The following is a 72,089-nucleotide window of genomic DNA, read 5'->3' as shown; positions in this document are numbered from 1 at the left end:
TATTTACACACACACATGCTCCCCAGACTCACAAACTCAACCACTATTATATTTACACACACACATGCTCACCAGACTTATGCATGGAGGCAAAACTGTCTCGGAATAGATAAATATGTATCAACCTGCAAAATTAAACTATATGAGTTTTTTTGCAAAATAGGTTAACGAAAAAATTTTCTTTCATAAAAAAAAAAAATTATGTATAAAATTATTACGGATAAAAATTTATTCTATCATGTGAGATATTATTCATTTTAACTCGTAGGCCTCACGATTTTATTTTTTAAAAGACGTCTTATGTGAGAAGAATTTTTTCTTCCGTCTCATGATCCGTCAGTCACGTAAGGTATTGTTTGTTCTGATCCATGGATCTCACGATTTTATTTTTTAAAAAATATCTCATATGAAAAAAAAATTTTCTTTCTTATAAGTACGAGTCTTTTTGACTCACAACCGATGTAGAATTATTGATATTTTTTATATTATTAAAATTATAATAAAAATTATATTATTTAAAATAAAATAATTAGATCCGGAGATCAGGAAGGTCCCTGCAAAATTGAATAGGGTGAACATGTGACAACCGGAGCAAAAATTTGGAAGGTCGATTGAGGGAAGAACCATGGATCAGACCACCCTGCCTCGCCCACGGATTTATGTGCGGAAGCATCCGGGTTGATGGTTTCACGCTCGCACCACCTCTCGCATGCATCGCGCTCGTTGAGAACGGTCGGTCTTCTGTGACCAGTCCATACGTGTGTACAGCAGGTGCCGAGCATTTTTCTTGATTTTGAAACAAACGTGCACGTGTCAATGGCCCCCTCTGGCTGCATATGCTTTACCGAAAAGGAAAAAAAGGTTTTCAAAAAGATTTATAGAAACGAAAGGTTTTCTGAGGCCCCGTCTTCGTGTCATTAGGTCTTCAAAAGCCGAGTGGACCCCACGTAGAAACCGGGACTAAGATGCTCTTGTTCAAATATTTATTCCCGTCTATATATCCTTCTGTAAGTCTTTCTTATGTGCGGGGTCTCGTTGAGATCGCCCTTCTACCAGGAAAAAAAAGAACATCAATTTCCTTCCAAGATATTCCGCGAATGAATGATTAGTCTTCCTTCGCGCGAAACCACCGTTAGATCATCGTCTTCCTGCCTTGCGGTCGGTGCCGCGGATAAATAATGGACTTCCGATCGCTTTGCGATTTGTGCGGTGGGTGATCCAACGATGATTTGTTGCGAAGGAAGATTAATCACTCTTTCGCGCGAAAGATAGAAACCGGTCCACACGCGCACAACTTGGTCCGTCTCCCCGCTCCGATACAACCTAAGCTACCAAACGCTCCTCTGGTCTTTATAAGGTAGGGGTGGAGCGAGAAAGAGAGGAGGAGAGAGAGAATTAGAGGCAACGCAGAAGGAGCGAGATGCAGAGCGTTGCATTTGGTTTGTCGCCTTCAACCCCTCTCCTCCGGTCCCGAAGGCTTCCGAGGCCAAACCCGAGCGCTGGATCATTGTTTAGGCCTCTCTCCCACCAACCATCGCCGATCCGTAATGCTCTCTCTCGCCCTCCGACCCTTCTCTCGTCTCGCCTCATCGGCACCCGTGGCTGGGCTTCAGGTCCCTCTAGCGGGCCGGATCGGGAGAGGGCGGAGGTTCTCGTGGCGAGGGCGAGCTCCTCCGTCCCCGAGAGCGCCGGTGGCGAGAGCAGCGCCGCCGCCACCGCCAAGACCAGCAGCGGTGGCGGGCTGCTTGGAACCCTGCTGCTTGGATCGCTTTTCGGCCTCTGGTATCTCTTTAACATCTATTTCAACATCTATAACAAGCAGGCACGTCTCCTCCTCCTCAAACCCCCTGTTTCTTGTTTCTGCGTCTTTCTATGAACCGATCACAGTGAGGAGAGGTTTATTTATTTAGTGGTGTTGAGGGATTTTGTAAATCCGTCTTCGTGGATTTTGATCCGGAAATCCCTTCCTGAGTGTCCCACGTCTGGGCAAAGCTCGACTTTTTTCCTTTTTAATGGAAGGCAGATCAAAGATTCTATCTACTAGCACCAAAAAGAGATTCTATCTACGGAATCATGATTTGCTTTTTCTTCAGTTTTTAGCATTAAGACATGATTACATCTTTTTTTGATTTAATCTTGTTTTAGCTGAAGTTCTTGATGTGTATTTATGGATTGTGGTTCAGGCGTTTCTTTTTGCTTTCTGAACTTATTTTACGATCGTTATGCATCTCTTTTATTGTTTTATTACATTTTGCCGTTGCGTGTTATGCATCAAAGTTTTTTTATTACATATGGATTTGATTTTGCATAGTTATTCACCTGGAAAAAAAAGGCCATTTGTATAAACACTGCAAATTGTATATCTTCTATTATAACAAGCAACAACCTTGCCTAGAGCTGTTTTTCAGTGTCGAAGCTACCTCAATTTATGCATCTATCTGGCTCAACTAAGTTCCAGACAAACTCAATCCCCTGAAATATGTGGAGTCAGGTAAAAGAGGATCACTCAGAATTATGGATTTTCTCCAGAAGTGATCTTGCTGTAAAGCAATAACTAAAGAAACTTCACCTGTTTAGGATACAAAATGGAGTAGTCATTTAACATCAAAAAGAATATGAGCTATGGTTCATTCAAATTGTTATGGTATAGTAGGTTTGATGTTTCTTTCATGAGCCCACAATTCTTTTGTCAAAGATTTCCCTTTGGAGTCACTGACGCCCATATAGGTTTATGGACACAGTTCAAAATGATCACAAGCTCATCAACCTCTGTTTGGCTGGTTTTTGATAATTTTGTTGTTATAGCCCCTTAAAGATGGCTAAAAGTCTTCTGATGAAGCTAGGCTCAAATTTCTGGTTGTGGAAATATTTGGTTCTATCTTATATTTGCTCAAACAAGCCTTCAATCATAATCTTTATAGGTTTAGAGAAATGAAACCTAACCTAGTTATTATTAGGAAATCATGTAAGGTAAGTTTGGCCCGGTTTCATCTTTATGATGAGGGAAATAACTTGTGCACCGGATATATGTTTATTTTTGTTCTTTATTTTTTTCTGATAATTTAAGCTTTAGGATTTACTCTCTCTCTCTCTCTCTCTCTCTCTCTCTCTCTTTCTCTTTTTTTTTTTCTTTTTTTTTTTTTGAGGACATGTGTCTCTATCCATTCTCCTTTATTTTCAAAATTAAGGCATGCTATTAGGAAAATCTAATCATAAACTTGAACTATCAGCTACAAATCTGGTCATCAAAATTATATTGCATTGAATTTGTAATAGTGACCGATCACTTTGTTTCTATGGTGGTGTCACTATTAGCTCCTACCTTGATGTGATGACAACCTATATATTAAGCATTTTGTGGTTGTAGTAGATAATTGAGTCTGGCTTGGGACTGGTTTAATTTGGCTCCAGGGTAACAAAGTCATGCAGGACAAGTTGGACAAGAATGCTCTAACAAAGTTTGAACTATTCTGTCTTTTACCACTTCATGGTACATATGAAGTTGGTAATTTATACAGGGGTCCATACGGCTAACCCATGACGTTGCATCTAGTCGCTTCAGTATGCATGATAAAAGCTGATAGATGTTGATATAGGATTGTACCTTATTTCCCTCTCTTAAACCTATAGTGGACTGTGTTTGAAAAACAATTTTCTTCATTCATGCTAGTCTAAATATCTTCCTCACTGTTTTTAAAGGAATTCAATGCTTGATTTACTATGTGGAGATGTTAATCATGCAAAATGATCAATGGGATTAAAATCTTGAATGTTCTTTAAATGATTTCCCCTTTATGCTATTGTCCCTTCACATTGAAACACCAGATTGAGATAATTTCCAGTTGAGCTAAATATTGTAAAGAAACATTTTTTCTTAGACATAATTACTGCATTTTTTGGGCTAGGCTATGGTCTGATGTAAGATAAGCGCCGAAGTAAATTTACTGCTTCCGTATGTCACAGGTTCTGAAGGTTTTTCGGTACCCATTAACCATCACAACATGTCAATTCACCATTGGGACTGTCCTTGTCTTATTTATGTGGATGACTAATCTTCACAGGAGACCAAAGATTTCTTCTTCACAGGTATCAGAATGTGATGCTTAGATGAAAATTATGAACAACCGATCAATTATGTAATGCAGATATATTGTATCTAGTTATGAGTTTTTTTCAGCTTGCAGCAATTCTGCCACTGGCTATGGTCCACACATTGGGCAACCTCTTCACTAATATGAGTCTGGGAAAAGTTGCTGTATCATTCACACACACAATCAAAGCTATGGAGCCCTTTTTCTCAGTCCTTCTTTCCTCCTTGTTTCTGGGAGAGGTGATTCTTGCTGTCTTTTTTTGTTTTGGTTATTATTTTTTTATTTTTTTTATGCACTAGAATTCTTAACAACTAGCGCTGCTTTTTACAATATCCCCATACTTCTTATGATTGATCATGTTTTGTTTGGAGGTGTTGCCTCATTTTACCATCGATATCTTCCAATATGTAATTGGGCAAGTCATCCTATTTTAATATTGGCTACATGTTGGTTTCTCACAATCTTATGCCTTTTGTGTTTAGTTGCAATTTAAATCGCTAACGTATACCATTGAACAAGAGTTTATAAATGTTTTTGTGAGAAAATATGAGAAGAGGAAAGTTTTCTCCTCTGGATGTTGATCATGTAGCATGTACAATCATAAAGCTGCATTTTGTCTAAACTGGAGCCTGCAACTTGATATTTTGTGATTTGCTGCTGTTTAGACCAGTAATTGTTTATTGGATGTGAATGCAGTTGCCTACTGTTTGGATTATCCTGTCTCTTGTGCCAATTGTTGGTGGTGTAGCATTGGCATCTATGACTGAAGCTTCTTTTAACTGGTGAGTCATTCGTAGTAGAATTAAAACTTAGCTGATAAGTTAAATGCATCATAGGCATTTGTTTGCAACAAGCACTTAAAGCTTTTTCGGTGTCTTTATTCAACACACCCCCCTCCCTCTTGTTCTATCCAGTCATCCAGTTGGATTTTCTTTTTTCAAAAAAAAAAAATTATAATGGAGTAGGGGTTATTGTTATAAACTCTTTATCTGGTGTAAACAGGGCTGGATTTTGGAGTGCAATGGCTTCCAACGTGACCTTCCAATCTCGCAATGTTCTCAGCAAAAAGCTCATGGTTAAGAAAGAGGTGATCTAGATTTCCAGGAACAAAAATTTATTTTTAGTTTATTTTCTATATTAATATCTTATCTACTTTGTATGATTAGTTCTTGTTTTTAACATCCTTTATAATTACTAAGTCTAGAGATTAAAAAAGGCAATTGCATTTGCTGATTTTGCAGCTGGCTTTTCCTAGTACTTTTATTCTTAACCAGTTTTCTGCTCTTAACAGGAATCTCTGGACAACATAAATCTCTTCTCGATAATAACAATTATGTCATTTTTCCTGTTGGCTCCTGTAACTCTGTTTGTCGAAGGGACCAAGTTCACTCCTTCATTTGTGCAGTCTGCTGTGAGTATGATGTTATTATGTTGGCAAATACACTCCAATATATACGTGTGTGCATGCATGATGCATATGCAACTGTGTGTGTGTACATGTGAGTGTGTAATCTGCATATTATGTATGCACATGTGTATGCAAATATCTTTGCGAGTTGGAATTTTCATGAAGTCTTTGCTAGCTGATTACTTAAATCTGCATCGAAATTGGTGTCTAGATTGGCTTTTAGAGTAATGCATATCCAGTGCTCGCACTCTACAAAGATAACGCCTTGTCGGCACCAATCTTGATGAATATGAGCAGCCATAAAGTTAATATGTTAATACTTGTGGTGCTGTAAATGTTTAATGCTGATAATATTCTTTGGTCTTCTCCTTATGGGCATTGTAGGGTTTGAATGTTAAACAGCTATACATGAGATCCCTTATTGCTGGGCTATGTTTTCATGCATATCAACAGGTGAGACATTCTAAACTCTTTGTTTCCTCGCATCTTGTCAATAGGTAAATTACTCTGCAAAACCATATTCTTCACTGCTTTGAATTAATGCACAACAACTGGAGAAATGCATTGAGGGGTTGAACACATTCCTGATTCTGAATTGACTGGTTAAGCAGTCAGTCTGTCTGGGCGACTTGTTACAGATCTAGGAGAACTAGATTTACATTGTGCTGTCATAGTTGTCATACCTGGAATATTGGAATTTGCACATTTTACTGTCGATGTCTTATTTTCTTGAATCATAATTGCCAAAGTTCAGGTGTTTTGCTTTTGCAGGTAGTGATTGATGAAAATTTACATCATATATGCTTTCTTAATCCAAGTTATTTACTTATGTCTCTCTTAAACAGTTGTGACTGTAGATTAGCATATTAATTGTAGTTCTTAATACTGTATCCTATTGTGACTACTCCAATGATGCTTTTGATAATGTTTTCAGCCTTCAGCACTCCTACTTAAATTTTTTATCCAAGAGCGGAACTGTGCAAATGCTAAGAGCATACTATCTTTTCAGGCCAGAAACTCGAATCTAAGTGGCATATTTTGCTTGCTTCAGCTAAAAAATGTCTGAAATTTGGGAGCAATTCAAAAGTTGTCTTCTGTAAACTTCTTTGCCTAAACAAAGTGCAAAATATTGGTTTTCAAGCATTTTGTGCTCGGCATAATATTGTTTCATTGACAGTTCAAATGAGACATGCTGAAAACATAACTGTATGCCACAACAAACTTGAAATTATCTTATCAAAAAAAAAAAAAAAGGAACTTGAAATTCGATTTTAACATTAAAAATCATCTAAAAAGATTTAATAGTTCTAAACATCGAGAAACTATGAGGATATTATAGAATACTATCGTGTGCATGATGATGGTACACAAACTATTTCAAAACAACGGTACTGGATAATGTTTGCATGTTTAGCAAATGAAGTAAACATGAACGTGACCATTTAGAATAATTGAAAATGGTGATATGAGAAAGCATTTTGAAGTGCTAAAATAAATCATTAAGTGGCTAAGAAGAAAACTGTGAAATTGGATTAAACTAATATCACCTACCAAGAAGTAATAATATCCATAACTTGGTTCTTCCATATGGTAAATTTGGAAAAGGTTAAGATAGTAGTATTATACTGATGGCAGTCAATTTTCAGTTTGGCGGGCCAAAAATTGAAATTATGCATTTTTGGCAAGTTCTCATAGTTTAATTTCAGCTAGGTATCTTCTCATCATAAGACATAACTTGCTATATCATGATGTGGTCTTAGACTTGGAAAGCTTTGGACTTTGGAATCAAGTGTCCTAGTACTAAGGGAAGTCATCTTGGGACATATATGTGATTTGTGGAGTTACAAACTTTGACCAACAAAGCAATCCAATTATCAAAGGCAAACGCATGATCACACTACCTTATAACTGTAACATTTGAAATAAGTCTTCCTTTTCAACAAAGGAACATCTTTCTAATATCTTTTAGTATCAAATATTTTTTTGAATTCACGAAGGTGCTTGAAGGCTCAAATTTTTATTTTATCTGAACATTGCTAAAACCCAGAAGTTTGGCAAGAAAAATCATGTGTTTTAGTCTCTAAACCATCTCACCGAACACGAAACCGAATGGTATTTAGTGCTTGAACGATAATATATGTTACACAAACATGGGTATACATTTCTCCATATGTGCTAGGCTATCAATGTATGAGCATGCTAGTCACTTGATGTAGTATTGGGGTAAGGAACTATATTTCTATGTCAGAAACATGGAAATTGTTGTTTAATTAAATGGTAACATATTCTTTCTTTTTGTCAAATAAATGCATGTGGTAGAGTACTATCTTGAATGTACTACAATCAAATATATATTTTTGTCAAATAAACTCATTCAATAAATTGATTTTCAGTAACTTTTACATTGCAATTGTTAGTGCACCCATATAGTTTTTCAGTGTAACTTTAATTACATAATATGTGAAACCATGTACTGAAATAGCAATCAAAGAACTTCAATGCAGATCGAATAGAATGACTAGGGTACTTATATCAATAGACAGCATATTTGTGTAAAAACATAGCATTAAAATAATAAAACATAATAGAAAAGGCCTAAAAATAAATTCAGATTCCTAGATTGACCATGCCAAGGGCATACAAGTTGGTACCATTTATTGATATGGTGCATGATATGACATGTGTTGTATCAGTCAGCTATTCATACGCCTAGGATACAAAGAATCATGGTTCTAAGATTTTGGTTGGCCGAGTAACACCTTAAAGCTATCTTTTAGTAGTAAAGACAATATAATTTAAGTAATGGTAGAAGTTGCACATTAGGGGAGTCACTTGATTCTAATTAACTAGGGCTATAGATCACTCTATCCAAGTCAATGACCCTTTTGTTTCTCAGTCATAAGAAAAAAGGTGGATTCATATACTGAAATTACCAATATAATGCATGATATGCCAGCATGTGTGCAAGCAGCTATAAGATGCTCTAAAACACTCAAATCTTGTAAAGATGTCTCCTAGTTCATGGTTCCTAAGTAGTTCTGAATCCATTTTTTTGGGATTTTCTTTTTCATTTGACTAAGGCAATATGGTCTCTATTTTGCTGCAACAGTATGAGCTTTCAAAATTTTTACTTGTGATTGGTTCAAGAGTTACAGAAGTTGAGGATAATAGGTTAGCCTTCTAGGTTCCATGAAATTCGTTCCATAAATGATTGGCTGGTCACATGTGCTTTAACTGAATTGACTGATTGAGAAACTCGTGTACCATCCCTGCATTTCTTCTACCTATTGTTGATCACGCCCATTACGAATGCCATACATTTTTTCCCTTTTTCAAATTCTATGCATCACCTGTTTTCTCTTGTAAATTTTCCTTTGCTAGGTTTTATCATTTGGTTTGATTTGAACATGTTCTGTCAGGTTTCATATATGATTCTAGCGAAGGTGTCACCTGTAACCCATTCCGTGGGCAACTGTGTGAAGAGGGTGGTGGTCATTGTGACCTCAGTTCTGTTTTTCAAAACTCCTGTTTCGTTTATCAATTCGCTTGGTAACTCCTTGATACTGGTGGTGGTTAACTTAGACCAGATCTATTGCATGCCTGTAAGTGCGGCATCTATAGCTTATCCAATAAAATATTTGTATTGCAGGAACTGGTGTGGCACTTGCTGGAGTTTTCCTGTACTCAAGGGTGAAGAGAATCAAGCCAAAGACCGCATGAGTGGTCTTCTGTCTTTTCTTGTAGTGTTAGCATGTGGGTTCTTCTAGGGATGATATAATTGTCTTAAAATCGTTGGATCTGCTTCCAGAAATGGTGCTTGTATTTGTTTTGCTGCCTCGCTTCTTATCTCCTGTTCTTTTTTCCCTTTTTGGTTTTGTGGGTTGGGGATTGCTGAGTTAGGACATGGTCCTTTGTTCGATTCAATGATTAATCCATGCACGATCAATCTTTTTAAAATTTCCTTTACATTCTCCGTTGCAACAAATATGTGTACCCAAAAGCTTTATCCATTGAAGAAGAGTTGAAACAGAATCGCCTGCAACTTCTAGTTGCGGGATCCAGACATTGGAGCACACTTCTATGTTCTGAGGTTGAGTGAGACAACCACAAGATCAAGTCCATCTATATCCATGTTCAGGCTCAGTGAATTGGAAAGATTTCCAGTCTTGCCACAGAGTGGTGATTCTACTGCTTTCTTATTTAATTTATCTTTTTTTCAAATGGGGAAGGGCAAGGCGTCATGGTTTCTCTCCTGCAGGCCGTGGTCTGGAACCGTTTCTCATGGTCTGGGAAATTAAAAAAAAAAAAAAGAGAGAGAAAATAGAAAGAAGAGAAAAAGATAAAGCAAGCATCCTTGAGCGTCCCAATCTTCCTCTCTCTCCCTCTCTCTTTTTTTTTTTTCAAATTTATAATAAGGATGTAAGGAAGTAAAGGAGCTTCCCAAGCTGACTGGCTGTTGAAATATGACATATTTTGATATCAAGAGGTATTCCTTCCTATTGTCTTAATATCAACTTAAAGTATCGGTGTGGATGGTAATGCCAATTGAGTTGGTCATTGTGTCCTAGGATTCTAGCTGATGTTTCACATGTAATATTCAGAAAAATAACTGAAAACAGGATTTATTTCGAAGCAGTGCGGAGCGAAAATAAAATAGGGCTTCACTGTGCTTGTGGTTTGTAGGGCCTTTCAAAGCACGATGGGTTTGGGTACCTTGTAATCTGGATCTGGGCCGTTTGGGGTATTTGGCTCTATAGACACAAGCCGGACTTCAAAAGCTGTATATGCAGAGAAATCTTTTGTATGCCGTCTCTAACGAAGAAAAAATATACTACTTCATCGGATTGGACCGTATAGCATAATTAATAAAAAAAAATAATTTTTTTTAATCAAAATACTCTTTTTCTTCTTTTACTCCATGTTGTTCGGTTAGGAAGTTATATATAATAAAATGAATAATAATAATATTATGACATTCTAGTGTAATCTTATGATATCTTGTTGGATCTTATAGATAATTATTAAAATATTATAAAAAATTAATAAGACATCATAATAATATTATGATATCTTATTGCATCTTATAGATAATTATTGGGATGTCATGAAAATCTAAAAAACATCATAATAATATTATGACATCCTATTGAATCCCATAGATAATTATTGAAATGATATAAAAAGCTAACAATTGCAACCTTATGATATCCTATTGTATCTTATAGATAATTATCAGGATATCATAAAAAATTAACAGGATGTCATAATAATATTATGACATCTTGTTACATCCTACAGATAATTATCGAGATATTATAAAAAACTAATAGAATGTCATAATAATATTATGACATCATGTTACAATCTTATGACACCTTATTGCATCTTATAGATAATTATCGAAATATTATAAAAAGCTAACGGGATGTCATACTAATATTATGATATCCTATTGTATCTTATAGATAATTATCGGGATATCATAAAAAGCTAACAGGATATTGTAATAATATTATGACATCCTGTTACAATCCTATGACATTCTATTGCATCCTATAGGTAATTATCAGGACGTCATAAATAACTCATAACACATCATAAAAATATTATGACATCCTGTTGCGATCCTATAATTTCTATTGCATCCTATAAATAATTATCGGAATGTCATAAAAAACTCCTATTACATCCTATAGACAATTATCAGAATGTCATAAAAACTAACATAACGTCATAATAATATTATGGCATCTTATTTGCATCCTATGACATCCTATTGTATTTCGTAAAAAAGCAACAGGACATCATAATATTTAAAAAAAATATTTTGGTCAAAAAAAAATTTAAAAAAAAATTAAACTATATTAAATGTCTATTTCCTTATTAATTATGCTACGTGGCACAATTTGATGAAGTGGTATATTTTTTTTTCACCGCAAAGAATTGCACTTTACACGCATCCAAGAATATAGGTCCTATTGGGTTCATTGATACATACACAAGCCGGACTTCAAGAAGTTATACTGGGTCAACATTTATCAAAAAAAAAAAAAAAAAAAAAAAATTGACCCGACCTAGATTAAGTTATGGATATCAAAATATCTGTTGTATTCACATCTGATATATACGTATGCATACACATGCTACGGAAGGATTATATGATCCCACAGAAGATGGAGACGATGATGCCTCTTCGCTTGGAACGAAGATATGCTTCCATCTCTGTTCACTGGATGGCCAGGATATATCGTACAAAAGTTACACCACCAAACGGGCTCACTTGATGATGTAAGAGATTATTTTTCGATATTTTGATAATATGCTGATTCCCTTTTTCTTTTTCTCATGTAATGACAAGATATGATGAAGGCACTTCCATATGCGAGACAAACGCCACCGCAGGAACTGGACATCTGATTTATGCAGCCTTAGTCTTGAATGCAGATATTTTGAATCCGGTTGGAACAAATCTTGGCTTCCACTCTCGCATCCCAGATTCAAGATCATATGTAGTCGATTAAAGGATGAAGATTTATCTTCCGAGGTCTGAATGTGTGTACTCGGATGCGACATCTGATTCTTCGTGTATCGAGATAGGGTTGGAGATCACATGCTCTTTCGACCCAAGATCTCTCTCTTGGATGTGGTGGAGAGGATACCACGCTTATTATTTTAGCATCGAACATTCAGCCAGTGGAGGCTCTCATGATCACGTTTAGAGGAGGTTGCTATACCGGTCATCTCCCTCATTTTATTTTTTGTATTAGAAAAAAAAAATATATGAGTGAGAAGGGTAGGGGATTGTTGCTACGCCGGTCGCTTCCTCCCCACTCCTCTTATATCAAAAAAAATATATTTTAAATTTATAATATTTTTATTTTATCAAAAAAAATTATGGTACTTTTTATCAAAAAAAAAAATTATGATCCCTAAATCACAGAAAATATATCATCAAGGCTGAAGCCCGCCATTTAGCAGGCCATGCTGAAGGAAATAGTAAAATGGCTGAACGAGTACGAACTTTTGCAATCCAACTAATAGGGCAAAATTTCAAATAAATACTATAATAAGTTTCGTCGTTCAAGAAATATCATGCAGCATTACAGAACTGCCAGGCACGAAAAAAAGAAAAGTCTGTGTTGAGGGACCAACCAACATTTGCCTCGTCGCACACTCTCTACAGAATAAAGCAAAAAATTCACGGTCTATTCGTTACTTTTCCCTCCTTTTTAGAACTTTTTTTCGTCGTCCATAGTCTAAAATATTTTTATTAATGACCAGAAGTTGCTGCTTAGTCGTTGTATATTGGTTTGCAACACAATGAATTTTCTCATATTACATAGAGGTTTTCCTAATTCTATTGAGTTTTGTTTGCATGGCCATTCATCAATCAATGTTAAGAATAAGAATGGCCAATATATTCTGGAGAAATTCTTTGTGCACCTTGACGGTGTAAAAAATTCGACATAAATACAACGTTTCATCCAATTGATCCACAAAATCATTACTTTCTAACACACATTTAATACCAACAATTCTTCTTTTCGTTCAAAAATTTTGAATGATGAAAATATTTTCACTCTTTGAAAAAAAAATTTATGACATCTCATAATATATTATGATATCCTGCATTATATTATGACATTTCGTACAAAAAAAATTATAATATCCTGTGACATATTATATCTTCACACACATAAAAAATTATAATTTGATCCAAGATGCCATAATATAAAGAGATATTTTTATCCAATCACTTTTCAACATGTATTTAATATCCACAGCTTTACTTTTTTATTTAAAAATTTTAAATAATAAAAATATTTTTTTTTTTAAAAAAAATTATAACATCTTATATCTATTATAATATTCTACGTTACATTGCGACATCTTTCAGATAAAAATTATTATTTCTAAACATAAAATATATAAGATATTATAATTTTTTAAAAAAATAAAAATATTTTTATCATTCAAAATTTTAAACGAAAATATCTACCGATATTAAATATTTAAAAAATAATAACTACATGAATCAATAAAATAAGACAATACATTCCGCATCGAATTTTCTACGCCACCTACAGTGCACAGAATTTCTCATGTATTCTGTTATCAGTACGAACGTACATTCTGCCAAGGATCCTGCGCAGCATGCGGAGCGCTCACTGGCATTGAGATATTGAGATCATATGATGATGTCTCGAGATATTATCCGCATAAATTGAACAAAATAATAACTCAAAAACATTCACACGCAAGCATCAAGCATTTATGTTTGCCATCACAAAATGGAGATGAAAGACGCACATTAATTTTCTTTCAAGTTGGCCTATCAAGCAGCCGATGCTATGCAGAAATTTGGTTGAGAATATAAACGTCCTGAAATCCTTCACAAGCCAAGATTCTTACTGGTTGGGGGCCAAACAGATGCGTTCCATCTTACTTGGGTCAAAGACTAGACAACCAAAAAAAATCTAACAAAACCTCCAGTCTTTCGAGAGGTTGCTTGATTCTTACTGGTTGGGGGCCAAACAGATGCGTTCCATCTTACTTGGGTCAAAGACTAGACAACCAAAAAAAATCTAATAACAAAACCTCCAGTCTTTCGAGAGGTTGCAAGCAACCAAATGTTTCAGTATTTGACAAAATAATAAGCATAGGTACCTGAGAGTTAATCAGTATTTTTCTTACCATGATCTCAAAAACGAGGTTACAACACAACCACCATCAGAAATCAAAGCTGAAGCGGTGCCCCAGGATGCCAACCCAGAAAGATATCCAACTTGGGGATCCTGTTAATTGTGACATTATCGATTGAGCGAATCTGGTTGCTCAGCTGGTGCTGTCCTCGGCGATGTTGTACCCTCTTCAGAGAGTATTACGCCATCCTCCTCATCTGCAGGTATCATGCCTTCCTCTTCTTCCTCCCCACTCCTATTGCAAGGCACTGATGGTGATCGAACAGGTTGTTCGTTAGGCCCTTCAGCATCACCATGGTCATGCAGAGAACCTTGATGCCACTGTGCTGGGCTAGCTGATCTTTCTTGCTTTACGCCGTCCATATTGCCATATGGGGAAACAGATCTCTCCTTCCGTAGGCTAGGTGAGTGACCGGGTTGAACCTTTTCCATGTCGTCACCATTAAATGGAGATGATCCCCTCTGATCTCCGTAGTATGGCATTTTTGGTGAATGAACAGGGCTACCAATAGGATGGTTGGTTGGTGAAGGCACCATTCTCCTTGCTAGCGGTGATTCCCGATGTGCTCGCCCAGCTCCCTTACCATGACGGTCATCATACCGATCAATGCCCTGGCTAGCACTGCGACTACGGCTCCTGCTTCGACTGTGGCCACGATTCCAGCTCCTGCTACGGCTCCTACTGCGGCTATTGTCCCACCCATTACGTACCTGTTTAGGGCTCAGGCTGCCGGCTGCGGCTGCGGCTGCGACTGCGGCTATTGCTGTGGCTACGGCTACGATGTTTATCTCTGGATCTCCTAACAACAGCCTCCACCTCATGATGTCTCGATATCCACGATCATATCTGGCAACATCATCAAGCAATCATAAGCTTTTGGTTTGTGTTTGGTGGGGCGGAAGAACAATACTTGATACAATGGTGGCAATAGGGTCAGGGAGGACACAGGATAGATTCGAAGTCTATCAACTTGCACCTGATGTGTTTATCCAATGGGTCAAAAAATCCCAAACCCAAACCTGGTCATTTTATTCAACAAGTAACCAAACCCAATCTACAATGAGTTGAATCAAGTTAAACAGGTTACATGGTTAAACCTTGCCACCCCTATAGTTATACGACCACTTGCCAAGCCACTCAGATCAACATGCTCCCTTATGTAGGAACCACATGTGATGAGGCACAACTTTCAGTCAAAGGGTTTTCAGCTGAGGCCTTGGTTTTTCAGAAAGTGGGTGTTATAAAATATTTGATAACAAAATAAAAAAAATATATAATTATTTATATGAGTTATAAGTTTATTTAAATAAAAATATTTTTGAAAAACCTTTTGAAACTAAGAAATTTAAAAGTTATCCATATTAAGAGATGCTTGCCTCACCTAAAATCAAATATCAAATAACAAAATAAAAGTGAAGAATGTGAAAATTTTCCTCTATTTTTTTAACAGCCAAAATCAGTACTTTGGTTTCAAAAGATCTTTACAAAATATCATCCTTGAAAACTTTATATTGATATTTGAAAATTGTTAACAGACTACCCTAAGTGGAAAGAATTTCCTTCCATTTTAACCAGAATCATCTAATTTATTTGAGAAAACCATACTCAAACTATTTCAAAACCATTCCATATAAAGAAATTCCTGCCTAATTTAATTTTTAACAGATAAAATGATTAGTTTGATTTTTTTTAAAAAGAAATCTTTCCAAATATCACTGATTTCTAGAAATTGCAGACTAATTTGGGAAAAAAAATACCTTCTTTTAACAACTGGAATGATAGCATTATCTCACTGATTCATGAAAATTGGAGATTGATTTGGAATCAACTCAAAATTAAAAAACAAAAAATAAAAATAAAAACAGATTGAAACAAGGAGGGAGTGGACTAAAGGCAGATTTCAAATTTTTCCTTTTTTCTCTTTAAATAATGAGGTAGAATCATCGTTATATAACCTACAATTATGGAAAAGTGGACAACCAATTGAGATAATACAAATATTCTATAATAAATCAAAGAGTACTTTAGCATAACAAGAACAGAATCAGAGAGGAATATTCCCAAATATCAAAGCCCACGAGTTTCCCATGGTAGCTAGTTCGGATTAATACTTAGCACTTAATAAAAAGTTATAAACCCAAAAAGGTATATTTGCAGTAATAAATACCTGCCACGAGGAGGCTCACGATCATGTCCACGGCCAACACGACCACTATCTAATCTACCGGTTGAAGGTGGCAGGCCACGTGCACCCCTTCCACCATAAATGGCATCACTAGATCCACGTGACCGATCGCTATCACGAGCACTGGAGCGAGAACCCCAGCGGCGGGACTTCCCACCATACCCACCACGTGACACCATGTCCCGTAACTCCTGAGGAACGCGTTGGTCTGCCCCTTCCAGAACTTTGACAAGATCTGCTGCATATTTCGAGTCTTGATCACAGAAAAATGTGTAAGCCACACCAGTGGCACCTGCCCTACCAGTTCTGCCAATCCTGTGAACATAGTCTTCAACACCCGTGGGGAAGTCGTAGTTGATCACAACCCTGTAAATAAGGGATTTTAAAACATTTAAGCAAAAACAAACACATTTTGTGCAAGTCCCCAAAAATGCAGAAAAGGCAATTTGAAGCTATCATAAGTCTGCACAGAAAAACTACAACTACAAGAGAAACTAAGCATGCAACGAGATGTTCATGCTGCAGATTAAAACTATAATGTGATTGGCTGGCCCTACTTCTTAACTACGTATCATAAAATCAATATAAAAAGAAACATATGCTGCTTAACCTGATATCCTTGATGTCCAGGCCTCGAGCAGCAACATCAGTAGCTACTAGTATAGGGGACCTTCCAGTTCGAAATTGGCCTAGAACCCTGTCTCTCTCACCCTGAGACTTGTCACCGTGAATAGCAGCAGCACCGAACTGACGAGTGAGGGTCCTTGCAAGCTGGTCACACATCCTCTTCGTTGAGCAAAATATTATGACCTTAGAACCCGGATCTTGGGATCGCAATATCTGTTCCAACCGTCTGAGCTTTTCCATGGGTGTAATTATTTCCACATACTGCATTAGAGACAGAGAATGATCTTTGAATACTATCAATTGAAAGGCAAGAATGACTAGCATCAGTATAAATATCAACAGATAATGGTGATGCCTAAAACCAAAAACAATGTGATATGTTTATTTTGCACAAATAAATATTTTTGCACGATGAACATAAAAACCTAATATCTTTTTTCCCAAAAACTCAAGAAATTCTTGACAATATGGTGAAAAAAAATGAAATATTTAGAATTTAAACTCCGTTCATTTTCAGTGGAGTGAGTCCAAACCTGAGAAAGATCAATAAAAATTTTAAAATATTCATTAAACAACATGATGTAGCTATCTAATATTAGGCCTGTTCAGTCCACACCTGAGTAATTGCATTGTTTGCAACAAGATCATCTATGCTCCCAATGTTAACCTGAATAGGATGAACAAGCAGATCTGCAGCGATTTTCCGAACTTCTTTAGGCCAGGTAGCAGTGAACATAAGAGTCTGCCGGCGATGGGGTATCTCTTTTACAATTTTCCGTATCTGCGGCTCAAAACCCATGTCCAGCATTCGGTCAGCCTCGTCAAGAACCAGATATGACACCTGACGGAGGCTTACTCTTCTCATCTCTAAAATGTCATTTAGTCTTCCTGGAGTTGCAACCACAACATCTACACCTCGGTCTAAATCCCTCAACTGGGGACCTTTCGGAGCACCTCCATATAAACACTTGAACCACAAAATCATAAGACACAAGTAAGCAACACAAGGACCATTAATTAAGTAGGCTGCTACCAATAAAAGCACAGATGTATTAAGAATTATATAAATATAAATAAATAAATAAATAAATATATATATATATATATATATATATATATATATATATATATATATATGGCATATCGTATGCTAGCAAACACATTACACTAAAACCAGCTATGTCAATTTCAGGAACATTGAACAAATATTTATGAGGCGATCCAGAGTCCAGTTTGGAGAGAGAGAGATGAGATCTAGGTTATCTTTGAAGATGAACAACTATTTGAGGACATAATACTTTGAGTCTCATGACAAGCAGTTTTCATCAAAATCAAAACTAGCTGAAAAACTTCTGCCATCATTGATTCCAACAACCAAACAACAAACCAACTAAAGACACAACCAAATAGCTATAGAAGGAACAAACCGTGCATGATATTCTTGATGATCGCCCGAACTTCACAGCTTCATCCTCTATCTGTGTTGCCAACTCCCTAGTTGGTGCCAGAACCAATACTGTTGGACCCATCTTAGAGTTGTTACGAAGGCGTTTAAGATGAATGAACCCTGGAAAAAGATAACCAAGAGTTTTGCCTGATCCTGTCTTTGCAATCGCTACAATGTCACGACTTTGTAATGCAATTGGCCAAGACTGAGCCTGGATAGGAGTGGGAGCAGAGAAACCTGCATGGTGTATCTGAAAAAGCAAAAATCCACAACCCATGAGGACTAATGGTCTAAAGTACTGGCTCAAAAATCTGTATTCCTTCCTTTTCTCTCTCCCTCTCTCTCTTTGTGGAATCAAAGCAAAGGATTAAGCTAATGGCAGTACTCGTGTATTCCCAGATTGTATGTGGATACTTGCAGATGCAAGCTGGAGCAGGAGAAGGGCCCTCATTGTTTGGGCCCAAGTGGCAGCTTGAACAAAATCACCGGATGTAGCCCCAGCCATGAACTGTTTCTCAGAAAGCCTTCCCATATTGGTGGGCACTTGCAAATGCAAGCCGGAGCAGGAGAAAGGGCCTTCTTTCGTCAGGACTCAAGTGGCAGCATGAACCAAATCAGCAAAGGCAGGCCCAGCGCCCCAGCCATGAACCAGTCCCTCAAAAAGCCCTTCCCAAAACTGGCAGCTGCTTGCAGATGCAAGCTGGAGGAGGAGAAGGGGCCTTCCTTTGTTTGGACCTGTGGCAGCATGGCCCAAATCACCGGAGGCAGCCCAGCAACGAACTGTTAATCAGAAAGCCCTTCTCATATTTGGCCCACTGTAACAGGCAATCCAGCTATATGCCGCCCTCCCAAGAAAGAGGGTGGCACTACGAAGCACAGACGTACGACATTGGCTCCACCTTGGAGCAAATATCGCATCTGAGACAGAAGTACAGAATGGAAAGAAAAAATGAATGGCTATGAGACTGAAATGTTTCACCAAACTCCAGCAATTACCAAAAAAAAAAGCCGTGTGGTGAACGCTCATGAGGGCAAGAGTATATTTAACTTGCACATGCTTCACACACCAAATGATCATATGACAAAGGACAAGCAAAAGGGAGAATGAAAAATTACCTCTTTTAAAATTTCTGAAGGAAAGCCTGCAGACTCAAATGTCATGTATGGTGCTGGTACATTATCTCCCTGAAACAAAATTTCCAGCAAAGGATAACGGCACAACATAATGTAAACATAAGACATTTGGAATAACAAAAAGAAATATGAAAAGCATCACAAAACAGGAACAAAAACATCTCTTTTGTCAATGTTGAAAGCAATCTATATCTATTACCATATGTACAGAAGCAGCATTTTTGTTCTGACCACCAGGATGAAGGTGCCGCTTCACTCTGTCTTCCTATTACCATATATGCAAAACCAGCACTTTCATCCTGGCCACCAGAATGAAAGTGCTCCTTTTTATCCTTCTATTCTTACTTACCATGAATCCCCTTCAACAAATATTAAATGGTTCATGTGTCCATACACCCAGATTTCCATCCTGGCCAAGACGCTCAATCATTATTTTCTTCCTTTGTGCACTTGTATAAATATTAGCTTTTTTCATGTGCTAAGCACGTGGTTTATTCAATAATAATGAGGCAAGTTGCACCACTAGTCTGAGTGCTCCTTATAAATAGTGGAGGCTTATCATCTTTCCCCTTCTCTTCCATTGCATTGGCACTCTAATAAAGGCAACAGCATCCCCTCCTGACCAAGAAAGTGCATCTCTAAGGGGAATCAGGCTACAAAGGGAGAGCCACTGTACAAAGCCCATCCCTGTTTACATAGAGATGAACTGCCACTGACGTTCCCATTTAAGCACACCTTTTGTTCTGTAGTTATTAAAGATAATAACCATTTAAATAGTTGATTTTCGATCTACATTGCTGTCATTGCTTGTACATCATGGTAATACATTATAGTTATTAGAACAAATAATAGTCTCAGAACCTGTCTTTACTGGTACTCGGGTTTAAATACCACTAAATAACCATGACAGCGGACCCTGTTCAGACAATTATTTACCATTACAAAAAACTAGCAGCAGTCAAGTTGTTTATTTTATTTTTTTAAGAATTAAAGCAATGGTGGTTATATAGCTGCTACGGGCCACTATAAAAGGAATAGCTGATTGTTATTGATTACCTTGCTGTTAAGTAACAAAATGTTATGATGAACCAGGATGGACATTTGAATTTAACACCTCTTATGTATAGCATAATGCAGCAAGTGGCCTCCAATTCTTTCAAAAAAGGGGCTACAAAACCAAAGAAACAGTGATTATAGCATCATATTTGCCATTATCTTAAAACATGGATGACACTATCATTTGCCATTATTATTTGTTAATTTTGATTTGAATGGCTAAAAATGGCCATTTAAAACCCTATTTCGTATCTTTTTTTTCATGTTTCTTCTTTTTAAACAGAAAAATGAAATTTGATGCAGAAAACATGCTTGTAACCGTTTCTATTTCTTTTCTAAAAAAAACTTTCATTATTTCTGAAGAAGTGAAAGTGAAAAATTTTCACTTCCATTATTTTTTTAAAAAAGTGGGTTTTCAACCCTCTCATCCCGATCTTAGTGCCACTCTTCTACCTCCTCAAGGTCTTCACCGCCCTCCTCCTTGCTGCCGTCTGCTTCTCTAGTCACTTTCCTCCATCGCCTCACCAATGTCCTCAATGCTACCACCTCTTCCTCCTCCACTAGTTCCTCGAGTCTCACGCATGTCAGAGAAGCTAGTTGGAGAAGATTGAGTACCGGCAGAGATCACCAAAGCTCCGGTGCAAAGCCGGATTTTTGGGGCCAAAGGGAGATAAACCCCTGCTGCTGGGTCTGATGCTGGTGGGGGTTTCGATCAAATGGTGGTGGATCAGGATGCGATTTGGTGTTCATCTATCCATTCATTCCCAGTGTCCGTCTTCCACGATCGTACATTCATTTGTTTGTTCTCGGGTTCCATTCACTCATTCCCATCAACCATCCATCCATTTGTTCCTAGCATCCGTCCATCCATCCATTCCCTCAAGAGCGGTGGTGTCTGTCTATTCCTGACATCCATCAATCCATTGGAGCAACTTTCATTTGAGCAACTCCTGACATGTCCCCAATTGCCCCATTCCCTCACTCCCCACCATCTTAAAGCTTGCTCGATTCCATGCTCTCATCTTCCGCCATGGCCTTTCACCATCTCCGGCTCGGCAGTTCTGTTACTTGAAAAAGAGAACTGAACATATTTTTTATTGTAAGAAATCTGAAAAAACATGGAAACAGATTTGCTGTTTCCAAATTTTTTAAAAAACCAAAGTAGAAACGATACCAAACATAGCCTAAAAGTATTAGTTTATTCCAAAAGGTTTAAACCAAAGGCTTGACTAAGCAAATAACAACCCTCAATTCCATTATAACAATTACTGGTAGTGAACCTTCAAAACTGTTTTAGTGTAATAATATTATTTGAATGTAGAAGCCTGCTATGTAGGGATTATTGCCATAAACAACTTAGCAAAACAAAAGATCATAGTAAGAGCAATATCATTTTAATGACTACTTCTGAAACTTTGGTCCTTGAACAGATACAATGATATGAGAAAAACTATATTAAACTTAACAGTTCCTTTTTGCCTATCTTTTGGCCAACAGGATTGGGTCCAATTGTTGGTGCCCCTCTCTCACAGGCTTGCTCTTGGGAAAGGTCCAGGTTGAAACCCTAATGGTCACTCATTACCAACACATTTCAGCACACCCCCCCGCCCCCCCAACAAAACCAAAAAAAAAAAAAAAACTCTCTACATACATGTACATGCATGCGTATGTATATATGTACATAGCTATGAAAGAAAGGTCAAAGAACAAACTTAATAATACAAGGTTATAGGTGTCAGTCCATATCAGGCTAGTGTGCACATAGGGCATCAATGTTTGCTTGGGTTCCCTACATTTTGCAAAGGTATTAAATTGTACTAAACCATATCACCCCGTATCAAACCAAGCATGATTGGATATTGGGTGGTGCCAAGACAAAAAAATTGTACAAAACCCTTTCCTTTTTTAATATTACCATTTCATTCACTTAAAAAAACAACTGGGAGATTGTTTGTTGGATAGGGAGATGAAGGGTCACCATTTTCATATGAAACTACAGTTATGATACAGCTATACTTAATGTTCAAAACCATGGCCAATCACCCCATATCAAACCAAGCATGATTGGATATCGGGTGGTGCCAAGACAAAAAAATTGTACAAAACCCTTTCCTTTTTTAATATTACCATTTCATTCACTTAAAAAAACAACTGGGAGATTGTTTGTTGGATAGGGAGATGAAGGGTCACCATTTTCATATGAAACTACAGTTATGATACAGCTATACTTAATGTTCAAAACCATGGCCAATCACCACCCAATTTGATGCTTCAATCACAATTTAGCAACTCAATCACAGGTCAACCATGGGTCAATCCTTGACCTGTGGCATTCATTAATATAATAAAATAAATTAATATCTAGAAGTAGGTTTTCAAAAAATATATATATAAATATCAATAAGCATGAACAGTTTTTTTTAATAAGAATAACTTCATTACGTATGTAACATCTATACCCAAAAAACTAATAGGACCTAACAATTTATTTTTGTCAAAAGAAAAAAAAAAAAAAAAGATATGCATAATATCTCTTATTAGACAAACCCTGTAACTTATTTAGGATCATCATGACGACCAAGGGGATTCAGGACTTAGACAAGTTCTTAATATAGCTAACATCAAATCTTATTCCTAAAACATAAAATAGTAAATAAATATTTAAACATCCTTCGAGTGGTTGATTTGGATAGGATCAACATTGTGCCAACCCAAGCAGCCCAGGTTCACTTGGATGGGTCATCATGTCACCTGGGTTTTTTTTTAGATTTAAGCATCTGGGATGGGTCAAGACATCCAGGTCTTAAAATATAGGTTACACTACAATTATAATAACATTAAATCATCATTCATGACTAGTGAAACTGTAATATCGATATCCTACAGCCATAAAGTAGTTCTCAAGTTAATAGTATAGCTATACTATAATATAGTTATAAGATAGTAAGTATGTCATAGGTCTCTAATAGTCATAATACAGCTATAATATGGTTATATTATTGTTTTGATATACGTTAAGTTGGACATGTGGTAAAACTAGAAAAAAATAGGTTAAGAATAGTATATAAATATGAACAAAGTGAAGAAAATTGATTGAGATGGTACAAACATGTAAAATGATGATCTATGGGGACTTCAGTAAAAAACATATTACAATTTATCTACATGGAGGAAGAGAAAATGGAGGTTGCAAGAAAAGATTTTAAAAAACTTGAAATGACATCAGAGGTAACCTTAAGTAGGGATGCTTGGCACATAAGGATCTACAAAGCCAACCCTAAGTAATTAGGATTAGGCTGGACAATTATGGTTATTATGATTATACTATAATTTTACTGAAGTTGCACTAAAACTGGACAATAGCAAGAACACAATTACTCATTAAACTATTATTATAGCATAGCTATATAGTTATACTACAATGATAATATAGCTACACTCCAATCAGGATGTCATATTAACTCAAATGACACATTTCGCAGCATTCAACATCCATATGTACCATCATTCTTGATTATATGAACTATATAGACATTCAGATTGTTCTTTTAATGCACACAACAAAACCTAAGTGCAGTAGAAATAAATTCATAAGTACCAAACCAAGAAAAGGGGAAAAAACAAAAAAGATCAAGTCAAGGTGTGCCGATGTATTCCAGTGCAAGTACCATCATGCAAATAGCAAGCTAGCCCATGCTGAGTGTGTTGCCAACAAAAGCGCAGCATGCAGCACCTAAACCTTATTTGCATGTGGGGAATTGTTTCTGTATTAGCCATTATGTTAAATAAAGTTTGCATCTTTCGCATGAAGCTTTTTAGTAAATTAATTAAGATTTCATGTGCAATGCATGTGCTGATTAATTATTATAAAAGTACAAAAGAATATGACCTTTCAATAGAAAACAATGCATGCAATGTGTTGCATATTTGCTTCAACCTTGGATTGCATTGATCACCCATTTAATTAAAAAACTAAATGTAGTACCACATTTAACAGTATTCACAACCAATAAGATTTATCTTAACATTGAGATAGTCTCAATCTATTTCTCAACAATTCTTTCCTGAAAGTCTCAATCTATTTTCTCAACCATTCTTTCCCTATAAAACTAAACCTTTTCTGGATGATACCTATTCAAACCTTTTTCATAAATGCCGTCCAGAATTATTTTTGAGATCCTCTCCTGCTACTATTTAGATCTTGTAACCCATTCTTGCTCAATCTTCCTGGGTCTTTTGCTACACATGCCTAGAGCAAGAGGTTTTAAGTATTGCAGTACAGGAGCATAAATGCATGGTACACACCATGGTACCCCATATTGACTCATGTTTCATCAATATGCCTTGGTACAGGACAGACCATATGCAGTATGATCAGTTCTTCAAACCTTAGCAAGTTGATTTTAAATCAGTTTACCCAGCAAAGCAACAATGAGTATTGCTACATACCCAAGATTTTGACAAGGTTGAGATCAATTGTTTAATATTTGAAAGGAGAAATGTATATAAGGAAGAATACAAAGGTAAAAATGGTGATTAATTCATGCAGTATTGGACTCTGGATTTGGGGTAGTTTTTTGTAGACCTTGGAAGCCTTTATCCATAGTGTCAACAACTTGTTGACTATGGCCAGCTAGATGGTTTTTCAAGCAGTTGAACAAACAGATTAAAAAATGTCTCAAGCTTAGGGTATCGAATTATGTAACACTGAACTAAAAGAGGAGGGCCTTCGCTCCTATTGATTTTTATAGTTCTATTGATTTTTATAGAACAAAGAAGGGTCCGCAGAGGCTCAAAGGTGTATTTAACTAAAGAACAAAGTAGCTTCATACACTAGCTTTTCTACCATCTCGTAGTTATTCGATTCATTTTGGAAAAAGCATTTCTAATGCTATACACAGATTCTAGTTAGTGAAATTTGAAGTTGGCGGCTGCCAAATAAAAAAAATCTAAAACTCTCCTATCACCTGCACTATTTGAAGTGCCACCAAACCAAAAACCATATGTTATAGAGTTAGCATCAAGTTGACATGATTTCAATAATACTAATGGAAAGTTATAGTGTTTTAGCACACTAGCTCTATTTGTACCATCCATTTTTGGGACTACCTGTTGCACAAATATTTGGTCTCTAGAAAGAGATTAGACATAAAGGTCAATCCAACAATTTAATTTTCATTTTGGATCCCCCTCTTCTAATTTCACATGACCATGCTTGTACTAATATTCATATACATGGATGCACATATGGGATGTCTTTAATGTACCTAATATGTCAATATGCCAACTTAGTACAAGACATCCCTTGTATGAGCAAGCCTGAGTTGTCAGATGCATGCTCAAGCTGGGTTACAGAAAGGGGATGCGGGCACTGGAGCAAGTTGCAACTAGAATCAGAGCTATGGCAATTGTATAGAGGCAATGGCCAACAAGAGACCAAGTTGGAGCATGTATTGGAGTGGTGGAGGCAATAGCAAGGGAAGAAAAAGTGGGAGAAGAAGGAAAGGAGGATGAGGAGAGGGGACGAGGTGAAGAAAGGAGTTAGGCAAAGGAAAAGGAAGAGGGATGGTCTGGGCTAATCATGCATATTTTGGCCTACCAAATGCAAGTCTTTTGACAAAAATTAACTGTAACCACCCCGCAGTAGTGCAAATCTTTGTGGAAGAAGTTAAACTACATGAATCTCAAAAAATAAAGTTATTACTTTTTGTGACATTTAAAAATTAGGATCCAAACTTCCAATTTTTCCTTGAATACACCAGAACAGCAAGATAAAGTTTTTTGTTTCATCTAGATAAACGTTTTCTGTCATGCCCATGCTGAATAATGAACAACTATGTAATATACTGCACCACCACCTGCCATGCAATTCCACCACAAATTTCAAAATTAGCATGCTAAAATATTCTCTTGACTCATTTCCAATCTAAACCAATTGTGGTTATTTTAAGCAATACTACTAGCCATATTTTGGAACAGACGATTTCTATCAAACATCTAGATATCTAAACTCATAAATTATCCTAGAAATTTGTCTAATCATGTTGAACATCCATATTCTTAATCTCAAGCAATATATCACAACTATGTATATGATACACACTAATGCATGCCTATATGCTATGATATAAATTGTAAAGTTTGATATTGGCCTAGTTAGGCTGCAGGCCCGAAGTCAAGCAGGTATGGTTGTTCCAATTTGTCTTTCAAGTCAGATAGGGATCATGTTCCTAGGGCTCTAATTTGGGACTAGACATGAGCTTCCATGCAATGACCTAAGCTTGAATTTACAAATTTTAAGTTCTTTCCTCTATTTACATCCTCCTTTCTCGTGTCCTCTCTTTTAGTCTCCTCTCCAAAGGCACTCTCTGTTTCTAACGCTATACATAAATTCTAGTTAGGTGAACCTCGAACTAGGAGGGTGGCAAATAAAAATATAAACCTTGTCTATTATTTACACTGTTTGCAGGGACAGCAAACCAAAAATTATATGCAATCGAGATAGCAGCAAATAGCAATTATAGTGTCCTCTCTTTTGTACCATCTATTTTTGGGACTACATGTTGCACAAACATTTGGTCTCTAGAAAGAGATTAGGTGTAAAAGTCAGTCCAACAATTTGAATTTTCATTTGGATCCTCCATCTCTTTCACACTCCTTTCCAAGTAGTACTAGTCGACCATACCAACGCAAGACACCAACTGATGTGGCTTTAAGCAGAAACAAGAAAAAAAAGCGTAAAAACACCTCTAAGGTCAAAACCAAGCAGTACAAGATTGATCTAGGGCTAGTTTAGGGTATTTCAGACTTGACTCAGGCCAGTTCACCCCCAAATTGGTCCCAAGGGGTGAAGATTGGAACAAAGATTTTAAAGGGCATCTTGTTCTGATTCAAATTATATGACTCTCCTCATATGATTGGGCTGAAGATTGATCCATCTATAACAAGGATTAGTAAAATAGCTCAAATCTTCAGACAGTAATTCTATATTCAAATTGGAAGCTCTGCCCTCTAGATCTGACCATTTTGAGAAATTGACACCTTGCAGATCGAATGCAGTAATAGATAAATTATTTGTTCCACGACATCTACTAAAACACATGCCTGACTAGCACAAATAATAGCTAAAAAATTATGCGAGGGGTCTAATGAAAGAACCCCAAGAACAGAATCAAGCATAAAGACAAACTATTTTCTGTCCTTAAGGTCCTCACATACCTGCAGTCATCATTACCCTAAAAAACATCACAAAGAAAAAGTGAATAAGATTGAAGTTCTTTCAAATTGATGATGAAACAAGAACTGTTTAACAAAAAGCTTGCTCTATGTAAAGCTATCAGATGCTTTTTGAACAAAAACATGCCTTACAAGTCTGTGTAATATAGATGTATGGCTTGACCTACAATGAAAAGAGACCTAGCCTACTTGTATCACAAAATAGAGGACTCTTTAGAAGGCATCAACCAAGTCTTTTTTGAAACCTGGCCAGGGATTCACTCCATGGAAGGCAGACTTCCTTTATTCTTATACATCTGAAAGGGTGGTATATGCATTTAATATGCCCCATCAAAAAGACAATTGATCTGTTCTATCCTAGACCTGAAGCAAGCATTGGAGCAAAACAGTAATTCATTGTGGCATCAGCCTAACATAAGAACTCCCAAACAATCAGACATAACACAAGAGTAGGATATGTGCATGCTCTCCACATACAAGCAAGTAGAAATGCAGGCAACAAACAAAACATTAGGCATGTCCACCAATACTTCATAAATCAAGATGAAGTGGGGCCACCCTTACATCCCCACTTGATCGCTCTTTTTCGTACCGATCTTTGATGCTTATAAATAAAACTTCATTTTTCTCTCTTGAGGAAGCGATGGAATGGATGCATTCAATGTAAAGAGAAATCACTCTTTTCTCATTATTTAAAAATAATAAAGAAAAACATAAATATGATCCTTTATTGCCCACACAACAGCAAATGCATCTAAGTCCTGATCCTAGCATTGTGTATATCTACAAGCTAACTAATCTCTGTTCTAACCCAAACCTCCTCAAACTCAAGGTTGTCTCCACCATGAGTTCCACAAGCATTGTCTCGTACCAATGCAGTGGATAGTAGGTACATCAATAGTTAAATGAGGGATGCTGAGAAGCTGTCAGCATGAGCTACTTGCACGAAATGGCTCGAGCATGGATCGCAGAGGAGACAAGTAGACACTAACTATTGGGTAACAATGAAGAAGGACCACAAGCATGATGATGATCAATGTAGTTAACAGGTCAAAGCAATTCTTCATGTAGTTCAAGCGACAAGCTAAATCCACATGGTAGGTACTAACTACAAGAAGGATGATTTCTGTTAGTGAACCAAGGTAGATCCAAGCTAGAGAAAAGCCCAAATTACAATGACAATAGCCAGAAGAAACAGTAACATAGACTCTAGGAAAGAATATTACAAGATGGAAAGTCAATATGCAAGATGGCAACATAATTGCCACCTTGCATACATTCAAGTGCTGTCCACTGCTGGTGAATGCCATACAACATGCACCACATAGTACAGATATGTGTACTTTATTGCAGTCCATGCTGATTGGCAGGGATTGATACATAGCATTATGGACTCATCTTTTCCATATTAAGGCCTGTAATGTAGCCAAGCACATACCTAGACAGCATAACATACCAACCAGCGACAGGCATGGGTGCAACAAGAAGTAGTTTACTTCTTAACCTTACAGAGCTGCCTCGCATCTTGAACAGCAGAGTTGGCTGGATTATGTTGAATGACATGAAAGAAAAAGAGCGAAGATAGGCAACAAATTAAGGACAAGCATGGTGAGAAGGAAGATGCGTCTTGAAGGCATCTGAAGATGGCAATATTGTTCTACAAATTAACATAGACAGGTGACATATTCACATTACACGTAGATGGTCCTGATTTGCATGTAGGCCATTGAAGTAGAAATGAAGCTACTAAAGTTAAAGCTAAGTAGCACCTAGTCAAAAGACCAAAGCAGTCTTTCAAGCAATTCTCCAGACTTTTTCAATTCTTTTCAACCATCCAACAAATATTGTAAGGTATAACTAGATAAAAATGGAAGTGTTTTTAACATATTTGCCATTCCGCATCCATACCTATACCCACTCTGACATGTACTCCCAATTGTTTGGGAGAGGGGGGGTTTGGGGGGGGGGTGTGGTTTGTAGGAAATCCCTAAAAAGAGAGGAAAAGGAACTTGTACATAAAAAGTAATAAGCATATGCATAAATAATACACTATAAAACTGGTTTCTGCAACAAAAACAACAGAAAATAAAGAAAAATCAAATAAATTTTTATAAGAACATCTTACACGAAAAAAAGAAGCCAAAGGAACAATAGCCACTCAAAGTATGCAAACGCTCAGAAATTTAAACACAAGCTACTCGATAAATAGAAAAGAATAGCAGGAAAAAAAATTGAAGGATGAAAATAAATCTCTCTAAAAATCATATCTTTTACATGGAATATAAAATTAAAAGAAAAAACATCAAAAGCACCAAAAGTGAAGATAGACAATAAATATAAGTATCAGGGTCATTGAAAAACATATAAGTTTTATGATAACGTCTTACTGACCTTATCAAGTTCAGAAATTCAATATGGAGTTGGAAGACGTATGCTCACCCTATTTACTTTATGGAATAAATCATCCAATTCATGCGAATGAGATAACATAACGTGATGAATGAGATGCGTAATTATTAAATTGTATATGATCATGCAACATCCGAAGCAAGGCATAAAAGCTAAATCTCTGAAAATGACCCTATACGGATTTGAACAGAAAAATATTTTCAACAAACAGGAAGTGATTTCAGTCATGATCAAGATGTCATTCAGTACATACAGTGACGATTATTTCATGTTGACGGCGATATGCTTCTGCAGACAAAGCACCTCCCCCATCCGAAGATGATCCATGAACTCTGGCAGATGCCGTCCTCGAATTCCATGAATCCCTTGCATCATGCCCATGATGTTGACTGCTGCTACCTCTCGCACTTCCATGCTGAAACAAATCAATGCAGACAATCATGCTTAAGCATCAGTCCCCACCAGACCAAGAATCACATACCATCTGTTGTTTCCTTCATAAACTTAATGGTCCAACGCATCATCAGAATCATCAAATAGCAAGCAAATATTTAAAGATCAAGGGACAGCAAAAAGAAAACAATCGCTTGTGGGGGAAGAAGCAATCTTTCTTGGCAAAGTTTAGACTTTTAATCATGAGAGACCAACCAACCTGATGGCTGCTGCGTGAGCGGCCATGGCGGCCATCATCGTCATGAGAGTCCCGCTCCCGCTGGTTGTGAAGGACGGAAGAGCTGACGGCCACGGAAGCAGATTTCGGAGGAGGATGAGGAGGGGGAGGAGGCAGCAGAGGCGGGGGAGGCGGGAGCTCGGTGACGGGCCGCTCGTACTGGGTGACGTTGGTCTCCGGGTTCCAGTAGTAGAGATACCCCGTGCTCCCATCCACCAAGGCCTTCCAGGGTTTGGGAAGCGTCGGGTCCTCCGGGGCGTACCTCGGCCTGCTCGACGAAGCCGATGCCGATGCGGTCATCCTCGGCGATCTTTTCTTCTATCAGCTGGAAATCGGCAATAAAGAAAGGATGGGAGAAACCCTAGGTTCAGAGAGGGGCGAAAGAAAGGGGACACAGAAAAGCTAACTTTGTTGAATCTTGAGATAAAAGGAGATAGGAAAGAAAAGGAAATACGGCGTTAGGTTGATCGATTGGAAGCAGAAACGCCAGAGAGAGAGGACCGAGGACCGCTGGAGGAGGCTGGTCTTCGCTGCTTTCAGAAGACGAGTCCGGTGGAGAAGAACCCAACGCCGTCTAGCCGTATCTGGAATGGGGAAGAGGGGTGAGGTGACGGTGGGGGACAAGTGCGGATGCGGGCCCCGCAACGGGAGACGCACCGGAGCTTTCCTAATTGGAGGATGGCTTGAAGTCTTGAACCAAACCACAAGTTGGGTGCACCTGGATTTTCATTTTTGGTAGAAAGGTCAACCCGGATTTGACATGATTAAGAGAAATTCTTTGCCCACCACCTCTAACAGAAAAATACTTTATCGGATTAGACCATATATTATAATTAATTAATAATTAATAATAAAATAAATATTTAATATAATTTAGTAACATTATTTTTTTAATTTTTTTAATAAAAATATTTTTTTTCTGTAAGACGCAGAGAATCATAATAGCTAACAAGATATCATATAAAGATACAGAAAGTTATTCAGAATATTATAGAATTACAAAAAAAATGAGAGAGATTATTATTACTTCCGAGTCTTCTGTGATTCCATATAAATTCTATGATATTTCAAATAATATTATGATATTAGTTATTTGGTACAATATTCTGTATCACTAATATTATTTTCTAATAATTATGCAAAAAGATATCATATTATTATTATGATATTTTACTATTTTCTATGATATCTTATTAATTGTTATGATGTCATATTATTATTTATAGCATCCTATCAAAGCATAAGCAAAATAGAGTAAAAGAATGATATCTTGAAGGGAAAGAACATTTTCGTTAGAAAATACTTGAAAGAAAATGAGTTGCATTAAATATCTATTTCATTATTAATTGTACTACATAATCCAATCCTATAAAGTGGTGTGCTTTTTTTCCACCAAAGATGATGGACAAAGAATTTCTCTAATATTTTAGGGGGGATAGCCATCTCTTCTAAAAAAAATTAGGTGTAGGTTGTATCTTTCGCATAAAAGAAAATGATTAATCTTCTTTTGCAATGTGAACTATTGATCTTATTTTTATAATTTTCAAAGCATATTTTTTGTCTCATGACCTATGCCGATGGATGGAAGGAACATTTTAGAGGGCTTTAAAAGTTATACAAAATATGATCCAATAATTAACATTATACAAAGGATATAATTCAAACCCAAAAGAGATTAGTTTGAGCTTGTTTTCATATAGTTGGAATGGCTTGTTCTTCTTTGGAATGCCATACTTTGCGGCATCAAGGTTGAAGTTGTAGAACAGCGAGAACTGGAATGAAGAGGCACCAACATTTTAGCTTTGAAATAAAAGCAACGGTTGAGGCTGATCATCTTCAAAAAATTTTGACGACCTTGAAACCAAAGATGCCACTATTAAAGCTTTTATAAACCAACGGCAATTTAAAAAATATGGATATCTTTTGTGGTATGTAGAAAGATAAATCTATCAATTTTTATATTCTTTTCTGTTTTAACATTGGCCACTATTGCACCTACTCAATTTCAGTTAATTTACCTTTCAATTTTCATCAATCAACCTTTTGGTTGCTATATAATAGGTAATTCATATCATATATATATATGGGTATTTTATAAATATAATCAATAAAATTATACAAAAATAAGAACAAAAAAATCACTCAATTAAATTACTCTCTATATAGCAAATTCAGATCACTAACACAATATATTCGAAATTCATGCAACAGCATCAAACAAAGCATAATCAGATAAGCATCGGAGAACAAATAATATAATAAAATAAATATTAACAGAATAAATATAAAAAAATAATTATATAAATTTTTATTTATCAATATAAAAATAAAAAATCAAATTCAGTAAATATCTTACAAAATAGATCTGTTTCAACCTCAGTAAATTGAGATAAAGCTGCAAAGTTACCCAAGGAATAGGTAGTTTTGACTGACCTTATTTTTTTCGAGAAAAAATTATATAATAAATAACTTTATAATGGATAAATAATTACATGATGATATTTATTGGCAAATTGACAGCATTAACCATCACACACCATCTGAACCTCACTTGACCAATTTTAGTTGGCTTCCCTGAACAATATTGGTTAGCATGTATTTTAAGATTTCGCATGTGTCATCCACCAAACCTCGATGAAAAAATAGAACCAAGTTCAGTTCCACGTACTCCTCAAAAGCAATAAAGACTGCATTTTTTTCACCGCCACGGCATACAATATTTTTTTCACCTCACCGCAAAAACTTACATCATCTAATAATTCTTTATTATTATCTTGATCATGTTATATGAATTTTTTAATAAAACGGAGCATCCATGTAAATCTAATCTGAACACATCTAAAAAAAAATAGAAAACAACGTGTCCCGTAGTGTCTCTAAACCTTACCCCATATATGTCCAAAAAAAAAATCTTCAAAATACTCTGCAATAAAAATGCTACCTAATCAGTTACCGTATTCATCTTCTAAAAAATATATTTGATATTGATAATTATACATCCCATCAGCAATCTTGAGATATCTTACAACAGAAGATGACTAATATTTTTCCTTACAAACTCTTAGATTTAAATCATCATCATCACTAAGTCTCCCTCAATGATTAGAACATTATAAGAAAATAAATTATTAACTATAAAAAATTTTCATCATTAATAAGTCAAATTCATCGCTAATAATAATTAACAACAAAAATTTCGTCGTTAAAATTTCATCGTAAAAAATACCATCATTGATAATATTTTATGGTGAAATTTTTTTTTCATCGTCAATAAATGTAATTTGCGACGAAATATTTTCATCATAAAAAATTAAAAATAAAAAAATTTATTCATAAAAAAAATAATTTGTGACAAAAATTATTCGTCGCTATTATTTTGAACTTTTTAGTGACGAAAATTTTTCATCATCAAAAATTTATTTAATTAAAAAATTAAAATTAAAATATTTTAGCGACTAATATTTTTATCATAAATAAATATTTTTTTGAATAAAATTTTACGTCGCTAATAATTATTTACAATGAAAAAATTTTCATCACTGTAATTATATATTTTTTAAAAAATTAAATTATTTTTGTAATTTTTTTTGCAATGAATATTTCATCAGTAATAATTCTGTCGCTAATTAACTTTTTTTTAAATTTAGATATATTTTTTTAAGTTATATGTATAAGATTTTTTATAAATTAAAAAATTTGAATAAAAAATTTGTACAATAAAATGATAAATAAATTTTATTATTTTATTATATAAAATTAAAATTATAAGAGTTTTAAAAAAAATACATCAAAGGCCGTCACATATCGACATGTGGAGAACGAGGTGGGGATGGAGAATGCTCGACGGAGCTCAGATCGGTTTGCTGTTGGCTCAGCATCTAGATCGTCTGCTCTATGTGCGCCATCTGCTCCATCATTTGGATCTGGAGCCCTGATACTGATCGACGCGTGCAGCCAGCTTCTGAGTTCGCTGCTCAGCCTGCTATCGATCCTCGACAGTCTACTTCTGCACCTCCATCAATCGAGCTTGGCACGTAGAATGGATCTCAACCCTAGATGATCGTGAAGATGAAGGAGCAGTGATCCCATATCCTGGATTCCTAACATAACAGGATCTTGTATCGAGCATCCGATCACAGATCTCATCATCTGTGGGTGCGGTCGAGCCCTCAGGGATAGGCTGGGATCTCATGTCGGTAATACGATTTTGAAAATAAAAATTAAAGTTATTTTAATTTTTTAATAAAGATCAAATTATGAATAAAAAATTAATTGAAAAATTTTACAAAGAGCTTCTGGCTCCCCATCGTCCAGTCTTCCGACCGTTGCTGGTAGATCCACTGGTAGATATTGATTCTATCAGGAAGCTCGTCACTCTCAGCATCTCTCTGCAATTTAAGAATTATTTAAAAAATTTAAATAATTAAAAAAATATATTATAATTAAAAATTTAAAAAATACGTATCATGTGCTCCATGTGGTGAGCAAATGATCTCGAACCCCCACAATGTGGCACGATCTGTCTTGTCCAGTTCGTCGCATTCTGGGCACATCGTCTCTGTAAAATTAACAATAAAATTAGTAGATAATAAATATAATTTAAGAATAAATGATTAAGTCATTAAAATCTAAAAAAAAAAGTTTAGATGTGTAACCTGATATGTCGGAAATTCGTATGCTGGCATATGGTAGTCCAATCATCGATGGTGATGCTGTCGTAGGGCTGCAACCTCACTGCCTCCTGCCCATGAGCCTGCACCACCCGATACCAATGCTGATGCATGTAATGGTGATAAATCTTGAAGTGCAAGGATAGATGGGTATCGATCGCTCGTCTCACATGATCATCTTCGAAATTGATGATGTCAAATACGCCCTACCAATAACAAATATTAGAAGAATACTATCCAAATTAAATATTCATAATATAATTTATTTTATCGGTAAGTGGGTATAAAAAATTTATCTCTGAGCTGGGACAACATGATGCCAATCAAAGAGCGTCACCAGGGCACAGCTACGGCATATGATGCCCAGCTTGGTCTGTCATGGCTCACACCATTTCCTAATGGGTCTGGTGTAGCCGACCGGTATCTCTATCTGGAGACGCTGTCCTGGGTGCTCACGTCTCTAATGCTCTAAAGTGAGGTTCTTTGATGGACCTCGCCCTTGGCTGACTACCGATGTAGACTGATCTGAAACAATAATAAATAAATCATTAGTATGATCCAAATAAAAGAATCAAATTTGATTATATATAAAGTGCAATGATTAATACTACTGGGATCAGCTCAGCCCTCACTGGGACCCGGCTCACTCATAGTCGGCTCACTGGGACCTGTCGGTGCAGGATCCTCTGACACTGGAGCCGGTGAGGCCATGGAGATTGGTGAAAGTACCTCAACCTCTGAGCTATCTGCAGGTAACTGTGAATGCGACCGTCGTCGTTTATCTCCTGGTGCCATATCTGTAAGAATTGAGATGTAAATAAATATAATATTATATAATAATAATAATAAAAATTAAATAATATTCTAATGAATATAATTATGTTGTATACCATTATTGCAACACAAAATTGAACGAATAATAAAGATTTACTCATCAATATTCATATCTTCCTCGATGTGTAGATCCTCATCCGAATCACAGTAATCGATATATGTATCATCTTCTATCTCATCGTCATTTATGAACTGATCGTCACCCTTCGACTCATCTAGATTAGATACAAAATTAGCTTCAACTTCATTGGACGGGAGATCAGCCCTATTCAAAGGTGCCATTACAAGTTCTTCATCAACCAAAAACTCGGCTGATGTTTGTTCTTCTTGTTGAAAAACTTTCTCTTTACGTAAATTTGAAATTTCATCTATCTCTAATCGAGTTGGTATATCATATACGCCTCTAGATATTATTTTTTGTACGACATTCCAATTACCTCGATACTTTAGGTCCTTCAAATATATTACTTATTTCGCTTGAGTTGCTAATATATATGGCTCATTTTGGTACTATGTTCATGCAAGATTTATACTAATAAATTATGAATCGACACGAATCTCGATCTTTTTATTACTAATATCTCACCTTTCACACTGAAACAAAAATACAGAATTACTGGATCCATACTTCAGTTTTATGATATCTACCAGTACACCATAATAATTAATCTCTTCTTCTCCTTCATATCCTGTTGTAGCAATTTCACTATTCTGGATCTATCGTTGCATCTCAAGCTCCCTTGTGTGGAATTTTATTCCTCCAATGATACAGGATGTGTAGTGATTAATCCTTCAATCGGGATCACAAACTAAATCATGCAACTCATCGATTGCATCCATTTCTTTATTGAAATACTTATGTTTCATCTACATCATAAAATAAAAAATTATGTTAATTGAAATAATATTATTTATAAGTAAATAAATAACGTATCACTAATGTAACTTACAAGATCATTAAATTATTTTGCAAATTTCTTCCTATATCAATCATCCGCATCAGTATTATTCTCTCTATATAGTATACTCTTATGCTCACTGCAAGAAGTTATAATTTTTAATTTTACATCGATATAAAAAAAATTTTGATCATTAAACAGTATCGTAAGATGATACTTACTGAATAAATTCTTCAATTTCTTCACAATTATTTAGAACATAAAAGTGTGTCTTGGATAGCTCATTCACATCCATTAATTCAAATTTTCTTGCACCAATAGGTCGAACTATTTGTTTAAATATAAACAACGTCAGCTCATTATCACTCCATTCACGGTTTGCATTACGATCTGCACAATTCTTGTTTCGATATCATCAAGATACATTGAGTAGAATATGACAGACTCGATAGCTACATATGCTTCCGCTATAGAGCCTTTAGGCCTTGCTTTATTGCGTACATACTTTTTTAAGATGTACAAGAATATGTAAATAAAAAAAAATTAATTTTAGAAATATATTTACAACTTATAACTGATATGATAAAATACGTATAACTTCTTTATCTTTCAATAGGATACATCCATCGATAATGTACCGGTCTGGCTAAAAGAGCTTCTTTTGAAAGATGAACAGCCAGATGCACCATAACATCAAAAAATGATGGTGAAAAAATTTTTCTAACTTACAAAGAATGAGTATGATATCCTTCTCTGATTTCTCAAGTAAGTTAATCTTCAGTTTTCGACAACATAGTTCTCGAAAGAACACTTCTAGCTCAATCAATGCGGTTGGAACATCACCACCCAAATAGCCATGCATGACCACAGGAAGCAAATATTGCATCATCATATGGGAGTCATGACTTTTTATGTCAGAGATATTATCGTCGTTGTTCCCAACACACCGCGATACATTTGAAGCATATGCATCAAAAAATTTTACAATTTTGAACCATCCATAAAAATTCTTCTTTTCCTCTTCAAACAACGAATAACATGCGGGTGGCACAAAAAATCTCTCACCTCAACAAACTAAATGCAACTTCGGTCGGATTTCTATTTTTTGTAGATCAAAATGAGCTTTTGTACCATCTTTTATTTTTTCTAGAGTATTCAAGACAGTACCAATGATATTATCATAAATATTCTTTTCAATGTGCATTACATCTAAATTATGACGAAGTAGTAGCTGCTTCCAATACAGTAGTTCAAAAAAGATGCTTCGCTTCGTCCAATTCAGTTCAGCTTCAGTATGCTTCCACTTGCGAGTACCCGATATTTTTTTAAATCAAATATTTTCAATGACTTCAAGTTGTTTTAAAATTTTTGATCCACTTAACTTCTTGGGTGGCGGACGTCGATCGGACTTACTATCAAAGAATTGATTATAACGGATCCTCTAAGAATGATTAGCTGGAAGAAACCGTCGATGATCCATGAAATATATTTTTCGTTCGTACTTTAAATGTAAGGAGGATGCATTCCTATTGCATATTGGACATGTCAGATATCCTTTGGTTCTCCATCCAAATAAGTTTTCATATGCCAAAAAATTATTTATAGTCCATAATATCGAAGCATGCAACTTAAAATTACTTCAACTCACAGAATCATATGTCTGAACTCCATTTTTCCATAACTCCTTCAGATCATCAATCAAAGATCGTAGATATACATCAATTTCATTACCTGATGCTTTTGGATCCAGAATCAACAGTGACATAAAAATAAATAGTTCTTTCATGCACTTTCAAGATGACACATTGTATACAACTAGCATCACAGGCCATATACTGTAAGAGGTACTCATATTGCCAAAGAAATTAAATCCATCTATCGCTAGATCAAGCCTAATATTGCACGGGTTACTCATAAAGTATGGATACTTTACATCAAAATCTTTCCACACTAAAAAATCGGTAGGGTGGCTAAGTATGTTCTCCTCCGAAATCCACTACTCATAATGCCATCTCATTTCTTCAGCTGTCTTTGTGGACATATGCAATCTTTGAAGTCTTGAAATCAATGAAAATATCTCAAAATCTTTTGAGATATCTTCTTTCCTTTCCTATTATCGATTTTGTATCTAGGCTCACCGTAATTTGGACATTTAGTTGCTTGTTCGTTATCCTTATAAAATAATATGTAGTTATTTTTACAGGCATGTATAGGAGTATAGTCAAGTCTAATTTTTCGTATGTATATTTTTGCTTCAGAATATGATTTTGACAGTCTCTCTTCATCGAGCAAAGCTGCTTTAATCAATGTTAAAATTTGATCAAATGACTTCTGACTCCATCGGTTCACGATTTTGATAAGAAGCAATTTTATAAAAAACTCTAACTTTGAAAACTTTGTACAGTTTGGATAAAGTGGCTCTCGTGCATCCCTTACAAGCTTTGCAAACTGTTTTGAGGTCCCTTCTACCTCAAGCTGAATATTATGTTCATGATCAGAATTACTTTCAGATGCAGCAGTATTGACTTGTACATTCGAACAAGCACCTTGATGTAAATCATGTAATAATTCTCCTATATCCGTATGTTCGATAGATCCATCAGCATCATTATCATCTTCAGTATCGTCATCATCGTGCACCACCTCATTTGGATCATTCTCCCCATGCCATGTCCAACAAGTATACTTCTTATCCATACCATATTGTAACAAATGCTCCTGAACAAGTATTATGTGACGATATACTATATTGACATATCTCTTACATGGATATTTTATTCGAATAGCACTGTTAGCCTTATGTTGTGTAAAATTAATGAAATCTCAAACTCCTTTTCGGTATTCAGACAAAAAACTTTCTCTAGCATTCATCCAACTTTTGTTGATATTCATCTAACAATAAACACAAAATCATTAACAATCAAAAAAGTTCTGTTGTATTCAGGATCCTGATCTGAATTTTGGACTGAATCGCGTTTCAAATTTCAGTCAAAATTTGGACTCAGATCCAAATTCGGATCACTTCATACAAAATAACACATATTAAAAAAGACAAGCAGACTGAACATTAATACAGAAAATGTGTAGCCCTATCCCTTTATGAAGTAAAAATATATGATCCTATCTTTTTCAAATCATTACTAACAGGCGTGGTCCTATCCCTTTCAGAAAAGTAATAATCTCATTATTATTATTAGTGTATATTTCATCTTATTTTTATAAAAATTTCGACAGCATCTCCCCATAGTTCTCCAAGTATATGATATGGATATGGTGCCTACTCATCCTATCCACCACATATCCAGAGAATAATGGATAAATAACTATTGAATACCACATAATGACATAAAATATCAACTAATAATAATATTATTATTATTACTTTTTCAAAAAATTTGAATACGGGATATTCAAGTTTCGATCTTGATGAAGATCGAAACTTGAATGGGAATCTACGGCTCAATATAATTTAAATACCATCTCTGAACATGCATTCGAAGATAGATTTCTAATTTATTAAAAAGAAATAACTTCGTATTGAAATTTTTTGATCAAAAATTTCAATAGAGTTTTCTCTAAAATAAAAATATATTTTTTATTTATCATTTCAGCAGCATACAAAACAGCACATAAAATAATTTAATTATAACAAGTAATAGCAATGTGTATTGTGTTAGTGAAAAAATAATCAGTCAAATAATTAACTAACTTCAGCAGTAACACTAAAAAATAATATGCAATAATTATAATAATATGCAACAATCATAATAATTCGGGTGCCCTAGCCTGGCCCAGCACGGACTCGGCCCGACCCACCTCGGTTCCACCTGACCCACCCCAGCCCGACCTAACCCGGCTCCACCTGACTTGCCCCAGCCTTTCGGACCCGGCCTGACCCATCCCATCCCAGCCTGACCCGACCCAGCCCGACCCAACCCAACTCCACCCGACCAGCCCCAGCCCGACCCAACCCAGTTCCACCCAATTTGCCCCAACCTTTCGGACCCGACCCGACCCGCCCCATCCCAGCCCGACCTGACCCGATCCGACTCCACCCGACCAGCCCCAGCCCGAACCGCCCTGCCCCAGCTCTGCTGTCACCGGCCCCAGTCTAACCTGCCCCGACCCAACCCGACCTAGCTCCACCCGACTTGCCCCAGCCCGACCCGACCCGCGCCAGCCTGACTCGACCCGCTTCAAATTTACCGTCCCCAACACGCAACCCACAGGCCCCATGCGACCGCAAGCCACCGTCCCGGCCAGGCGGCCGTCCCGACACGCCGATCGTGGCATGCGATGGCCTGCAGGCCCCACGCGATCGCGGGCCGCCGTCCCGACACTCCGACGGTGGCATGCGGCCCCATGCAGCCGCGGGCCGTCGTCCTAGCCCAGACAGCCATCTCGGCATGCCTGCCGCAGCACGCAGCGGCCCACAGGCCCCACGCGATCGTGGGCCGCCATCCTGGCACGTCGATCGCGGCACGTGACGGCCCGCAGGCCCCATGCAACCACCAGCCTCCGACCGCGGTACACCCCAAAAAAAAAGATACTTATTGGCAGTGGCGGTGGAGGAGGTCGGGATGGGGACAGGGGACGTCGGAGGGGAAGGAGCTCGGGATGTCGGAGGGGATGCCGGAGGGGAAGGAGCAAGGGATGCACGTGCGAAGAGAAAATGCTCGGGGGGGGGGAGAGGAAGAATCATGGGTTTTCGATGGGACTTGACGGGATGCAGGGTATTAGCGACATAAATTTTTATCACTAATAATTTTTTTCATCGCCAATAATTTGAATGAATAATTATTTGCGACGAAAACTAAGTTCCATCGCTAATAGTTTCCGTCATAAAAAAATTTTTGCTGAAAAAATTCATGCCCCGAAAATTATTATTTTCGATGAAAATAAAATTTTCGTCGCATTTAGCTTATTAGCAATGAAAATTAATTTTTTTTGTTGCTAATAGTTCTCGCCATAAAAAAAAAATTCCCGCTGAAAAATTAACTTCTCGAAAAATTATTATTTACGATGAAAAATATTATTTCATTGCAAATTCATAATTAGTGATGAAAATTATTTTTTCATCGCTAATAATCAATAAAAAAAATTTCTCATTCAAATTTTTTTTTTAAAATGAGAAATTTAAAATATGTCTTGTTCCCCGTATTATTTTCTTCCATTCATTTTTCATTCATCTCTTAATTTAGATAATACAATAATAATATGTATATATGTGTGTGTATATATATATGTATGTATGTACGTATGTATATGTGTGTATATATGTGTGTATACATTCTTGGTACGAAGCAACAATCCAAATCTCACACTCAATGCCTACTCCTGGAACAAGACCAAACTGTGTCTACTCCTTTGGGTTTGTCTGCCACTCCGCCGCCGCTGCCTCCCTTCCCCCCAAGCTCCGGTTGCTGGGTTTGGCAGAGATGGAACTGGTGACCGTCGAGCCAGTGGAAACTGGAGCTTCATGATAGCTTAGGTCATCGAGTCCATTGTTGTCGGTGATGTAGTCATTTTCTCTATTTTCCTTCGAAAATCCATAAGTATCCGCAGATGAGAGCATTGCGTGGGGATCGGTGAGTTATTTTTTGATTGCATATATCTTAGATCTGCTCAAAAGTCTAAAACACTTCTAATTTAATCTTATTATGGTTTGGAGTTGTTCTAAATTTGATCCAGTTTTGCGATTATTCTTTTAGTTGGGAATTCAAATTAATCCTACCTGTTTGATCAGTCATGTGGTATCGAAATCAAATCATGTAAATATCGATTATCGTTGAAATCAAATCATATAATTTACTAGGGCACTACGTTCCCCAGCTTGCAGAACTCATATATGAAGGAAATCAAGCAAAGATTCCTATATAAATTTCAAGAGTCTAATGGTAAGATATTTACATAACTAGATGCATGAACATTTCTCGGTTGAAGTTATATTATATATGACTTGCTATGTGCTCCACCATTTGCACCAAGATTTCTTTATTTTGAACATATTATTTTTTAAAATTATCTTATAATTTTTTATAAATATAAAAAAATTTATTATAATATATATCCTTCAATATGAAAATTTAATAAAGATTTAAATTTTTTTTAAATATTAGTGATGAAATTTTACATCGCTAAAATCACTTCTAACGATGAAAACTCCTTTTAAGTCGCTAATACTTTAGTTTTTTCAAATTTAAAATTTTATATTTTTTAACTATTAGCAACAAAAAATTTTCATCGCAAATAACCAACGATTTACGATGATATTACGATTTATCATTGCAAAAAATTTATTATTCACGATGAATAGTTTTTGTCACAAATTATCTTTATTTTTTATTTTTTAAAAAAATCAACTATTGACGACAGAAATATAGTTTTGCATCACTAATACTGAAATTATTAACGATGAAAATATTTTCATTATAAATATTTGGTAATTTATTTTAATTTTTTATCTTTTAATTATTTATGACTAAAAAATTTTATCATTAAAAGTCGATTATTAGCGATGAAACTTGTTCTTAAGTCACAAATACCTAATTTTTTAAAATTTTATATTTTTTAATTTCTCAATTATTAGTGACGTAAAAAATTAATCATAATTTTTCAATATTTTTTGATAAAAAATAATATTCCATCGCAAATATTCTGATGATCTACATTGTTAATCTTTTCATCGTAAATAATTTTTATGTTTTAAATTTTTAATTTATCTAACTTTTTAATGTGTTAACGATGAAATTTTTCGTCAGTAATAATATTTATTTACAACATAAAATCAAATTTCATCACAAATAGTTGAATTATTTGTGATACAAATTTATGTCTTAAATATATAAAAATATAAAATTTTTAATTTTTCTTATCTTATTACTGACTAAAAAATTTAATCGTAAATAAAATTTATTTATGATGAAAAAGTCTTATTCATCACAAAAAATTTATATTATTACCGATGAAAATTTTTTTATTATAAATAATAGGTAATTATTGTAAATACTCATTATTTACGACGTAATATTTTCATCACAACTAATCAGTAATTTTTAAAATTTTAAAATTTTTAATTTTTTCTCATGTATTAGAGATGAAAAATTTTTATCGTAAATAATTTAGTTTTTATCGTCAATACTTCATAATTTATGATGCATAATTTTTATTGCAAATAATTTCTAACTTTTAAATTTTTTAAATTTTTGATTTTTTTGACATATTAGAGATGAAAAATTTTATCTAAATAATTACATATTTGCGACGAAACTTAAGTTTTCGTCATCAATACTTTATTATTTATGATGTAAATATTTTGTCATAAGTAATCTTTGATTGTTGAATTTTTAAAATTTTTTATTTTTTTCAAATATTAGTGACGAAAAATTTTTATCGTAAATAAAGAGTATTTATGATAAAAATTTAATTTTTATTGCAAATACTTCATTATTTATGATAAAACTATTTTCATCGCTAATATTTGAAAACTTAAAATTAAAATAAATATTTTATTATTTGTGATGATAAATGTCGTCGTAAATAATGTGTAATTACGTTGAAATTTTTTTTCATTGTAGATATTCATCTATTTGCGATGAAAAATAATTTTTATTATAAAGAAATAATTATTAACGATGATTTTGATTTTCGTCGTAAATATCCTTTTTTGCGATGAAATATATTTCCATCGCAAATAAATTCATTACAAAAAGTAGCATTTCTTATAGTAGAGGGTCGGCTGATAGAATCTGCCATGCTTGTGTAATCTTAGCCTAGATTGCACAAAGCTCCACTGATATTATAAGCTTAAAGAGGCAGCTCTCTCTAATGGCCATCAGTCTAAAATCAAACTCATGGATCATAAAGCAGTACCTCCTCTTTCATTATTGATGCTATCATCAAAGTTGATCTTAAAGTAGATCAATAATGGGAGCTCTTAAAATAAAAGTTCTGTAAGTCGCTGCATGAGCTGGAGGGAGATTCAGATATCCAAGATCCTTGAGATCACTTCTATCATCTTTCTTGTTTGAATAAAGGTTCTCTCTCTAAAATAAATCTCATTGAATACCTCCAGATACATGCCTCTGCATAGATGATCAACAAAAGGGATTTATTATTTATCGAGAAAAAAAAAAGGGCCAACTAAAGGGGTCTGTTAGCTGTCAGATCTGTCCGGCTCTTGGGTATAAGAAAAGGATATGCTCCATTGAAGTATCTGCAGAAATTTTATTCATATGTACTTGCTAGATCTTTGTATCTCCGGAGTACCTTGCTTAAACGATCAGAAGCATGAGCGTAAAAGTTGTGGTTCATTGAACCCTATAAATATTAACAAAAATCACACATAGTTTCGATCAGAACCAGATGGTTAAAATTTAGTTTAAGAGTTTGAACTGATAAACCGGAGAGGGCTCATGATAGTTGACATAAGACAGCATAGATATAAAACTCAAAGTTCATCTGGTGGGACCATCAATTGAACAGTTATCACCAGTGCCAACCCACTTTTCCAGCCACTAGATATTGTCTGTTGGTTGATAGTGCTAGTGATCAGTAAATCAGAAATAACTATGAATACATTAAACCAGAGCAAGAGGATGGGATCTACCATAAAAAAAGCGGGTGATTATATAAGGAGAAAGAGGATGAGACTCGCAATGTGGAGGAAAGCAGAGACGTGGCCTGCCGGCATATAGAGATGAAGACTTCAGATACATTTGGTTGGTGGAAAGAATTATATCTCATTGGAATGTATTTTCTCAAAAATTGATATCCGGATATATTTATACCATAAGAAAGTACCATAGGATGTTTACTTTTCAGATTGGCTTATAGTAGATTGAGTATTTATTTTTCTAAAAAAGTTCTGTAAACCCTTAATAAATTAACTATGAGAAGGAAAAAAGCTACTAGAATTGAGGATATTTTTGGAACAAAAATTATCTTGATTCCAAGCCCACGAGAAAGTAAGGTTTTCCATAACCCATGGGTTTATATTTTCTATAGGAGATGAAACTGATTTCCATGAGAAGGCTATCTTTTATTTTTCTCATTTGAAATCTCTAACTAAATATGTGCTACTTTGTCATTTTCTTGTCAACCACACTTCCTCCCTCTGCTTCTTGCGAACCAAACGAGTCCTGTGTTGCTATGGGAAAGCGTACAAAGGGAGAGTAGCCCATATGCTTATTTTTATTGAGTCGGACATGTCGCCTCTATTTGATGGTCCCAGCAAACGGACCATGGTGCTCTTGGAAGAGAGGTGGAGAGAGGCAAAGCTAACCATATCACCAATGAAGCATAACATTAGATCACTGGCAATTGAATCGGATCTCAAAAGGAAGGAGATTGCCGCTAGATGGAGGTAGTAGTTCTAGCAACTTGACTAGGTGCAGGAGCCAATTTGGAAGCCACCACCATGGAAGTACAAGTAGAAGATGGGGAATTTAAGATCAAAAAATAGAGTTGGTGGTCAAGCTTGTAGAGATGGAGGTGGAGGTCGTGGACAATGTCAAATTGGGCATGCTTCTAGTCAATGGAGCCATCACTATTAATGGCGAAGGGAAGTTGAGGTTAGAGAGTGGATTTGTCACTGAAAACATGGAGGATGCTACAAAACTCTTTGAAGGAGAGAGATCACCATTGTATCCATAGCAATGGCCGAATCTCTTCCACTTTCTGATTTTCTTCTCCCTCCTATGTTTATCCTTTTTTATGAGCGACAGATAGAGTTACAGAGAAAGTGCAAAAGAAGAAAAGAGAGAGTAGAGGGAGGTAATTGATCAGTTGTGCACTAAGGAGAGGAAGAAAGAGATAGAGGAGAGGGTGGTGGTCGGAGCTTGCAACTCTCAATAGGGTTGGAAATGGGCTCGGCCCGATATGAGAGCCATTTGGCTGACTGACTTTGGGTTGGCCTATAGATCAGGTTGGAAAATTTCAAGTTAGATTTCGGCTAAAGTATGGAGCCTATTTATTTTTCAGGTCGGACTCGAATATATTATTAGCCTGACCAGAATTTGACTTGAATCTGAGATCAAATAAGGCCCAAAATAGAGTCCGAATTCAAGCTTCAATAAGTCTCAAACCATTCATCATGTCTCTTTAAAATTTTTAGGCTCACAACCGTTAAATATTGGTATTATTAAGCTTCTATAGAATCTCCTAAAGATACGATAATTAGCTATAATTTCAGATATATTAAAATGATCATAATTTTGAATTATCAATAAGAATGTCATTTGTGATTTAATGGATTGTAGTTCAATCTATAAATTTGGGCCGGCTTGATTGGATTTGGGTTAGACTGAGCATGGGCTCGAGCTAGGCTGGAGCCTATGTTTCCCAAAATTTTTCGAGCCTAATTTGGGTAGGGATGTGACTTGGTCCAACCCGACCTATTGCCAGCCATAGCTCTTAATCTCGTATAAAAAAAAATTTAATTTAAAAAAAAAAAGATGAGAAAGAAAAAAAGAAACAAGCAGGTGTAAGATATTCCCTGGGGTATCTCAATCTCTTATATAAATGTAAATAAAAAATAGTCCATGATATCCCATTTGAGATTTTGGTTTTGAACTTTTTTTATAAAAAAGAAATAAGTGAGAAACAGATAATTTAAAAAATACCTCAATCTCACATATTTTTCCCTAAAAGAAATCTCAAATAGTAGTCCATGTAAAGAAATTTTGTAATCAAAATATATGGAAAGAAAGAGAGAGAGAGAAAGAAATGGACACAAGGATGAGAAGATGGAGAGGAGTGGGGCGTTGGAAATTTATTCATGAAAAGTTTTTTTAAGGATTTATTTGGAAAGGATAGAATAAATATCTCATTTTCTTTTCTAGTCACCATTTGGGGGGTTGAACTATAGGATAAAAAATTAATAGAAAATGGCTAATCCTATGGAAAAAAAAATCTCAAAAGATCTTCTTTTCTCCTATGATTGTCAGGCACTACTTTCCTACCCCCATCATTTTTGGCTTCTCTTCATCTGCACCACCTCCTTCTCGACCCCTCCCCTATCCTCTCCCTCTTCCACCTCCTTATCTCTCCAACTGCCCTCCTAGATCCTCTCCTTCCTCTCCCTTCATCCGTCTTCTCCTCTACCTCCCCTCCATCGAATGCCCTCCTCCTACCCTCTGCCTCCTTGCTGCCTTTGCCGGCTAATGTAAGAAACCCTCTGATCTCCCTTAGGTGATCTCCTTCGCCATAAATCTTCAAAAAAGAGAATGAAAGAAAATAAAGTAAAAAGAAAAAATAATGATCAATATATGTGGGAAAAGATTTTACCTTTTACATTTTTTTTTTATTTTTATTGATTTTTTCTAAATTTTTTCTTTGTTTTTCCTCTATTTTTTTTACATCTTTAGGAGTCTATATCGGGTGGGCGGATTGGAGCAGCAAAATAGGGAAGCTTAGACAATGGTTAGGGCTTTGTGTTGGCTAATTGGTTAAGTGGTTAGGCCATCTCAAGATTTGGAGTTTAGATCTCCATATTCTTTTAGTATATATATATATATATTATAAAAATTTATAAAATATATATATAATCAAATTTGAGTAGTCCATACTCGAGGGGCAAATTTCAAATACATCTCAAACTTCTTTTATAATATATATATATATATATTATAAAAATTTATAATATATATAAATAATCAAATTTGAGTAGTCCGTACTCAAGGGGCAAATTCTAAATCCATCTTAAACTAACGGATTTTAATTTTAAGTTCCAAAGATACACAAAGATATTTTAGCTTTTTCTTAATATGAAGTATTTTTTTAATTATAATAATTAATAGTATATTTTGATAATGATAAGTTTATTATTTTGACAAAAGAAGGGCTAGAGAGAAAAAGGAAAGACAAAGAAGGATGAAGAGGAAATCATAATCTATCATCCAAATGTAGGACAGGACTAGCTACACAGGATTTTTTCTCATAATAGGATTTTATATATAATCCTATAGAATCAAAGCCTATATCTTATCATAAATTTTATCCTAACGTTATAAAACATCCAAATAGGCCTTTAGGTTCTATTTCGATGACTGGACCCAAAATCCCATAGAAATTATAGGTTTGGATCAATATAACTACCTAAATAATGTCTAACCCAGTCTGTCTTTATAACCACCTAGAGAATTATTGTAGTGGAATCCCAAAGGGAGAAAAAATATCTCCTAAGGGTCTGTTTGGATGTATGAGCCCAAAATTTGATGGAATTCGTAGGTTGTCAACATAACTAATTAAGCCAAAATAGGTTAGACTCATATTTATAAGAATCTAGAGAACTATTGCAGTGAATTGGCTCGAATCTCATAGGGAGGAAAAGAGATCTAATGGGGGTCTTTAGGTATTTACAAAGGAGAAATTCTTTGTCCACCACCCCCCGTGGAGAAAAAATATACCTTCTCACTGGATTGGGCCACAGAGCATAATTAATAAGAGGACAGACATTTAATGCAGCTTAATTTTTTTATTTTTTTCTGACTAAAATATTTTTTCCCTCCTTTCATTCTATTTTGTTTATGCTTGATTAGAATGTCATAGATAATAACATGATATTATAATAACATATGATATCCTGTTGCATTCTATAAATAATTATCAAGATGCTACAAAAAAAATAACAAAAAGTCATAATGATGGTATGACATCCTGTTGTATTCTATAAATAATTATTGAGATATCAGAAAAAATAATAAGATATTATAATAATGATATGATATTTTACTACATTCTATGATATCCTGTTGTATCATATAAATAACTATCAGAATATCATAAAAAATAATAGGATGTCATGATAATGTTATCACATCATTTTGCATCTTATAACATCATAGCATCCTATAAATAATTGTTAGGATGTGATAAAAAATAATAGGACGTCATAATAATAGTATGACTTGCTGTTGCATCCTATAAATATCATAAAAAATATTAGGATGTCATAATAATGGTATAACATCCTGTTGTATCTTATGAAAAGCAACAGGACGTCATTACATCATCCAAGATGTCATAACATTAAATAGGAAAGGATATTTTGATCAGAAAAAATTTGAGCAAAAAGTTGAATTGTATTAAATGCCTATCTTTTTATTAATTATATTATGTGGCTCAATCCGATGAATCAGTGCATTTTTTCTCCATCGGATGCGATAGACAAAAAATTACTCACTTATAGAGATAGGCATAGTGCAGCCTAATTTAGTTGTTTGTTTGGTCCAAACCACAAATCTCATAGGATTTTGGGCCTAAACATCCAAACAATCCCTTAAATTGATAATGGGCTAAACTTGTTAGCAACTCCACTCCCTTATCTACCTATCTTTGATTAAAAAGAAAATACTAATCTAACCAAATATATATGCACTAGTTTTGAGACTGCGCATTGCACATGGGTTTTAGATCACATAATAGATCATTTAAAAAAAAATTATTGATAAATAATAAAATAATATCCATCCATATTCTCAACTACTGAACTTTTATTGCAAGAGGATAGATCATTTAAAGTCACATAAGTGGGCTTTAATTCAGTCCTTTAACAACATCATACTTGAATTCAATGCTTTAAAAATTATTAGGTAGGAGAGTCTAGATATGCATATTGCAAATTAATTTTAATCCAAATGGTATTTATAAATGATAAAATACTACTTACGTGGACAATCAAAATGGCTAATTTATTTTTTCTTAATTTTAACTTTCATATGCATATATATATATATATATATATATATATTATATATATATGTATATATATATATATGTATATATATATATGTATATATATATATATATATATGTATATATATGTATATATATACCTATATATGGATAAAACGGAGGCCTCCGTATTAACAAAGCCTTCGTTTGACATGTGTATTTACCATCGAAGAAATCTCTCCAAAATTGAATTCTGGGCGTGGCAAAACATAGGATGAGGGAGTGAGGGCTTGCAATGACGAGTAGGGCGAGGGTGGCATCGGGGAAGCCGATGGCTTCAAGAGCTTGAAAGTTGGGTTCGAGGGGTTGTCGATATTGGTGCAGAGCAGGGGCGAGTAAGAAGATATGAGGCGGTGGCCGGTGGATATGGACGTCGTCAAAGCCATGGCATCTAAGGTAGTGGAGGACGGTGTCAGAATTCACTGTGGATCTGAGGGCGATAAGATGTTTGGAGGCTCTGATGGTATTGTCTTTGGGGAAGACGCAAGAGGTGGTGAGGTACTCCACCATGAAATGGGGCTTGGGAGGTTAGTCCTCCCCCAAGGCAACGGCGGCAGCAGTGATGGAGAGGCGGCAGAGATGGAAGGAGGGGAGGAGGGATGGTGAAGGAGTGATCTCAGGGAAAGGGAGGGGGTAAAAGAGGAGGGAGGACTTGAACGTCAACTTGCTTGAAGAGTTGAAGAGAGAGAGGGAGAGAGAGGCGATGCCTTGGCAGGACTCTGGAGGATGCCTCCGCTCGGACTGCTTCAGAAATCATTGCACAGCAATGTTGATTTCCCCATTTGCTGCTCAAGAAAAATCAGAATCTATAACAGAAAAAAAAAACCTCCCGTGTCAGCACCATGGACAAGCTAGTTCTCATAGATGGGATTAGGTTTGTAATTTACATCTATGACCTCCAACCATCGATCTGAGCTAAATTGATAGGAAGAAAGTAGCAATTTAAATCAAGCATGTGATGCAATTTATGAATCATGTGCAGTCGCATTTCATTTTGCAGAGAGAGAGGGAGAGAATGGTGGGGGACCACGACCATATCAAACGAATGATGGATGCATTTCAAAAGCCCAAGCATTTAATATATTGGGGCCGCCTGCAGAATGAAATTATTGAAACATGTAGGTAGCTGATGTTGCATCATGGTAGTCCTAATGGCAGAAAGACATGCTGCTTTTGCCTATTCATAGAACTTTGAGCACTATGTATAATAAGAGTGCTGCCAAGAGATGCAAGTAAAGAACCAAAGCTTAGTGCTTAGTATCAAAAGTCTAATGATACTTAAAAACCAAAGCTTAGGGCTTAGTATCAAAAGTCTAATGATACTTAAAAAGACAGGAATTAGTTGCCAATGTCTGGAAGTAGTGATTAAATCATTTAACTATATCTGCATAAGACAGCAAATTTTTTGAGGTTCATGAGCAAGAAAACATAGAGACAATTTATCATCATGTGATGTAATTGCACAAATTGTGACATAACAAGAGAAGGCCTTCGAATTGTGCTACAATCAAAATCCTCATATGTTACATAAGGAATTATTCCTTTCTGTACCATCGATAGTGAATCAAATTCCCAACAACTGGCAAATACCAGACTCACAAGCATCAAAACAAAATGTTGTCACTGAATCAATAATTGTTTCTATCCGGTAACTAAAACAAAGGTTGCTGCATAAACTCTATTATAAACATGTAAATAAAGTATGCAATTTATTCCACTTTTGTTGAAAAAAAACTATAGTCATATACAACAATATTGTAAACTTTTTTTTCTTTTTGTGTAAATTAAATGGGTTATCGTAAAGTAATAATAATCTCTACGATCTATTCAAAAATTAATAAATAAAAATAATCAATTAATTCATAAAAAAAGGACATAATAATTTTGATGCGAATCTTCGCTATTTAGAATAATGAAATTACTGTAGTTTTTTCTAGATTAACTAGATGTTACAAAATATATGCCATCAAGAATAAATCTTGGCTGCCATAATAAAAGCAATCGTCATCAATAAAGTGGATTGCAATAATAAACAAGGATAAATGACAGATCTCATTAAAGATGTGTATGCTTGAAATAATTAATAATTTTTTTTTTAAAGATTAATACCGTTTAACTTATAGTTTCGATATTAAAATAATATATAAAATTTTATTAAAATCGAAATATAATCAATCATCAAATTATCTAATAAAATATTATTAAAATTTTTATTTTCTTCTTCCTTGCCTCTGTTTCATGCTGCACGTTCTTCATGCTTCACCAAAAGGTTACGTGAAAACCTTTTTCATAGCTTGCTGGTTTCTGCAGTGCCATTGTTTTCATGCGCCACCACTCTAAGCCTTTTTAAAAACCCAAAGACCGATAAATTCATTATTTATTAGGACTCCACCTTTCTTTTTTTTAAAAAGATATGGCCTCACATGAGGAGGGATCACCTAACAATTCTGAGTTCAATGACTTCTTAAACAATCGTAGGACACTCCACATGGCTGTCGATACAAAGAAAAGAAGCAAATCAGTTATAATGGCAGTCCAAGATTCACTAGCAAATTTATCAGCAGCCCAATCAGAACAACTCTAAAGAAATTGGTTGAGACAGAAGAACCAGAATGGCATATTAGGAATGGCTACAATGAATGCCCCAGTCCAAGCCTCTATTCCAGGGAATGGCACTACCACAAACAGCATCAAACCCAGCCACTGAAACTCCTCAGCAGGCCCAACTTTATCTTTGAGCCAGCCACTGAAACTCCTCGACAGGCCCAACTTTATCTTTGGCTCTCTTGAATAGAAGTATTAGGAATGTACATTGCCTATATATCAGGAATATACAGAATATTAGGAATGTACATTGTCTAGAATATTTTTTTACAATGGCATGTTACAGAATATTAGGAATGTACATTATCTAGAATATTTTATAATTACTATGGTATGTTTTTGAATTAGGAAGATCACGTGATTGATATCGTGATCTCTCCAATTTCCTGCTTGTTTCTCTCTTCTTCATCTCTATATATGGATGTACATATCATAGTGAAATATAAGAGAAAAAGATATCTTCTCCACTTTTTTTTTTTATGTTTTTCCTCCTTTTCCTGCATCTCTCAGGCTTTTCTTTTACATGGTATCAGAGCAGGGTCGCCATTGATCCAAGTCTTTTCCTCGATTAAGCACTTACAGCAGGTTGTTGCTGAAGCGTCCTCTTGCACGTAGCTGGAGGCAAATAGTTGCTACATCTTGTCCTCATCAACATGTCCGATCAAATCGATCAGAGCACCACAATCGAATCTATGGTGGATGGTTCGTCATCGACCTTAAATGCTGCGCATGATCCGGCATCTCCCTATTTCATCTCACCTTCAGAGAATCCTGGGAATGCCCTTGTGACATCTCTACTCAAGGGACCAAACTATCCTGCATGGCGAAGGGCCATTATCACTGCTCTTCGAGCCAAACGAAAAATTTGGTTCGTTGATGGGACACTTGCACGACCTATAGATGGATTGCGGAATCATTTTCTCTGGGATACATGCAATTCAATGATGATGTCATGGATCTACAACTCTGTTGTACCAGAAATCTATGATAGCATCTCTTTTTTTGAAAGTGCTCGAGATATTTGGGTCGATCTTGAGGAAAGATACTCTCAAGGTAATGCTCATCGCATTCATGAGTTAAAGACTCAAATCTGGAGTTTCAGGCAAGGCAATGATATGACTATTGCCGCTTATTATGGCCATCTTCGTGGCTTGTGGGAGGAACTTACGGCTTATTCCAAGGTGCCGACTTGTTCGTGTGGAGCCACTAGAGAGATCCAAGTTGAGAAAGAAAAAGAGAGACTACATCAGTTTCTTTTTGGTCTCAAGGACTCCTACGACACGTTGCGAGATCAGCTGCTGTCCATGGAGCCATTATCAACAGTTAATAAGGCATATGCCTTATTGATTCGAGGTGAAAAGCAGAAGAAAGTCATCGCTGTTCGAACTTCTCAATCCGAAGCCACGGCTCTCGCTGTTAAGCCCATGACAGAAAGGGCGAATAAAGAGATCGGCTCCAAGGAAAGGAATAAAAAATATTTTTGATGCGACTACTGCAAGAAGACAGGACATATCCGTGATAGATGTTTCGAGCTAATCGGGTACCCACCTGGATAGCAATCCAAAGATCGAGTTAAGGGTAGAGGCAATGGAGCCGAGACCGGTAGTCAGCACCAAGGAGGGGTTGCCGTGAATGCTACTACACCATTGAATACAGACAGAATCTCTCCAATACCGGATCTTTCTCCTACACAATATCAGCAACTTATTTCCTTTCTTGGACAAGATAAGACTCAAAGTATCATAAATTTTGTTGGTAAAGCATCTCTTGATTCTTTTCATCATTCTTGGATCCTTGATAGTGGTGCTTCCGAACACTTAACCTTTTGTAAGTCCTTTCTTCATGATATTGAACCTCTTGACAATGCACTCCCAGATACTTTACCTAATGGAGTCAATATGCCTGTACATTCATATGGTGATGTTACTTTGACCAATGCTATTACTTTGCATCGTACTTTATATGCTCCTAATTTTACTTGCAATCTTGTTTCATAAGCAAACTTGCTCGAGAACTTAATTGTGCTGTTCTCTTCTTTCCCACATTTTGTGCTCTACAGGACCTTGCCACGAGGAAGCTGATTGGGTGAACTTCGGGATGGTCTTTACTACTTTAAAGGCTTGGCAATACGTCCTGCACGGACAAATAAAGTCAATGTTTCGATTAATCTCTGGCATTCTCAGTTAGGACATTACTCTTACAAGCGTTTGAAACTTGTTCCTTTTCTTTCAAATACTTCTTTTGATTCCATAAATAATTGTTGTGACATTTGCTATCGTGCAAAATAGACAAGAAAGCCTTTTTCCTTGAGTATTAATAAATCTACTTCACCATTTAATTTAGTTCATATTGATATATGGGGACCATATCGCACCTCATCACACACGGGAGCTCATTTCTTTCTCACCATTGTTGATGATTGCACCAGGGCTACTTGGGTTTATCTATTACAAAGAAAATCCGAGGCATACCAATGCTTTGTTAATTTTCATGCTATGGTCAAAAATCATTTTGATGCCAACATTAAACACATACGTAGTGATAACGCTCAAGAGTTTGTAGCCGGACCATTGAAATCATATCTTCTAGAACATGGGATTATATCACAAACTTCTTGTGTTGGGACACCAGAACAAAATGGGGTGGTTGAGTGTAAACATCGACATCTATTAAATGTTGCCCGTGCTCTAAGATTTCAAGCCAACTTGCCTGTGTCATTTTGGGGAGAATGTGTTTTGACTGCCGCCTATTTAATTAACTTGACACCTACACCAAAATTGAATGGCAAGAGTCCCTACGAACTCTTATTTCATAAACCACCCACCTATGATCATCTGAGAGTTTTTGGTAGCCTTTGTTATGTGCATGAGACGTCCAGTGATAAATTTCAACCTCGTTCTCGTACTTGTGTGTTCGTTGGATACCCTCTTGGTCAAAAGGGCTATCGTGTATATAACCTTGAAACTCAAGAAATATTTACTTCACGTGATGTTATCTTTCATGAGAAGACGTTTCCTTATTCTCAAACATTACCTTCTTTTTCTATTATACCTTCTTTTTCACAACCAAATCAGACTGATTATGATGTGGGATTTCCTTTGGCAACCAATAATTTACCTCATGTACCTAATTTGGGTCAGACCCAAGGACAGATTTCAAACCCTATTCTTTCTCATGAGTCAGATCAAACACAAACCAATTCCATTGATTCGAACCAAATGTCAAGTTTGAACAAGACTCTTGATGTAATCGATACTATCTCTCCTGAGCAGGCTTCACCTTCTAAGACCATTGGACCTAATTTATGGCTCATCAGAGATAGGAAGCAACCCGTTCGATTACAGGACTACATTGTCGATGCCCCAGGAGTGGGGAGACCCCCGGACACATCCGCCAATTCAGTGACCTCAGGTAAGCCTTATCCTATTTCTTGCTACCTTACTTATTCTAAGCTTAATGCTTCCCATCGAGCTTTTATTTCAGCTATTACCTCTCATAAAGAACCTAAAACTTTTTCTCAAGCCGTTAAGGATCCTAAGTGGCGAGAAGCAATGGGGGCTGAGCTCACTGCTCTCCAGCAAAATGGCACTTGGACTTTGGAGTATCTACCACTCAGAAAGAGACCCATTGGATCGAGATGGGTATACAAAATTAAATACAAGGCCGATGGTTCTATTGAGCGATACAAGGCTCGGTTAGTGGCAAAGGGATACACATAAATAGAAGGCCTTGACTATACTGAGATTTTTGCTCCGGTGGCTAAATTGACTACAGTATGGTGTCTCTTAGCTGTTGCTTCTGCTAAACATTGGCAGTTACATCAGTTGAATGTCAACAATGCTTTCCTTCATTGCGATCTTCATGAAGAAGTATACATGACACCTCCGTCAGGATTTCTAAAACCAAGTGACACACGTGTTTGTCGGTTGCGTAAGTCTCTTTATGGACTCAAGCAAGCATCAAGACAGTGGTTTGAAAAGTTCTCCCACTCCTTGCTCCAATATGGTTGTACTCAATCTAAAGCCGATCACTCTTTGTTCACCAAACAGGATGAGGACTCTTTCATTGCCATTCTTGTTTATGTGGATGATATGATTATTACAGGGAATAACCCTTCGAAATGTCAGGCACTGAAACAATATTTGCAAGACAAGTTTCACATTAAAGACCTGGGCAACTTAAAATATTTTCTTGGATTAGAAGTGGCACGATCACCTTCGGCATATTTGTATCACAATGAAAATATACTCTTGACATTCTCCATGAGACCGGAATGATTGGGACCAAGCCCACAAAATTTCCTATGCAGCAACATCTCAAGCTCACGGCGGATGATGGAAAACTACTTGATGATCCAGGTCCATATCGTCGATTGCTGGGATGACTCATTTATTTGACTATCACTAGGCCTGATATTGCATACTCGGTGCATGTTCTGACACAGTTTATGCAATCTCCTCGGCAACCACACTTAGATGCAGCCTTCCGTATTTTGCGATATTTGAAAGGGTCTCCAGGTCAAGGCATATTTTTTTCAAGTGTCAACACCTTTCAGTTATATGCCTATTGTGATGCAGACTGGGCAGGATGTCCTATGACAAGGCGCTTTACTATAGGTTTCTATGTTTCTTTAGGAGATGCTCCGATTTCTTGGCGTGCTAAGAAGCAGACAACAGTGTCTCGTTCCTCTGCAGAGGCCGAACACCGGGCTATGGCACACACTATCAGTGAATTACTATGGCTTCGAGCCCTCTTATCCGACCTCAGTGTTTCACATCATGGTCCCACGTTCCTTTATTGCGAAAATCAAGCAGCTTTACACATTGCTGCAAATCCTGTGTTTCATGAGCGGACCAAACACATAGAAATTGATTGTCATTTTGTCAGAGAGCAACTACAATCTCAAGACATTGCTACACGATATGTTCCTACACATTGTCAGCTTGCAGATATCTTTACCAAAGCTCTCGGCTGTGATCATTTTCAAGAGATTCTATGCAAGTTGGGCATTCGAAATCTCTATGCGCCAACTTGAGGGGGACTATTAGGAATGTATATTGCCTATATATCAGGAATATACAGAATATTAGGAATGTACATTGTCTAGAATATTTTTTTACAATGGCATATTACAGAATATTAGGAATGTACATTGTCTAGAATATTGCCTAGAATATTTTATAATTACTATGGCATGTTTTTGAATTAGGAAGATCACGTGATTGATACCGTGATCTCTCCAATTTCCTGTCTGTTTCTCTCTTCTTCATCTCTATATATGAATGTACATATCATAATGAAATATAAGAGAAAAAGATATTTTCTCTATTTTTTTTTTTATGTTTCTCCTCCTTTTCCTGCATCTCTCAGGCTTTTCTTTTACAAGAAGGTCTAAGAATTGGATTGCCGAGGTACTCTTCTCGGAGAGGAAAGATGGGAGAACGATGAATGGCACTGAAACTATGTTCCTTGGAAGAATAAAGCCATCAGACTGTATTGGTAGAGCCTCCGTTTGATATGTGTACGTCATATTTGCCATCACGAATGCTAATATGGAAAGAGAACGAGATATTAAGAAGAGTTAGATGGTAAGAGGCCCGTGAGAAATCCCTAATTTTAAAAAATAAAATAATTTATAAATAGTTTATAATTTATATTATATATAAAATATATTTTTTAATTATTTTAATTATTTTTGAAATGTATATAGATAGATATTAATAAATTAATAAAATAAATATTTTTTTAAAAAAATCGTACCCGTGGTAGGGGTTATAAGATAGTTTTATTTAATTTTGAAGGTGACATTCATCGGAATCAAACCATCACCCACGCGTGGCAATGATTGTACAATCCAACCGAAGATCCATGGATGGAAAGGAAAATAAGTGACGCATAGAGACCCGTGAGAGGACACCGAATTCAGGTCATATACACAAAGCAACATCAAAAAGATGAAAAAGAAAAAAGGAACACCATTTTGCCGATGTTCTTTAATTTTAAATACATCAAGATGAACCGATCATAACTCAACGCAGTGCTTCGGGCTTTTGGCACTTGATAAAAATGATTGATGACAGATGATATTACTAGCTAATTACCGACATGTTTAATAATCAAACAGTGTCTAGAATCATACTTCAGCTGTGCTACAAACATTGCATTCCACTGCCTCAGAGACATATTTCTGTTAATGAAACTCTTGATTTTAAGCAAACAAGATCATGCTCTGCCAGTTACAACTGTTATCTGCTGATGAAGGAAGCACACACCTGGGCTTATTCTCCATGAATAAAATCATATACTTAACAGTATATTTCTCGTAGCCTAAAGGTATTAGTTAGACATTCTAATTAAGCTTTCTAATAGTGTTTTAGTGTAAAAGACAGGGGGGGGGGGGGGGGGGGGGGGGTGTGTGGCAAACCAGAGTGAGGTTCTGGGATTTAAACTGGTAAGTGATAATTAATTAAATATATGGCTGTCGGGGTTCTGAAATTTAAATTGATAAGTGATAACTAATTAAATATATGGCTGTCCGCCAAAGACCTTCCAACCCACGTGCAATCCTCCAAACGGCAGGATGCGGCTAATTCAAAAGCATTCAAGTTACAACCTATAAAATATAAGATATCATCACGATATCAATATATTATAATAAAATAAATTCAAATAATTATAATTTAATTTTAATTTAAATAATTAAATCAAATATTTTACATCTAATAAAATTTTATTAAAAATAAAAAAATAGATCTAAGTTCAATAAAATTGACAATGCTAAATCTCATCTCTAAAAATTTTGTCTCAATATTAATTTTCACACTCTCAATTAATTATCTGAATCTGAAAAATAGAAAGAAAAAATGAGCTAGACAGTCCAGTAAGTAACAAATATCTTAACTAAATATTTTAGATATTATATAATTTTCAAGAATAATACTGTAAATAAACATAAAAATATATTTCATGCTGATTTAATATAATCAAATCTTTTCAAATATTCACATATAATATAATCATAAATTCGATTCGATTCAAAACACTCGTAACTCAACAGCCTCGTCTATGACCAACATTTAACCCACATTGATGGGGTCCACTGAATATCAGTGCACAACCCCTACTGGCAGGGTCCACTAAATACCAGCGCACAACCCCCACTGGCAGGATCCACTAAATACCAGCGCACAACCCCTACTGGTAGGGTCCATTGAGTACCAACGTATAATCTCTATTGGTGGAGCCCACTGAAACATAGTTAGGCTGAGAGCATAAATCTGATCTGTATCAAAACACTTTTGTATCATAACATATCATAATTTCTATTGAACATATGTATAATCAATAAACTCATAATATTTCAAAATCACTTTTCGTTCAAAACACAATTTCATAAATCATGCATAATTTCAAAGAATAATTATTTCTTTCAGAAAAAATATGAAATATCTCGAGAAGATGATTCATTACTTATCTTTACAGACCACCGAGCGAACCGATCAACTAAATTCTAGGAGATTCTTCGATGCCTATTATTTAAAATTATATTCTTGTATTAATTTTAATTCAAAATTAAATCTTAACAAATCCTAAATCAAAACTCCATTTAGAATCAGATTCTTCACTAAACTCGATCAAAATTATCAAAATGAAGTCTTTCACTGTGCTAATCTTAGAAGGATAACTTTGGAGAGAGAAATCTATTAAGAGAGAAACAGTCTAGAGAGAGAAAAATTTAGAGAGAGAAAGTAGAGAGAGAAAATCCAATATTCTAGAGAGAGAAATAAGGGTTCAGACTGAAAGAAGAGAAAGAAGAGAGAGAAACTCTCTCTCATTTTTATTTTATTATTTATTTATTTATTTTTTTCTTTTCATTTTCTTTTTATTTTTTTTCTTTTTTTCTTCCTCCTTCCCATGGCCTCCCATGGGTGAAATAGGGGACCGTGAGGTCCCCTCATAAGGTTGGCCGACCGGCGGCCGGTCGGCACGGGAATGGCTAGCGGTCGGAGGAGAGCGCATCACCATCAAAAGGAATCTGAAACCGTGGCTGGCGGCGACCACCGGCATCCCAAAAACTAGAAAAAAAATCAAATCTTTATTTTTGACAATATTCGACGACCCCGATCACCGGCGAGCATGCACGTTGGCACGGGAAGGAAGGGAGAGAGGAGAGGAAGAAAACCATATGCTTACCTTGAGCTCCGCCGACTTCTCTGGTGAGGAATCATGGCGAGCACGGTGATGATTTTCACAGGCAATTTCTGACAATCTTCACTGTTTCACCCTGAGATTTCTCGATGGAGGAAGGGGGAAGGGGGAAGGGTCCCCCCCTAAAATAGAGCTAGAGGGGATGAGTTTAACTCCTCCCCGATGAGGTTTCCAACTCCGATTAGGAGCCGGTCGGAAGAAGAAGAAGACTCCCTGTGGGAGTCTTCTTTATTTTTTTTTGTTGGACTTTGTGGGCTGGGTTTAAGGCCTACATGGGCCAGGTACTACATTCTTCCCCCTAAAATAAATTTCGTCCTCGAAATTTTTCTTACTTAAGTCCTCAAAAATTCAGATTACTTTTACGTTAAATCATATCATCCTCTAATTTCAAAATCATATCTTTCATCATAATATCTATCAAATCAAATTACTGTTTCGATCAGTTTGAGAACAATTCAGACCACTATGCTCCCATTGCGTACTCTAATTCAGTCCATTAGTACACTTGTGTCAATTTAAGTTTCTAAATTATATCATAATCAGTATGTGTTATTGTCCTAATATCCCTAGTGTCTACCCACCTACACTCATGTCTGATTCTATATATCATATAGTTTATCTACTTATGCTCTGATACCATATTAATTGTCATGCCCTCAGCCCGAAATTATGAGCAGGAGGTCGCGGCAACCACCGCATACTTATGAAAAACTCTCTCCATAAGCATGCAAGGCATCTCATCATGATATCAATGCATCACAATGAAATAAATTTAAATAATTATTATTCAACTTTAATTCAAGTAATTAAATCAAATATTTTACATCTAATAAAGTTTCACTAAAAATAAAATAATAGATTTAAGTTCAATGAAGTTGACAATGCTAAATCTCACCTTTAAAAGCTCTGTCCCAATATTAATTCCTACGCTCACAATTAATTATCTGAATCTGAAAAATAAAAAAAAAGGTAATGAGCTAGACAACCCAGTAAGTAACAAATATCTCAACTAGATATTTTAGATATTATATAATTTTCAAGAATAATACTGTAAATAAAGATAAAAATATATTTCATGTTGATTTAATATAAATCCAATCTTTTCAAATATTCACATATAATATAATTATAAATTCGATTCAATTCAAAACACTCGTAACTCAACAGTCTCGTCTATGACCAACGTTTAACCCCCATTGACGGGATCCACTGAATACCAGTGCATAACCCCCACTAGCAGAGTCCACTAAATACTAGCGCACAACCCCTATTAGCAGATCTACTAAATACCAGCACACAATCCCCACTGACAGGGTCCACTGAGTACCCACGTATAATCTCCATTGGCGGAGCCCACTGAAACATAGTTAGACTGAGAAAATAAATCTGATCTGTATCAAAATACTTTTGTATCATAACATATCATAATTTCTATTGAACATATGTATAATCAATAAACTCATAGTATTTCAGAAGCACTTTTCGTTCAAAACACAATTTCATAAATCATGCATAATTTTAAAGAATAATTATTTATTTTCAAAAAAAATATGAAATATCTCGAGAAGATGATTCATTACTTACCTTCATAGACCACCGAGTGAACCGATCGACTAAATTCTAGGAGATTCTTCAGTACCTATTATTCAAAATTATATCCTTGTATTAATTTTAATTCAAAATTAAATCTTAACAAATCCTAAATCAAAATCCCACTTGGAATCAGATTTTTCACTAAACTCGATCAAAATCATCAAAATGAAGCCTTTCACTACGCTAATCTTAGAAGGATAACTTTGGAGAGAGAAATCCATCAAGAGAGAAATAGTCTAGAGAGAGAAAAATCTAGAGAGAGAAAGTAGAGAGAGAAAGTCCAATATTTTAGAGAGAGAAAATAAGGGTTCAGACTGAAGGAAGAGAGAGAAACTCTTTCTTATTTTTATTTTATTATTTATTTATTTTTTTCTTTTCTTTTTTTTTTTCTTTTTTTTTTCTTTTTTTTCTTTTCTTCTTCCTTCTTCCCGTGGCCTCCCATGAGTGAAACAAGTGAAACAGGGGACCGTGAGGTCCCCTCATAAGGTTGGCCGACCGACGGCCGGTCGGCACGGGAATGGCTGGCAGCCGGAGGAGAGCGCACCGCCGTCAAAAGGAACCCGAAATCGTGGCTGGGAGCGACCACCGGCGTCCCAAAAATTAGAAAAAAAAAATCAAACCTTTATTTTAACAAAATTCGGTGACCTCGATCGCCGGCGAGTGTGCACGTTGGCACGGGAAGGAAGGGAGAAAGGAGAGGAAGAGAACCATATGCTTACCTCTAGCTCCGGCGACCTCTCCGGTGAGGAATCACGGCGAGCACGGTGATGGTTTTCACGGACGATTTCTGGCGATCTTCGCCATTTCGCTCTGAGATTTCTCGATGGGAGGAAGGGGGAAGTGTTCCCCTTAAATAGAGCCAAAGGGGAGGAGTTTGACTCCTCCTCGATAAAGTTTTCGACTCCGATTAGGAGTCGATCGGGAGAAGAAGACTCCCTACGGGAGTCTTTTTCTTTTTTTTTTTGTTGGACTTTATGGGCTGGGTTTAAGGCCTACATGGGCCGGGTACTATACAACCATTCAAGAAACTGAAAAGCACGTATTGTCAATTTGCGATTGCAAAAGAACAATACCATGAAGACCAACTCAGGAATGCCATTTCTCTTCTCTTATACATTTCCATTCAAGAGTTTATATGAAATCATATTAATTGAACGATTAATGTATTAAGCAACATATTACCGACAATCAGTAAAGAACTGGGTTGCCACAGTATCAGACACTGATAGTGGACAGAATAGATGGGAACTACAGCTACTGAAAGATCGAGGTAAAACAAAAACCAGGTTTCGGAGGTCACCTTCCAAATACATGAGATTGCTGCAAAGATACCATATGATAGAACAGATAACCAAGTGTGCATCTATGTCATCATCAATTTTGATTCCCAAAAACTGCATCTTCCACCATAATCACATTCAGTTGCACATTCTAAGCATCAAAGAATTGGGTGTACATATTAGTGAAAGATACTGGGTCGTGTGTGGCGCAACACGATTAGCCTCAGCCCCGTGGGCCTAGGCCGGGCCATACCAAGCATGGCATAATTAGCCTCAGACCCAAGTTTGGTACGGCCCTAGGCTTGATGGGTGATGGATCGTGCCTGACACAGCTTATTGGCTCATGGATCTCTTTTTTTTTAAAAAAAAATTACAAATGGGCCGTGCCAGGCACGATTTGTTTCGATCCATTATGGAACGAGCCTAGCACGGCCCGTTCCAACCCATAACGGCTAAAAATGACTATTTTCAGGATTTTTTTATCTTTTTACCCCTCCTAACAGCCATAAAACGGTTATTTTGAGGGATATTTTGAAAAAAAAATTATGGATTCCTATAAATAGCCCCCTCCTCTCCCATTCTCACCACAGCAAATCTGCTTTTCTCTCATTCCCACTACTACTATTTCTCTCTTCTAGCAATATTGCAAGTATTCTAGTAATTTAATTTTTAGTTTGTATTTAGCAAGTCTTCATGTGCTACACAAAAGGAGATACTTATCGAGGAGCACAAAAGGAGGTCGTTACTGAGGAGTGCAAGTGGAGGTCGGCGTGTTCTTAACGAAAAGAGAAGTTCGATGACCGGCGAGACAGTGGAGATGTTGCTCTGCTTCAAAAATTGGTTCAATGCGGAAGCAAGGCTTCAAGATAAAGGTGGACATTCTACTATATCTTCTGATGAAGACGGCACAAATGAGACCAACAATTAGTAGGATTTTTATCAAGCTAGCACAGAAGAGCAGAGAGAGGATCTTGAAGGAGTTCAGTGAGAGAAAAGATAAGCTAGTACGATTTTATCTTTTTTTATTAATTATATTAAATTTTTTAATTATTAAGATGAGTTACCTCTATAATTTTTTTTCTTTTCTCTCTCTCCTTATTGTACTCTGAAGGTCAGGCCTAGCCCCCCTCTCTTCTTATACTATTTTGATATTTATTAATAAATTGGTAGGGGTCCACACCAAACCTCTCACCTAACAAGGTGGCTTTATATTTAAATTCTTAGTCTCTTATAACTTTTTTTAATTTATTTATATATATTTTTTATAAATTTAAAAAATCTTAAACGGACTGTGTCTGGGCACGGTCCATTTCAAGAGAACCGAGCTGGTACGCGGGCTGTGCCGTGTCGTGCCTGGCCCACGGGTCATGCTAGCCTAGGCTTTTATTGGCCGTGTCGGGCCTGGGCTGCGGGCCAAAAAATCTTATCCCACTCCGGCCCCTCTCTTATGGGCCGTGCCAGGCACGGTCCCTCGCTGTAGTTGACGAGATGGGTCGGGCCGTGTCATGAGTAGCCCATCTTGTTGTCCATCTCCAGCACATATCTATAAGAAAAGAAATATAAGTTGGTGCATTGGAGGGTAGGCAACCCATGCACATCCATTTCAATAAACAACACTACTTACATGCAAGGATACACCAATCTGGTCATTCTTTGTTTAGAAGGTTTTGCAAATCAAGAAGAACATCAAGCATGACTGCAAGTAATTGCATGAGCTCTATCTAAAATAATACCCTATAGACTCCAAAAGTCTATGTACCGCATGCTTAGAGAGAGAGAGAGAGAGAGAGAGAGAGAGAGAGAGAGATTATGTCCACAGGTGGAATTAAGGAGCTTCAAAAATTATTTATCTTTGTGGTATTAATTTTGAGTAAGGTTATGCTAGGAAAGGTAATAATCGACAGTAATTGTAGATCATGGATTCATCCAAATTCGGAAAATGCACAGTCATGGTGATCGGTTCGTAATAATGACATCTGCAGCTGCTCCATAAATGCTAACATTACTTGAGTTGTGTAATCATATTAAAGCTTCATGTACATACGTAATAACTGTTTTGTTGTTTAGGTTTTTACGCCAATAAAAAGAAAATGGATGACAAACTGATCACATAAAAGATACATGGAACATTTAAAATAAAGTAGTATCCTGATATTGAAAAAAAATTTCCACGTTATGAAGACAAACTGTGTTAATGTTACTTGAGATTAGATAATCATTCAAGTACAATTGGTTGCACCATCTCATAAATTTCAACCTATGGAACAATGGCACATAACTGCAAATCAAATGACTAAAGCATACACTGAGAAAGAAGAAAACAATGCAACATTTGGAAATATTGCCTTGGTTCAAGAAATTAACAAATTAAATTTCATTGATATAACATATAAAAGGAAAAGATATGCAAGTGAAATTGTGCCAAATAATTGCTAGAAGAAAGCTTATAATTAAAATTTCGGATGCAGATTAAAAAAACTAATAATATTTTTAATTTTTTTATTGTACAATTATAAAACAAGTAATGAAGATTACAAAAAATAAATTACTAAAACAAAAATAATAAACTTGGAAGCATGTGCAACACTGCCTTGAAATGTATTTTTGTCCTTCATGCAAAAAAATTTGAAAAAATCACTTCAATATATGACTGAGATCCTCCGTCTACAAATATGACTATGGAAGAAATTGATGGAGATGCTTTCAGCATCCAACAAAATAAATAAAAATTAGAATAGAAAGTTGGAAAGCAAAGGGATTGAAAAATAGAAAAAGAGGTTAGAAAGTAGAAAGTAGAAAGCAGAAAGAGAGGCTCCGAGAAGAAATTGAGCATGTGGATTAGATCTCAAGATGGCATTTTTACAGTCATACATCTGACCGTTTAGGCCCATTAAGCCCACTAAACTCTATAATTAGGTGCCCAACATTCACACAACTAAATTCTTAATTAGGAGCCCAACATTCAAAAAATGATAATAAAAACATAGCCCAACGTTTAGGAACGGTAATAAAAACATTAATGACAGTATAAACGTTTAAAAGGTAAAACAAACGCCTAAAATTATACTTCAACTGTTCTAAAAGGTGTTGATCCTTTCAGGTAAGGACAATGATTAGCGGTAAACACATTACAAATCACTTGCCTCACATGCATATCTTTCTTTTGAGGTGACTCTCTTGATTTTAAGCAAAACAAGTCATACTCACCTGCCAGTTCAAGTGTCATCTACTTAAAAAGGGCCATGTACCTTGGCTTACCTTCTATCGAGAAGTCATATATAGTTAAACATCAAAGTTTCGTCATCAGACTGAAGGTATTAATTAGAAATTTAAATCTAAAGACAAGGTAAAGAATTGGAATGACGTTTTAGAATTTCAACTGAGAGGGAGGATATACGCAGTGCGATATCATGCATCAAACTACCAAGAAACTGCCAATCACTATGCAAAGATTCCAAGGATACAATTCAACAAGTTACCAACCATTCGGGAAGCTGTGAAAAAAAGATAGTTCCATGAAGACCTAATTCAGGAATATCATTCCTTTTCTTCCATCCAGTTCCATTCCAGTGTTTAAAAGAAATCATAGTCATCAAAACATTGAGGTATCAAAAGTGAACCAAGAACTGCGTGTTTTGCCACAAAAATCTGGCTACAATTTTCTTATCAGCAGAAAAATCACCAAAAACAACAGATAAAACCTAGCTAGCAAGAACTGTTTTGCCACAACATCAATCTCCTTCTTTGTCTCCCAGTTTCCATCTACAAACCATACTAAGAATAAAGCTTCAATGAAAGATATCAAACTGTTTGTGTATGTACATATCCAAAACCTTGAGGCAGTAAATCTGTAATCCTTAAAACTCTCAATAGAATGACCGTCAAGAAAGAAAGTAGCAACTAAAATCCTGATCAGAAAGCACTAAGAATTCATAACTCTCGAGCCCCGCATTACCTCTACCTGACGATGCGAAGGTCATAGACCGTCACACCCACCACAATAAGTGCTCCCAGCGACGCCACGCCTGCCACCACCCGAAGAAGCTGGATAGCCCTCGTGGTCCCCGCCACAGCAGCATCATGCTCTCTTTGTATCTCAAGATGCCCCTCGATCTGGGACCGGACTCCAGCGAGCTCCCTCTCCAGTCGATTCTTGGTCTCCTCGAGGGCCTTAATTTCCTGCTCCAGGCCTTCCTCCCGCAGCTCCCGGATCACGACCTTCTCCCTCACGGCCGCCTCCGCCCGCTTCTTTGAGCGACTCAGATCCTCGGCAAGGCCAATCACCCTCGTCTCCAGAACATTGGCCCTTGTCTGGAGAGTTGGGACTTCCACTTCCTTCACCTCGACCTCGGCGAGGAGCCGCACCTCGAGGGCGGAGATCTCGGCCTCCAGCATGGCGTTGGCATCGGCGAGCTCGGCCTTGTCGGCCTCCAGATCCTTGAGGGCGCGATTCAGGTGGTCGGCCAAGGCCTCGAAGGCCTCGGAGGTGGAAGCGAGGTCCCTCCGGGTGCCGGCGAGCTTGCCCTCGAGGACATGGGCATGAGCGGCGATGGAGCGTTGGTCCGTCTCGACGCGGTGGAGCTCCTTGCAGGCGTCGTCGAGCCGGACCTCGAGCTCCCGTTTCTCGGCCTTGAGGGCTCGGATCTCGTCGAGGAGGAGGTTGATGGTGCCCTCAGAGTCGGCATCGGCGTCGAGCCCGGCCTTCTTCCCCTCCTCGTCGACTTCTTGATCTTGATCGAGGGTTGGGGTTTGGTCCTTCTTGGGAGCGTCGCTAGGGTTGGAGAGCACATCGTCGCCTTTGCTCTCCATCGTGGGCTCGGGTGGGGGTCGATCGGAGCGCCGCTGCCTTTCTACTTTCTCTCCACCGAGGATGAGCGGGAGGGACTGTGCGAGGTCGGAGGAAGGAGAGGAAAAGATTAGTTTGTTAGTAGGAAGTTAGGAACCCCCGAAAGGATAAAGGACGGTTGATGATCGCCTGAGGATTTTTTCCATTTTTTTTTGGCCTGTGATTGAGTATGGCCGTACAATGATGGTGAAGTGAATTCACCGTTTATCGCATTTCGCGAGAGCCAACCAGGAGTACATTTTCGTTGCAACGGTGACACCACGTCACCGTTGTAACAAATCCATTAATAATTAAAAATAAATAAAAAATAAAGAATAATATAAAATATTATTTATAAAAATTAATAAAATATATAAAAATTGATGAATTAAAAATTTTTATTGATTTATTATAGATTTGACGTGATATCACTGTTGCAATAATAAATATTTTTTCGATAATCAAACAATTTTGAGCATAGATTTTAAGTTATATGATCCAATATTACAATCACTGTAGGGAGAAGGGGTTGCACCTTTCGCAAGAAAAAAAGAATCATTTTCCTTCGCATGAATCTACCATTAGAATCATCAAATGCACAAACTCAAACTGCTCGAACCATCGTTTTCTTTCTTGCTATTTGATGATCCAAGCATGGGTTTATGGAAGGAGAAATTATTGCATGGTGAACTAGGGCAAATCCTGGAGCATATACATGATGGATAGCATGCAATCAGAAATTGGTGAAATATAAGGGGGTAATGTGGTGTGTTATCCAATATGAGATTTGACGCTAATGCTGATATGGTCAAGGTTGGACATCATTTAGGGACCAAAATATTGAAAAGGAGAACCTATAAGAAAATTTTACGCTTGTTTGGAGTTTCTAATAGAAGATCCTTCGATGTTTAAGTTAGTCAGAGTTTGAATATATTAAAAGCAACAGAATGTAAAAAGGAGAGAAAATGAGAGCATATCGTATGTTCTCTGGAATTGAGCCCCTCCCCTATTAATATTTGAGGATCCTTTTGTGACCTCTTTTTATATGAAGGCGATGCGATAAATTGTCACATTAGAATCCAGTAGGAAGTTAGTTATGTAGGAAGTTAGGTGTTGGGTGGATGTCTGGTCAGGACACCACCTCTCAAGATCCTTTCAGTACCACGCGATGCAGCAGAAAGAAAGAAAAATAAAATAAAAGAAAAAATAATCAAAATATGTGATCAGCCACAAAAGGGCTCATCTCCACGGGGCATGCAAACTTCACTATGAAAAAAAAAATTTTACAAGAGGAGATCTCACCCTCAACTCTTGTACACCCAATTCTCTCTCACTAGAAGTTCTCCTCACAAAAGCTCTCTCTCTCTTGGAGACCCCTATGAACTCCTGAAGAGCCTGGCGACCGCTGTCCAGGAGCCTCCTGCTCCTTCTCACAGCAGCCTCACGCCTCTCTCTCTCCTCTGGTTCGTACGGCGGCGAGAAAACCCAACCACACCTCTCTGTTTCACGCACAGCCCTATTTAAAGGGTTAAACACGGTTTAAAATATAATTAGAGAAGGATCAGGAGTCCTAAACAAAGCCAGATAACCCCAGACCGTCGGATCAAGATCGGGAGCCCCCTGGGCCCTTAGATCGCGCTCCGGTCCACGGAATAGTGCCGTGGACCGCGAGAAACGAGTGGAAATGCCCATGCGGTCCACAGGCCAAGCCGTGGACCACCCGGTCCACGGTGGACCGGGGCAAAGGGCCAGCAGGCCGCTGGCCTGGGCCGGCCCGCGTGCACGGGCCTGGGCCACGGGCCCCCACCGCGCGGGCCTGGGTCGCGCATCCCGCGCCGGCCTGGGTCGCGCGTCCCGGCGCCACCGCCTGCGGCCGCACCGCTGCCGCCCGCCGCCGGTCACCGGCGGTCCTCCACCACCTCGATTCTCGTGCCGACTTCAAAAGCTCGTATCTCCTCCATCCGAGCTCCGATTCAGGTGATCTTGGTCTTGTTGGACTCCGTTTTTCGCCGCGAACCTCACTGTGGGCTCAATGTGGGCTGAATCTCGAGGCGTCAAATCCTAACAATCTCCACCTCGACTCGATATTCGGCATCCTCCAAACTCCGAGAGCTTCTGGATCTCCTTGCCCCATGCCTTGGGGCAATCGCCTGCTGATCATGGATGGGCAAACATGGGAGTCGAGCCAGGCTGCTCGATCCCATCTCCGTCGTATGCTGTGCTCCTCCTGACCTGAGATCTGCTCGGGGCATCGTCCTGCAGCAATAGGAATCTCACCTTGCGACGTCGCCTCTCGTCCTCCCAAGTCTCCTGTCTCGTGCCCGATCCGCCTCCTGGAGCTCCACCTCGCTCTGGGCTCCACCTGGTTCCCGAAGCTCCACCTCGCACTGGGCTCCCTGTCAGGTAATAATGTCCTCTGCTCCCCTTCTTTCCCTCCAGCACAATCCTATTGCTGCGTAGCACCCTCAGGATTCCT

General features: G+C 36.7%; 4 protein-coding genes across 4 annotated transcripts; 2 read left to right on the top strand and 2 right to left on the bottom strand.

The window, feature by feature from the left end:
- Window positions 1-1,340: 1,340 nt before the first annotated feature.
- Window positions 1,341-9,456, top strand: LOC105047036 (phosphoenolpyruvate/phosphate translocator 1, chloroplastic). Its single transcript, XM_010925820.4, has 9 exons — window positions 1,341-1,822; window positions 3,964-4,086; window positions 4,178-4,330; window positions 4,788-4,873; window positions 5,094-5,178; window positions 5,383-5,502; window positions 5,884-5,952; window positions 8,919-9,048; window positions 9,149-9,456. Exons 1-9 carry the CDS (start codon window positions 1,421-1,423, stop codon window positions 9,217-9,219), a joined length of 1,239 nt encoding a protein of 412 aa, XP_010924122.1. The 5' UTR covers window positions 1,341-1,420; the 3' UTR covers window positions 9,220-9,456.
- Window positions 9,457-14,088: 4,632 nt separating this feature from the next.
- Window positions 14,089-31,583, bottom strand: LOC105047037 (ATP-dependent RNA helicase-like protein DB10). Its single transcript, XM_073259292.1, is given in 11 exon segments — window positions 14,089-14,948; window positions 14,950-15,026; window positions 15,029-15,048; window positions 16,370-16,753; window positions 16,998-17,275; window positions 17,631-17,981; window positions 18,442-18,711; window positions 19,578-19,646; window positions 30,550-30,711; window positions 30,949-31,291; window positions 31,421-31,583. Coding segments are annotated over 10 exon segments (2,568 nt in total). The 5' UTR covers window positions 31,267-31,291; window positions 31,421-31,583; the 3' UTR covers window positions 14,089-14,309.
- A 22,816-nt stretch (window positions 31,584-54,399) lies between these two features.
- Window positions 54,400-55,191, top strand: LOC140858742 (uncharacterized). The gene has a single exon (XM_073260048.1). The coding sequence runs from the start codon at window positions 54,400-54,402 to the stop codon at window positions 55,189-55,191; it is 792 nt and encodes a 263-aa protein (XP_073116149.1).
- Window positions 55,192-68,327: 13,136 nt separating this feature from the next.
- On the bottom strand, window positions 68,328-69,715 carry LOC105047038 (uncharacterized). The gene has a single exon (XM_010925822.4). It carries the CDS (start codon window positions 69,595-69,597, stop codon window positions 68,746-68,748), a length of 852 nt encoding a protein of 283 aa, XP_010924124.2. The 5' UTR covers window positions 69,598-69,715; the 3' UTR covers window positions 68,328-68,745.
- Window positions 69,716-72,089: the final 2,374 nt, after the last annotated feature.

This window comes from Elaeis guineensis, chromosome 6 (assembly GCF_000442705.2).
Source record: "Elaeis guineensis isolate ETL-2024a chromosome 6, EG11, whole genome shotgun sequence".
Lineage (NCBI taxonomy): Eukaryota > Viridiplantae > Streptophyta > Magnoliopsida > Arecales > Arecaceae > Elaeis > Elaeis guineensis.
This window is presented reverse-complemented; position numbering and strand designations above follow the sequence as displayed.

Excerpts from the sequence above, each read along its gene's own strand:
- LOC140858742 (XM_073260048.1), top strand. The coding sequence starts at position 54,400 with ATGGTGGATGGTTCGTCATCGACCTTAAATGCTGCGCATGATCCGGCA.
- LOC105047038 (XM_010925822.4), bottom strand. The coding sequence starts at position 69,597 with ATGGAGAGCAAAGGCGACGATGTGCTCTCCAACCCTAGCGACGCTCCC.
- LOC105047036 (XM_010925820.4), top strand. The coding sequence starts at position 1,421 with ATGCAGAGCGTTGCATTTGGTTTGTCGCCTTCAACCCCTCTCCTCCGG. Across the intron at positions 4,874-5,093 it reads ACTGAAGCTTCTTTTAACTG|GGCTGGATTTTGGAGTGCAA; the intron begins GTGAGTCATTCG and ends TGGTGTAAACAG. Across the intron at positions 5,503-5,883 it reads CTTCATTTGTGCAGTCTGCT|GGTTTGAATGTTAAACAGCT; the intron begins GTGAGTATGATG and ends TGGGCATTGTAG.